Source organism: Larus michahellis, chromosome 4, assembly GCF_964199755.1.
Source record: "Larus michahellis chromosome 4, bLarMic1.1, whole genome shotgun sequence".
NCBI classification, from domain to species: Eukaryota; Metazoa; Chordata; class Aves; order Charadriiformes; family Laridae; genus Larus; species Larus michahellis.
This window is the reverse complement of record NC_133899.1, coordinates 14384364-14448072: the sequence shown is the minus strand read 5'-3', so window position 1 is coordinate 14448072 and position 63709 is coordinate 14384364. Positions and strand designations below refer to the sequence as shown.

At 39.7% G+C, this 63709-nt stretch overlaps 1 protein-coding gene across 1 annotated transcript; it reads left to right on the top strand.

The window, feature by feature from the left end:
* The first annotated feature begins 26441 nt into the window (after window positions 1-26441).
* On the top strand, window positions 26442-45633 carry SHCBP1 (SHC binding and spindle associated 1). The gene is made up of 13 exons (XM_074586869.1): window positions 26442-26573; window positions 28833-29003; window positions 29610-29725; window positions 30676-30884; window positions 31960-32052; window positions 34667-34900; window positions 35002-35170; window positions 36443-36563; window positions 39522-39653; window positions 40589-40707; window positions 41468-41554; window positions 41905-42046; window positions 45019-45633. Exons 1-13 carry the CDS (start codon window positions 26453-26455, stop codon window positions 45336-45338), a joined length of 2034 nt encoding a protein of 677 aa, XP_074442970.1. The 5' UTR covers window positions 26442-26452; the 3' UTR covers window positions 45339-45633.
* Window positions 45634-63709: the final 18076 nt, after the last annotated feature.

The window sequence follows — 63709 nt, the reverse complement described above, 5'->3', positions numbered from 1 at the left end:
CAGGATGATGCAAGATTAAATAATAAATCAATTTCTTCAATTCTGAAACACACATTCATAAGGTAGTAAACTGAGATACTTGGGATGTTAGAGGAAGGGATATTACGAACATTTTGTAAAATTCAAAAGAGAATATCAGAATCAGCCATTCGTGTTGAAAGGCAGTGCGGAGATCAGGACTGAGTCAGACCTTGGCTCAAATGACCGTTCAAAGTTGAAAAGACCAAGTGCTTGAGGAAGATGTTTAAAAGCATGCTAGTCCTATGAGACTTTGACCTCAGACAACAGTCATGCTTATTCAACAGCTCTCTTTTACTCTTTTGTCCCTTTGAAATGTATCTATATCTTAACTTCTGGGGGATCTTTATTTATGTTGCTGTCCTAAGATCTTTACGTAGGTGAAACTTTATTATATCAGAAAGGGTTTTAGGCTGGTGTTTTTTACATTTTACTTCTCTGTGATGTGACAGAGAGAGAACCATTTTGCCATCTCCTTATGCATATGTATTCGAGGATAGAAACTAAAAGACTGAGGAGAAAACTGAACTTGGGTTCCCTACATCACTAAAGAAGTGCTCTACTGACAGCTATTTCAGGAAGAGTGGGGCTAGAGGGGAACGTGCATTGCTACCTGCTTATCTGGATGTGTGCTGTGTTTTTTGAAGTATAACCCCTGCCCATTTTTTTTCCCAGGAGAATGCTATAGTTGTAGAATTCCAGCATATACCTGACTCCATGAAAACAAAGAAGTTGCCATCTAAAATTGAGAAAAGAAGTAATTAAAATAGGTTTCTTTCAGTATCTCCTTTTGGATAGGTTTCGTGGCTTCCCTCTTAGTGTGCTGAATGTTTGTGAATCTTTTCTTAAAATGCCCTAGAATATAAAACCCAAAGTGCCTAACTTAAGTGGTGTGACTATCACACAGTGACCCTAGCATCTAAGAGGCATTACAGTGCATAAGAGGCATTACAACACATAAATGTAGTGGTACAGGTTTCTAGGTATAAGCAAACTCTTCTCAAGGGAATAAATATAATATAATTTTCTGAAGGGGAAAAAATAAACAGAACTGTAGAGGTGATATCTATGAAATTTTAAGTACTTTTGAGAGAGAGTTGATGAAAGGCAGGGTAATTAGCATTAAAGACCTCTTAATGCCAAATGTGAGGATTGACATGTCACTCACAGGAGACTGGCAAACTTCAGGATAATATACCAAAGAAATGCTTGATCATAAGGACACTCTTCCGTTGTCAAAAGAACACGGAGTGTAATTTATCACTCCACAAAGCATTCTCTGAAGCCATGTGCTGGCTGCGTAGGAGATTGTTATTTAAAGAGATAAAGATCATATGAAAGGTTAAAGCTTGAAAAACTCAGTATATAATATGTATAATATATGAAAACTCATCTCACTGTGGCTGTGAACTAGAGGCTAGCATGGGGTGACAATTGAAGAACGAGTTGTCAAATCATGAAGACTTCGTTAACAGAGGGTAACTGACAGCAGAATAATAGGGGACTTTAATGGGTAATAACATTTCTGCTACACACATCTGTAATAATAAAAATGCCCTTTTCTTGACAATACCAAGACCTGCTAATTATTGTTGGGGGGGATTATCTTGTTCTTAGATTTGCACTGAATTTTATAGTCATTGAACCAGTCTTCAGTGCCAATTCAGAAATGGGAATTCCATCCCCTTTTAATCTTCCTTCAGCTATTAATATTAACATTTTGTTTTAGTTATTGATTTGATTTATACTTCCATGTGTCAAGTGACCTCACCCTGTTTATAAAAAAAAATAATTCTTCTTTTTAAAGCCTTTCACAAAACTTTTGACCTTTCAACCAAGAAATTAAAGGATTGACCTTTCAATGTGCATGCATTTATTATGTCTGACTCATAAAAAACAGCTTGACATTGCTTTGCATATTCATAGCCTTCAAATCATCATCACAATATGTGTATACAGCCTGTGAGAGTCAAAATCCAGATTTGGGTGGAATATTTGTCCAGTGATGATTGTTAAATGTTTAAGACATGGTCAGAAGAAGAAAGTGACCTAGGATTTATAGAAATCAATGAGAATTTTCCATTTTATTCACATGGGTTCACATCCCAGTCTAAATTGTAATTGAATTACATATGTTTTTTCATTTGCCACTCTGCAGAGTCATTGCTGTAAATTACCAAATTTTGCTGACTGAGATTACAAATTAGGTGCCTCCCAAGGTTAATCAAGACACCAAAGTTTGGGGTCTGTGCTTCCCAAAGGCCTATACAGTGACCTGGGATTTGCATGTGGGAACTTCAATTAGATGCCTGAAGTTACTGTGAATACTCCCTCATCCATATCTGTCTGATGGGACTATTGAAATGGTGTAGATTCATCAAATTTAATTTTTAAGCTTGCTTGTAAGAAGGATGATGAGAAATCTACAGTACTAAATTTTGGAGCTCAGGTCCCCTAGAACAGGATACAAAATAATCCTTAATAACTCTTAGTGTAAGAAGCAACTCCCTGTCAATGCAGTAAAATCTTTACCTACTAGATTGTAATAGGTTATTAACATAATTACAGTGTAATAAAATGAAACAGAATACTCATGGGAAACAGAGTAAATTATTTGGAATGAACACATATATAATTTACCTGTTCCTATGTTTAGTAAGTTTTTATCTTTTAAAAATAAGATTTTTTTATTTATGTACTACGTGCACTTAAGCAACTCCTGCAGAATGAGGTCTTGAGTATTAATAGCATGAATAGAAATTTAATATATCTCTGTCTCCTTGGAAATGTAGTCCTATATTTCCTGTTTCCTGGACAATTTACATAATTGTACCAACTTAGTGGACATCTGTTTTAATATTCTCAGACAAAATTACATGGTTGAAATAGCACTGCTTCCATTTTGTCTGTTGAGATAAGCTTTTGAAGTTGAAAGGATAACTAAAAGTTAAGCACATGTTCTTGGGAAAAGAAAAGCCATAAAACTAGGACACGAACATATGCTTTGGGTTCTTATCTCCTTAAACTCCATCATATTCACTCTCATCTGAGCCAGAGTTCAAGTGCTGACTTGCTAATTAGGCACAGTGGGGATGCAACATTTCTTCAGGCTGCCCCTCAGTGATGTACAATCCAGGCAACACAAATTACTTGGCAAAGAAAATTCAAAACTGAGAATTTAGCAACCAGAGTTTGAAAGTGTTGCTTCCTCTCCTGCCAGCTTGTGTGTAGCTAAAAGAGCCAATTTCATAGAGTATTATGCATAGTCATGTTTGGGGCATATACATTATGGCTACCTATGAACTCCGGAGGGACTATAACGTGACCTGAGCCTTTTGCAGTACCATGTTTGTAGGCCACCCCCTGGGGCATTGATGGTTCTTGCAAGATACTGGGGAGTGCAGTTAGGCAATGGCACTTAAGAGTGTTCAGGTAATATCCCAGATGGGTCAGGATACAGCATACTAGGGTGGAGAAGAGAAGGAATATAATTTAGAAGTGGATACATCTAGCTGTAGGAGAAAAGTGCTTGGATTTTAAGTTTTCTTCGGTTCTATGTTCAAGTCTTTAGAAAACTTCAGTCTGACATTCAGATGGACCAAGATGCATGATGACTGGAGATTTACACTGTGGCTTTTGTTGCCTATGTTGTGTTGTCTGCTGTAGTTTGTTAAGAACTTTAATTGACTGGCACGTGGCCATGGTGGTAATGAGAAGCTTAACAACCTCCTGTCTTAACACAGGAGAACAAGTTAATCTGTGGTTTGCAGCAGTCATCTCTGAGTTTCATACCTCAGTGCAGTGCAGGTTTGTGGTCTTTAAACTTGATAGGCATCTTCTCAGCTATTTGTAGTGTGAGATATATATTCCTGGGAGATTATATGGCCTTCAATCAAAGCAGGGAAGGCCCTGACTGTTGCCATCACTAGTGCTCTTTACCAGGAAGAGGAGCACTGCTAGTCTCTCTGGTAGCTAGAAGGAACCTGAAGAGCAGAGAAGGTGCAAACACACTAGGCCTAAGTATAACTCAGGGAATGAGGAAATGCATTTCAGGAGACTGAGGAATAATGTTCCATGGATTTCATGCTATTATGTTGGACAGACACTCCCACTGATAGAGCAGGCTCTAAGTAGGAATGGGAACCTGTCTGTCTATACCCAAATGTAGGCTTGAAGTCCTAGTTTGCAAAGGTGGAACAGAGATTTTGATTTGCCCAGGTATATAATCTCAGGGTCCTGGTTGTTGCGAGGCTGGTTTTCTTTTGGCTGTTTTTGTATCCACAGCCATATAAAAGTTGAACCTATATTGACTTTTCTTTTTAAAGTGTGACCTGACTTGATAAGGTTCATGATGACTAGGAACAAGAAGTGCAATAGCCCACTGTCATTACTAGGTGTATTAAATAATGGGAACTCATTCACATCCAGTTTAGTCATTAATCAAATTCCTACACTTTGCTTTCTCTGCTGTGTGTTATAAGGTCTCTTAAGATAACATTCACATTTATTCCAGTAATCAAGCTCATTTTAAGTTAAGGGCAAAATAAATAGAAATCAAGCAGGTAAGGTGTTTTATTGTTCTGTTTACATTTCTGTAGCTATATAAATACTTCTTAAACAAAATAAACCACCAGAAAAATGATGGGAGACTTGAAATGTGGAATTTATAGTAGCAGAGAAATGGAGACATATCTGCCTCATAGTTTTTCCAAATTGCCCTACCACAGTTAAACGATTGTTTAAAATTACATAGAAAACACTTACCAAAATTCTGAACAAATCTTACCAGTTCAGTATGATTAGAAGCTACTGAATTCTTTATTATGAAGAAGGTTAAAATCCGCAATTGTTCACATTAGATGATATGACAAATTCTGGAGCTTGCTGTGACACAGATAATGGGCACTTCCACATAAATGCAATATCTGGTACACAAGCATGAAAGATGAAGTGTTGGCTACGTACAGGGATAGCACAATTGTACACTCTGAAGAAAAGTGCATTTTGCTGATAAAGTTGTGAATGTTGCTCACAAAACTAAGAAAAGCTTAGCAAGCCCTTTTTGCTCTTGCTCTCCATTCTTTTCCCAGTTTCTTCCACCCGCCTCCCCCCCCCATATTGCATATTCAGGATGACCTCTCCCGCACTTCTGTTAAAAAAAATCTGACATTATATACTTTTTATTTTTATTATTTGCAGAGACATTCCTTCAGTAATAGAATGGCATTTTCTAGACTTGCTTCTCTGCAAAATATAGATGATCTCATATTGAAATATTTAGGGTGGAAGCCTATCCGGACTTCATGTAGTCATTCTCAGGTCTCAGTTCAATAAATTGTTTATCCCGTCTTTGACAAAATACTTTAGGTGTATGTTGATTTATATGGAGATAATGGAGTTAAATAACAAACTCAGCCATGCATCTATGCTTTGCTGAATTTATACTTATATACAGTGTAGGTCTGGAGGGATAATTTAACGTTGAATATAACGTGTCTTGATCTCCCTTATTTTCTCTGCTTCTACAATCTTTTTCTTATAGCAATGTAAGAAAACTAGCTTTTATGTTAGATTGAAGAAAGTATTACTGTTCTCCTTTGATGATGATTTCAGCTTTTATTATTTGTACAAAGAATAAAATTGAAATGGAGTGGAAATACATGTGAGGCACTTATAGCCGTGTGATGAACTTGTCATGTCATTGTAGAGATTAATGGGTTTTCTTCCATCAGATATCCCTTCAGAAGCATTTGTGAATAGCAGTAGCCTTATTTATTCCATGGACAGGGTGAACAATTTTTTGGAAAATTTCAAGGTGAAAAGGGTATAACAATTTTCTCTTTACTTAAAATGTTCTCCTTTTCTCTCCCCAGTTGTCTATTAGAATATGCTATTTTTAAGTATTCCACCACCGATTTCCAATTGCCCTTGCCTGCTCCATCTTACTGATGAATTTTTCATCAGTGAGGACCTAACCTGAGAAAAAATACTCAGATCAGATTAAGACCATCCTGGTTTCTTTGAGAGGTGACAGTACGGTAAATGATGAATGATATTGCAATTGTTAATAATAGTCATTATGGGCAAGTTTTCCTATGTTAGATTCTCTTCATCATCTGGGCAGGTTTTCAAGGTCTCCTTACAGTTAGAGCCAAGCTCTGATGCATACATTCAGGCTGTAGACCACCTTTTCCAGTTTAGCCTTATCAGGGATGTTTAAACAGTAAGAGATTATAAGATAAGCAGAATCTACTCCATAAGAAAAAGCTCTCGTAGCCTTCCTATGAAATACATCAACATCTGTGGAAGCTGTCTGTGTGGCTGCTTGACACTTTTTTCCTCCTAGGAGTCTCCTCTTTAGTCATCATGCAAAGGTTGTGTTTGCATGAGAACTTTTCATGGAAACAGAGACGCACAATGGCCAGGATTCTTTGCAATCAGGAGGTCAGTGGTAATAAAACCACCCAGAAGGTGTCATCTTAAAGTATTTTTCTACTTAGTCATCTGTGACATAAAACTAAGAAAAATAAAGGTTGTTTTGTTCCCTGTGGCCATAGGCTTTGCTTTTAATTTGCTCTCATCTTTTGATATGTTGATAGCAGCCTCATTTTCTTATTCAAAATCATGCACAGACTTTGTTCCTAAGCTAGTATCAGGAGAGATTCTCCCTGAACAGGCTGTGGTCTTCTCAGCTGCAGAGGAAGAATAGCACATTGATCACCAAATCCTGAGCAGTCTCCATTCCAGTTCCAGTTTGCTAACAAGACTCCCTAAAAACAAGCAGAGCTGCTGCCTGCTTTAAATGAACCAGCTGCCTTTTCCAGCTGCTCCTTCAGTAGTCTGTGTGTCTCCCATCTGTTTTGATTCCAAGAAAACATTCATGTTTTGAAGGATCTACTTCTATCCCCAGATAAGCCAACGACTGTTGCTTTTGGTGCTGTTTGTTTCTAACCTGCGTGGAACACTGAATAATAAAGGATCTGATCTGAGCGAAAGAAGAAAAGACACACACACAAAAAAGGTGACTGTGTGCATGTTGGTACTGCAAGCACATTAGGTGAGAAGCAGTCTAGGTATGGTGATGGACTTCTTTAGCTATAGAGCTCCATCCTTTCCTTTCTGTGCAGCTTCCAGTAGCCAACTACCAGCCTGCACGTGCTGTATCAGCAATGCAATGTCATGTGCAGCACAGACGCTCTCCATAGCATAGCTGAAGAAGCTGTGTGTGACATGGTGTATGACTTACTAGTGAATTTCTTTCTAGGCTGCTCTTTTTCCCCACATTTGGTGACTTAGAGGACAAAGCCTGTTAGTATTTCTTTATATGTGGCCACAATTTCTTTATTATTTTAAGTACAAATTTGAAAAACTTGTCTAATTTCTCAGCAAATGGCTGTTTCCCACAGAGGTTACCTTTTTCAGGCTGGCTTCTTAATCTGCTTCACTCCTGGAATAGTCATGCTACTGGACACAGTTGGATTCACTGCATGATATATTTTGCACCATTCCCCCAGAGTATCTTGTACAAAGAAAACTGCAGGCCAGAAATACCAGCCCAAAGTTGCATTGCCAAAGTCAGAAAGATTAAGACATCTGCCAGCTAGGTGGTGCCAAGAACTCCAGGGCCAATCAGCTAATACCCAATCATAGTCACTTCTGAAAAAGCTGGACAACAATTAGTGATACAGGTAAAACAAGAAAACATACAGTGTTTAGTCAAAGAACTGAATAGAAGGTGGCCAGGCAAGTTTAGAATGCAGTAAGTGTTAAATGCAGTAAGTGTTAAATGCAGCGTTCAGGCATGCTGCTTTTTGCCCAGGCCACAAGCAAATTAACAGTACCAGCTGGCATTTTACACACACACACGCACACGCACACACACACGCACACGCACACGCACCCCCCCCCCTCAAGAGTATTTGAACATCATGGGCAAGAGGACGTTCAGTTGTCACTGAAGTAAAAGGCAAGGTCTAGCTATTAACTGAAACCTTCTCCTGCTGTGACTGATAATACAAGTAATGAAGTTTGGGATAAAGAACTTAGGTTATATTAGAAGCATAACCTCTTAGTGTTCTTCTGTAGTACACTGCATTCATTGTGTCTTTCATTAACTTCTGTTTCTCAGTGTTCTTGTGATTAATTATGTATCATCACAAATAAGTGCTGAAGAACTTGTGCTATGTTCTAACAGTTGTTGAATTGTTTACTGTGTGATCTGTGGAGCTGTTGGCTACTTTATCTCATTGGATAGAAATTGTGTAAGTTAGGTACTTACGGCAACATGAAGTCAATTTTAGGCAGTAACAACACCTCAGACATGAACTGATGCAGTGCATTTGCACTTGACATTAACTACTAAGTTACTATGTTTTTAAAATGTTATGACACATCACTGCAGATGAAGCTATTGAGTTACCATACTGGGTATGTTAGACTGACTTTAAAAATTTGAATTGTGAGGTACCTGTTGATTATAACTAAATAAGATGACCAAATTATGCAAAGCAATTATTAGGGCATGATTTCCTGTTTCTGAGGAGGTAGGTGTACTTTCAAGTTATCAGTTATATGTAAAGTTCATGGCTCTGAAATAACTAAGTTTGTTGTTATGCTTACAACAAGGAACCATGTTAACTAGTGATTTTGAAGGGAGACTCTTTAAAAAAGAGAAGGTGGCCAGATTGAGCCTTCTTACTTGGTAAGTTATTTGTGGAAAAGTCCAGGGCCTTAGAAAGATTAGATGAATATCATGAGTAGAGCATGAGAAAATAACATGTATCTACAGTATTTAGCCTAACCTGACATCCCCAGAAGCCTCTTCTATTCACAGGTATAATTTTTGCTATACTTTTCTTTCTAGTACCTAAGAAAGAAGTGGGTTTGTATCACTTGCGCTTTTTTGAGTACAGCTACAGTCTGTTCTGCTACTGGTTTCATGTTGGCTTTTCCTAGATTAAGTAAGGTCTCTCCATGCATATTTATGTGCATATATACACACACACACACACATGCACACACACAATATGTTTTCTGTCCTCCCTTAAAACTCACTGCTTGTGCTTGGATTTGTGCTACTGTTTTGGTCTTTCAGCCCCTACTTGTATGCTTTGTCTGTGAGTGGTGTGTCCTGGCTATGCATGTTTCTGCAGGACTTTTTGTTTCCCATGCAGTACAACAGCTCAAAGTAAGTGGCATTGCAGTGTGATTAACATTGAAAATAACCAGATTGAGTCCTGGCCTTTTATTAAGTGCTACTTTTTTTTATCATTCGCAAGTATATATCAATTCTGGCAAGGAGTTGTGACAAGTTGTTTTTACCAGGCTAACTGGCAAGTGATGAGTACAGTACCTTATCTGAATCTTATCAGTGGAATATTTGGGACATTCAATTTTTTTCCTACTATGTATTTTGAAAAGCCTGGCTGTATGTTGGTATTGTGCAGAGAATAATATTTCATAGACTCAAGGATATCACTAAAGATCAGGATGGATGAGGCATAAAGAAAGAAAATGTGTGTAAATACTGGATATTCCATTTTGGACCAGATTTGTTTAATACAGTCAGAGTTCCTGTGCTCAGTAACAGAGCTCTGAACAAAAGCCTTGTCTCTCTTTGCCTCTCTCTCTGCCTTATCTTCTCAGAGATGAAGGATCTGGCAGGGTACCAGTGTTAAGACCTGAACAACACCATCCTTTTATGAAGTCACATATGGGGAATTAGGACTGTGCCATTTCTTGGAAGTCTTTGAGAGGAGTCTGTCTGCAGTCTTGTCAAAAGTGTGATCTCTCACTGAACACGTTTATTAGAAGTATATTGATGATATACCTGCAAAGGCTTTTCAGGTCATCTGCTGTATTTCAGTGCCTGCTAAAAGAGGTTGACTCCTCCAGATTTCAGCAAGAAAACAGGAGATAGTGTGCTATGCAGGGCACCATGGCACTGGTGACTAACATACTGTTGCCACTGACAACATACGAACCTCCGTATTACTTTCAGTGGAGTTAGATAATATGGGAATAAAAACATCAGTGACAAGCACATGCTAGCAGTGAGGTCATGAGTGTTGCAGAATTCTTGATACCAATAGAGGGAAGTTAGTAAAAGATGCTTTTTGTAGACAAGATTGGGAGTACTGGAGTTCTATCTGTCTAGCAGGAAGCTGCATATTTAGTATGTTAAAGATGAGATAGGAGATGGGCTTGCTGTTAGCCAGTCAGCTTTTATTCATCAGCACCATCATGAACACAAAGAAATCTTTCTCATCCACTAAGAATATCATGCTGCCAGCCACTTCCCACCCAGCTGAGCACATCCTCACTTCCTGAGCCACCAGCTCTTTGAACAGGTGCTGAGTACACCAGAGCAATACTGCCTGGTACCTGTGGGAATTAGGCCACCCTCTACTGCATGTGTTTTAATGCAGCTTTAATTGGATTTTTATTGTTTGCTTCCCAAAGCTTTGTTCCAACAACAGATGGGACCAGTGTCCTACCATGTATGGGGCTGAGCTTTTTAACTAAGGAACAATCTTTGCTTTTAAGTTGCCCTTTATTTCAAATAGCGTGACATCTATCCTATTCAAAGAACGCTCATATCAGAGGGGGGGGGGCTGAAAGGAACTAATAAAAGAAAAAGAGCTAAAATATAATAATTAAGATCCTTAGCTATCTAGTAATTATTATTAATATTGTTATTTTCATAGGACTTTAACAATACAAGTAATTTTTTCTTATATTGGTATTAGTTTAAGTGGAGTTGCCCTTGTATCATAAAGAGAAGAATTTTTGTTTAAGGCATATAATGGGATCTAAGAGGTTAAACAGTGTCGGCCTCACTATCTACCCCTGAGGTACGCCACAAGTGACTGCCTCCAGCTGGAGGACTTATGCTGCTGTCAGCAACCCTTTGACCCAGGTAGTTCAATCAGATATTGATCCACAGTCCCCGTATCTAGTTCATACTTGATCAGTTTATCTACAAGGATGTAATAAAAGACAGTGCTTGAAAGCCTTGCTGAAGTCAGGATAAATAACATCCAGTGCTGTCCTCTCATACGCCGAGCTAGTAATTTCATTGTAGTTGTTTCAGGTTGGTCGAGCGTGATTTCCTGTTCCCAATGCTGACTATTCTCAATCACTTTCTTGTCTTTTGTATGTTTGAAAATGGCTTCCAGAATTATTTGCTCTATCACCTTCCCAGGCATCGAGAGAAGCTGACTGGCCTGCAGTTCACTGCATCCTCCTTCTTGCCTTTCTTGAAGGTAGGAGTGACATTTGGTTTCTTCCTTGAAACCTTCCCTGATCACTGTGACCCTTCAGAGATAATCAAGAGTGGTCTCACAGTGGCCAGCTCCCTCAGTACTTCGGGGTACATCACATCAGCTCCCATGGACATGTGTGTGGCCACTGCATTTAAATATTCCCTGATTTGTTCCTCCTCCACTGATGGTATGTCTTTCTTGCTCCATGCTTTCCCACTGGCCTCAGGGGCCTTGGTTTCCTGAAGGTAAAATTGTAGCCTCCCACAATGCTGCTATGCTGTCTTGAAGTAGGTATGCCTGTAAATCACTACAACACCTAGCTGAGCTGCTTATGTTGAGGACTGAGGCTTTTCTTTCCACCTGCTTTAGTTCAGCATTGACAGAGAAACAGGCAGCTCTGTGTGCATAGTAGCAGATGGGAAAAGAGGGGAAAAATTGATCTTTGAAAAGGCATGCTAACATCACAAGCTGGTTGAACAAAAAACAAGCGCAAGCAAATCTGGAATCTCAGATCCCAGACAATACATCAAGCAGGTGTGACCTTTTTTCCCTTTCAGATGCCTGCAGATCACAGCTGAAGAGTACATTCATCTCCTTTTAGACGATGAAAAAATATTAGTATGTTGGAAGTGTCTTTCAAAACTCAGTTTATAAAATAGCACACTGGATCCTGGGAAGTAAGGCTGTGCCTCATCGGCTGTCTGCCCAAAGATGAACTCATTATAACCACTTCATTAGTGACAGATACTTGTCTATTTCTTCTTAAAAACACCTAACACCGGAAACTCCTCACCGCCTCCCAGGCAACTTCCAAAAGGATGTCAGTATCCTTTTTCCTCATGCTTATCAGAAAAAGCTCAGTTCCTTCACGTCTTCACAGTTAGTTTCAACCATTATTTTAGTGCTCTGGATTATAACATGGGGGAAATATTTTAAAAGAAGCAGTCCTGATATGGAAAATGTTGTTTGAGTGTCTCAAAGTACTATGCAAAACAGTGATAGAGTTGCCATTTGCTCTGTGCCACTATTTTGTGTTATTAACTGCTCTTTGCTGCTGACCTGTCTAGATGCTACCAGGTCAAAGATACCTCCAGCTCTGTCCTATCACTTGTTTCCTTTTGGACAAACTTTGCCAAGAACTTAAAGGTCCAATTGTACTGTCAGGCCTCTAACAGGTTAGGGTGGTAGCCAGTAGGGATACTGTCACTCATACTGGTGTTTTACGTTTCTGCTGTACTTCCAGAAGTCATAACTAAAAGGCCACTGCGGTGTCCCAGTCGTCACCCATCTTGTGAAAGTCGTGGTACTGAATGGTGGTATGCAATAGTGATGTGTTCCCTGCACTTTTCCACTGTGTAAGCTGTATAAAGCCTCAGTACTTTTAGCACAGAGATAATAAAGACCATAAAATGTTTGTTTCTTACCTGGAGGGGAGGTCTTATACTGGCCTAGAAGGCTTGGACAGATACAGAGGAGGTCAGCGTGTTTATGTCAGTATTGTCTCAGTAATGCTCTTGGGGATGCTACCCAGCTTGCTCGTGACAAGACAAGGGATGATGCTCCAAGGTTAGAGGGGTGGCTCTCTAATGAAGGCCCTCAACCTGTTGCTCCGAGATGTGCTGGGTATGCTGCAGCACACTCAAAGTCTTATGGGGATGAGCCAGGGGCCCCTGAGGAGATAGGAACCGGCGAGTCACAGATAAAACACCCCAGAGGAAGACCACCTGAAGCGCAACATGAAGGAAAAGCAAACGCTCCAGCCAGTGAGACAGCTTCATTGGGCGCCCAGCTGAAATGCCTTTATGCAAATGCACACAGCATGGGAAATAAGCAAGAAGAGTTGGCGATGTGCGTGTGCCTCCAGGGCTACGATCTTATTGACATCACAGAGACGTGGTGGGATGGCTCTTATGATTGGAGCATTGGAATGGATGGATACCAACTCTTCAGGAAGGACAGGCTGGGAAGACGAGGAGGGAGTGTTGCCCTCTATGTCAATGAACAGCTGGAGTGCATGGAGCTCCACCTGGGCATGGACGAAGACCCAACGGAGACCTTATGGGTCAAAATTAAAGGGAATGCGGGGGCAGGGGACATTACGGTAGGGGTCTGCTGCAGGCCACCTGACTAGGATGACAGAGCAGATGAGGCCCTCCATAGACAGATAGGAGCAGCATCGTGTTCACAGACCCTGGTCTTCATGGGGGACTTCAACCACCCTGATATCTGTTGGAAGGACAACACAGCGGGGCACAAGAAATCCAGGAAGTTCTTGGAATGTGTCGATGACAACTTTCTTCTTCAAATGGTAGAGGAGCCGACAAGGAGAGGAACTATGCTGGACCTTGTCCTTACCAACAAGGAGGGCCTGGTGGCGAGTGTCAAGCTCAAGGGTAGCCTTGGCTGCAGTGATCATGAAATGGTTGAATTCAAGATCCTTCGGGCAGCAAAGAGAGCATGCAGCAAGCTCACTACTCTGGACTTCAAGAGAGCAGACTTCGGCCTCTTGAGGGACCTGTTTGGCAGGGTAACATGGGAAAAAGTACTGGAGGGAAGAGGGGCCCAGGAGAGCTGGTTAGTATTCAAGGATCACCTCCTCCAAGCTCAGGAGCGGTGCATCCCAAGAATGAAGAAGTCAGGCAAAAGTGCCAGGAGTCCTGCGTGGATTAACAAAGAGCTCCTGGACAAGCTCAAGAGCAAAAAGGAGGCCTACAGAGGGTGGAAGCAAGAACAGGTTGACTGGGTGGAATACAGAGAAACTGTCCGAGTGACCAGGAACCAGATTAGGCAAACTAAAGCCCAGATAGAATTAAATCTGGCTAGGGGCATCAAGGACAACAAGAAAAACTTCTGTAAGTATGTCAGGGGTAAAGGCAAGACTAGGGAAGATGTGGGCCCTCTCAGGAAGGAGACAGGAGACCTGGTCACCCAGGATATGGAGAAGGCTGAGGTGCTGAATGACTTTTTTGCCTCGGTATTCACCGTCAAGGGCTCCAACCTCACCACCCTAGTTGCAGGATCCAAAGGCAGGGTCTATGAGAATGAAGAACTGCCCACTGTAGGAGAAGATCAGGTTCGGGACCATCTGGGGAATCTGAAGATGCATAAGTCCATGGGACCAGATGAAATCCATCCACAAGTCCTGAGGGAGCTGGCAGATGAAGTTGCCAAGCCACTTTCCATTATATTTGAAAAGTCATGGCAGTCTGGTGAAGTTCCTGCTGATTGGAAAAGGGGAAACATAACCCCCATTTTCAAAAAGGGAAAAAAGGATGACCCGGGGAACTACAGGCCAGTCAGTCTCACCTCTGTGCCTGGCAAGATCATGGAGCAGATCCTCCTAGAAACTCTGCTCAGGCACATGGAAAATAAGGAGGTGATTGGTGACAGCCAACATGGCTTCACCAAAGGCAAATTGTGCCTGACAAATTTGGTGGCCTTCTGTGATGTTGCCACAGCATTGGTAGATAAGGGGAGAGCAACTGACGTCATCTACCTGGACTTATGCAAAGCATTCAGCACTGTCCTGCATGACATCCTGGTCTCTAAATTGGAAAAGCATGGATTTGATAGATGGACCACTAGGTGCGTAAGGAACTGGCTAGATGGCCACACTCAAAGGGTTGCAGTCAATGGCTCAATGTCCACAGGGAAACTGGTGACAAGTGGTGTTCCTCAGGGGTCAGTACTGGGACCAGTGCTGTTTAACATCTTTGTTGGTGACATGGACAGTGAGATTGAGTGCACCCTCAGCAAGTTTGCCGACGACACCAAGCTGTGTGGCACGGTCGACACGCTGGAGGGAAGGGATGCCATCCAGAGGGACCTTGACAGGCTTGAGAGGTGGGCCCATGCCAACCTCATGAAGCTCAACCAGGCCAAGTCCAAGGTCCTGCACCTGGGTCATGGCAATCCCAGGCACAAATACAGGTTGGGTGGAGAATGGCTTGAGAGCAGCCCTGAGGAGAAGGACTTGGGGGTGCTGGTGGACGAGAAGCTCAACATGAGCAGGCAATGCGCGCTTGCAGCCCAGAGAGCCAACCGCATCCTGGGCTGCATTAAAAGGTGTGGCCAGCAGGTCGAGGGAGGTGATTCTGCCCCTCTACTGTGCTCTGATGAGACCCCACCTGGAGTCCTGCATCCAGCTCTGGAGTCCTCACCACAAGAAGGACATGGACCTGTTAGAGCGGGTCCAGAGGAGGGCCACGAAGGTGCTCAGAGGGCTGGAGCACCTACGCTATGAGGACAGGCTGAGAGAGTTGGGGTTCAGCCTAGAGAACAGAAGGCTCCAAGGAGACCTTATAGCAGACTTCCAGTACCTAAAGGGGGCCTACAGGAAGGATGGGGAGGGACTCTTTATCAGGGAGTGTTATGATAGGACACGGGATAATGGCCTCAAGTTGAGAGAGGGTAGATTTAGATTGGATATCAGGAAAAAATTCTTGACCGTAAGGGTATTGAGGCGCTGGAACAGGTTGCCCAGGGAAGTTGTCAATGCCCCATCCCTGGAAGTGTTCAAGGCCAGGCTGGATGAGGCTTTGAGCAGCCCGGTCCAGTGGGAGGTGTCCCTGCCCACGGCAGGAGGGTTGGAACTAGAAGATCTTTAAGGTCCCTTCTAACCCGAACCATTCTGTGATTCTGTGTGAATGTCAGAAGGGATGCGGTAGCATAAAACAGCTGAATATTGGGTCGCTTATTGAGAGATAAGAATATTGATTTGTTTACAAAAATGGGACCGAATGGGAGAAAAGCCACTCACTCTTGCTTTGCTTTTCTCCTTCTGAAAGAAGACCGTAGAAGGGTCCTTTTGACCCCTCATTTTGCAGGGAAGAACTGCGGAGCTCTCGTGCTCATTCTGCTGCAGGCCCTGTCACTTCACAGAAATATCCAGAATGTGCCTCTTTGAAAGCTCTAAGAATTAGTTAATTAGTGATTCACTGTATTACAGCGTCCAGGCTGCGAGTTCGCACAGACAGAAAGTTGTACAAACAGGTACTCTGAGCTGTACACTTGATAGAAAGCATGTGTCACATTGTCTGAGAGGATGTTGGTTTATGGCATAACAAACACTTGAACCAAATTGACTTTAGTGCTTCCATCAAACCCGCTGTGCTGCCATTATTTATTAATGTTCCTTTTGTACTAATAAGCTGCTGTGACGTGACTCAGGTGCTGCAGCACAGCTGGCACATGCTACCTGGTACACCAAGGACACCGGTCAGCAGCTGGAGAGTTAGATGGGTGTGACCCTGGGAGCCCTCTGTGTCTGTCTTCTCAGTGGAGAAACACCAAATGCAGTATTTTCTGTAGGAATATGCAAAAGCAGCTGAATTTGAAGGCTAGCAATTACTGTTTATGCTAGTGAAAAGAAGTGGGAAAATAAGTTCTTCTTATTGACCAGTCTCTGTTTCTAACTGGAAGTGAAATAATAATAGAAAAAGACATACAAAGCCAAACAATCTGAATTATAGTTTTTCATATTAGAATAGTAATGTGACATTCTGTAGCTCAGGAACTGACTGTAAATTCTTCCATAATGTATTTTTCATCACAGTTATCTGTCTTTTCTCAGAAGAGAGAACGAGCTCCTCACAGAACAATGTGCATTATTATGTGCATGAAAAAGCCATTCTTTTTAACATTAAAAAACAATTTAATGCTTGAATTAACAGACTCAATTTCAGTCTTTTTTGGTACACAGTTTTTCCAGACCTTAATTCACTTCGGTCATACACTGAAAAAATCTCTTGTGTTTCCCCCCTTGCTTTTTTAAAGTTTGGTGAGCAAGCCGCAAATATTTCAGTGTCCTCTCCCTTGTGTATGAAAAAACATTCTAACTTGCCTGTTGTCTTCTGTCCTGTTCCTTGCACACACATTCCCTTTGGTGACATGCTGGTGACATCTTTGAGGCTGGTTGGCTGAGTGACTACATTTAACTCAAAAAGCACTGATGCATCTGAGTGTCTCAGTTTTCTTTCCATCAGCATTACATTGTATTTGTCACCAGGGCATTTAATCTGCCATTTTGGTGTTCATTCTCCTTGGGTATAATCCAAAGTACTCAGTTCACACATCCCCCTGATTTTGAGGAATACAGAAGCTTAGAATCTGTCTGTGTCTTCTTTTGATTTGCAAATAGTCACATAAAGTACACAGAACTCAAAGAGTAAACTTGTAATGCTCTATTTTAAAATATTTGGTTTTCTTGTGATGCTGCTCAGGGGTTACCTGAGCATAGCCCCTGCTAGTTGAGACAGTGGAGCATGAGTGTGTGATGATCTGGGAAATCAGGTCCTCTGTGCAAATAAGATTTTCTAGGCCTCCTGGTAAGGATCGATCCACCATGGTTTTGAGATACTTTCGCATTTCCTATAAGCATTGTTGCATAGTGATAGTGGCTGTACACGGTCGGTAAAGCTGTGAACTGAATTGAGCCAGGGGAGACCGTGCTATCTGTTACAGTGTTACCTACAGAATGTTATATTTGAGGGGAACTTGCAAAATTACTGGCTTTGCACACTTTTGAAATAGTTAAGACTATTTTTCACATTTTTACTTATACATGTCTGCTTGCAATGATGGATATTTTCTATGTGTTTTTCCTGCATTGGAAAGCTAGGAGGAAAGCTAGCAAGGCAGACAGTTCTTTAGCAGTAGTCTTATTTTAAGGACAATCTTTACTTATTTTGTGAAGAAGCCTGACTGTACAGACATAGCAGCGGATTCTCATCAGCACACAGTGTTCTCCTTTGCTACAAACAAAAAAGGTGTATCTAAAAAAGGCATATCTAAAAAAAGAGCATACAAACAACACCAAGAACTTGGATTTTTATTTTTCTTGTAGATGGACAAGATACGTTTTCCATTTCAGTGGAAATCTGTTCTACATTGCAGACATAATTACAGAGTGGTGATGTGGACCAAGGAAAGAAATACAGTGGCTTCAAATATTTTTAGATTCATAATTTTTATTTTTTAAATATATAAGGCCCTGTTTTTGAAGGGTAAGATTTGCAGCTGCTTAACGGGCCACCAGAGTGGAAATTGTTTTGGTTAAAACTAAAGCATTCATTCAAAAGAAAATTAATATTTTATTTTATACTACTTAATCATTATTTCACTTATTAATTTGGGTATAATTTAAAGATAGTATATACAGGCTTAAATGCATCTTTTCATTGACATATTTGAATTAAAACATTTCACTAAGTAACAAAAATATGTTATTTTGGGAAAAAAAAAGCCCCTTTTTTGATACAAGCTGTTCTGTTAATTGAATTTGGTACAATTTATGAATGGTTTTGGTCTCCCAGAAGCTCCATATTATATTTTATTTACCTAAAAAAAAAAAAAAAAAAAAAAAAGACCAAGCAATCCAGCCCCAACAAACTATGGTAACCACGCAAAACAATAACTTTCATCCTGGTCATTTGTTACTAACATTATTGGAAGATCTAGAAATGTGTACACCTCTGAATGCAAACATATGTGCCATTCTACCTATAAAAAGTAAGATTCGTAAACATTTTATCTAGATTAATAGATTGCGGTTGTTTCGGACCACTGGGTCACATATTCTATTGTTTTATAAACCACGGACCTTAGAATGTACTCCAGTACCTGCTGTATTGAGCAGAAAACAGGTATTTTGCCTGAAACATTTTTTCCTGAGTGGCCTTCAACATATTTTTAAAATTACAAAATATTTTAAGAATTCCATTAGAAAGGGAGTTGACTTTATCATTTGAGTATGTAGTTATATGTTGCATCATTATTATATATATGCACTTAGGAGTATGTAGTAAAATTATTGTTGCTAAGCAGATTGCAGACCACAGAAAACCAAGTCAAGAACAGAAAAGCAACTAGAAAAGTCCAGTGTGCCTGTGCATACTTTATTCTGGCTTATACTGCCCAAAATGAACTGGCTGCCTATCACTGTTCTGCCTATCAGTCGAAGTAGCACACTTCAGATAGTTCCAACCTTTCAAACTGCCATCTGTTAAGACATAATCATAAGCCCACTGACAAGTGTTTGTCAGAAATCACTTCATGCTAATTGATCTCTTTTCCAACACACTTTAGTAGCTAATTTTTAAGACCCGAGAGCCATCATTACTACACATTAGTTGTCAAGATAACGACACAGCTGTCCTTTGGAAAAAAGAACCTAAAGAACTATCACAAAATTATAGGAGAATCGCTTTTAAACAGCTATGTTCAAAATTTTAACTGAAACGAAAGGAAGTGTTGATCAAAACAACATATCCCATCACCAACAGCTGCATTCTTTTGCATCATTAGTAAATTTAATTTTGTTTTGTTTACAGTGAATGAAGAGGTGCAATGATCATGCAAAATCACTAGCGCAAGCAATTTTCATTCTTTTCAAGCATGTCTTCTTCCTGACATAATTATGCCTAATGATTTGTTGCGTTCTGCATCTGCAGTAATCACGCTTTCATCCTTATCTTTAATCACCGCATCTTTGCTATTCTTTCAAAGATGTGGTCAGCAGCTCTAGAGGGGCAGAAAGTTAAGGGGCCAGTGATGGCAATGATGCCTATTCTTACTAATGCCAATGAAAATTTTGACAGTAATAGGGCAAAATGCAGCATTCACTCTGTTATACAATGTTAAATGCCTGATAAATAAATCTCACAGTGTTAGTCATAAAGCTGAAGCCTGTTCACAATTTCCATCTTTGCTCAAAGTCTCTATTTATTCCCATCAACGTTCAATTTCAATTTTAACATCTGTTGGAAAATCTGCCTGCCTATTATTTGTCTCTAAAGAAAGAAAATATTTTGTTGTGGGTTGTGTTCCTGTTGTATCTCTGCAGTCACTTGAGGAACACCTTGTGTAAGGCTCAGTCTATTCTGCTGGGGCTCTTGACAAAATTGAAACATCTGAAAAAGGACTGCTTCCTGGCTCTTTTCAGGCCTTCCTCTGGAGAGCTGAGTATCTGGAGAAGCGGCCTACCAATACGAAGGGTGCACTTTTATTGTAGATGAGTCCTAGTCAAGTAATCTGCATGGACTTTAATTTTCCATCTTTATGTAGATGGAAGTCAGTAAGTCTAGATTTTCTAAGTCAATATCTAGGTTGAATACTCCCTGAGAAGAAAGCGTGTCTAAGAAGCGGATATGTCTCAATATATGTAAAATAATGTGAATAAAAAGAAAAAGAAAAACCCACCTAAATTAGATCAGTCCTCAGTTGGACCCAATTCTAATCCTACTGAAACACCTTGCCTGCTCTTTAGTGGAACTTGAAAAGATGTGGAGGAGTGAGTGAAAACAGAGCTGCAGTATCCTCTTTAATGAGCAGAAAGGCTAAAATCTGTTTTCCTAACTCCTTGATAAGAGGAGCAGAGGTTCAGTTTGCAAGGTCAGTCAGCTGAAACTTGCCTTTCTGAAAATTAAGGAGTTAGAAATACCAGGCATGTTTGTGGTTAAGAGAAATTCCACGCTCAGCAGTCAAAGTAGTAAGAATGTTGGAGGCTGTTAAGGTGAATTGCAAGAAAAGAAGGGTCCATCAACAGGAAAATCCAAATAAGCAATGCTATTACTGGAATTTTAAAACATAAGGTGGCTGTTAGACCAATTCTAAGGCCAGCCAGTACATTCCTAAAGAAGCCAATATTGAGAAGATTCTGAAAAGTACTCAATTCACACTAGAGAAAACACTTAAGAAAGCATTCTCTGTTAATAAAGAGAGAAGCAGTGGTGCAAGCAAATGATTTCCAGCTCTAATTTCTCTGCCTTCTGGAAGTCAGATATATTGATCTCAGTGATGTGGCTCCATCTTTGATAAATGTTGACATTTGGGTGAGGAGAGAACTCATATGTGAAGTTCCAAAATAGTTCATAAAAAATAACTGGATTTGACTTTTTGAGGGAATGAAATTATACAGATTTTCAAAAGTTTAATTGCTTTTCTGGTTAGATTACATTTATTTAGGTTTACAGTGGTTTAAGTTTATATAGGTATAAAAGGAAATCTAAAGACTGATGAAATACCTGTCAAAGAGCAACAGCTATAGCTAATAACCCAACTAATTAACAGCAGTCTACACTTATATGACACTATTCATCCCCAGACATAAAAGTGGTTTCCAAATGAATTAATGAAACATATGCAGTAAAAATATTATCTGCATTTTATAGTGGGCAAGTGGAGGCCTAGAGAGACTAAAGTGATTGGCATGGCAACAAAGAAAGTTTGTGTCAAGATGAGGAAAAGTACACGGAATTTTTTTTTTTACTGTCTTATGTAGCAGTTTCTTTTTAGATGTTTTTTTTGTCTTATGCATATTTGTTCTTTCTTTCACATCGCTATCAGATCTCTGCTGGCTTGTCTCGACTGCTTATTCCATATATTTGATAGGCATTTTCTTATATTAACTAACAATTTTTTTCCTTACATGTAATAAAAACTTTGATCCTTTGATTCTATTTTATTTTGAGGTTGCCTTGTAATGAGACATGACAAAGAAGATATTATTTTAAGACACCTTAAAACCTCATCTTAAAGCCTGTGCTCTCAACTGAGATACATGTATGTTCACAAAAGAGAACTAACTAAACATCAATGGTTTTATCTTCCAGCAGTGAATTAGAATTAAGATTTTTTTTTTCTTTGGGTAGGAACACTGGGTAAAACACTCTGCAATTTTTCTTCAGGTTTTTTATTTTGGAATCAAATTTTCAGTTAGCATGAACAGACATTGCTCCAGTGAAAGCAGTGGCACATAATGAAGTTCTGGTCCAGAGTAACCAAGTAAGTTTGTTATCCTGCGTATATTTCTGTAGATGGGTGTTTTTTCTTTATAAGCCCACATATAAAAGGAAGAGAAATCTGACCCTGTGCATTGCATGCTCTTACCTTTAATAACTGTCAGCCATCAGACTTGCACTGTGGAGAGCTGAAACAACAGCTCAGCATAATTTTACACAGCAATAATTTTCCATTGCACATCAGTCCTGCTCCACATGGGGTTGGAGGCTGACTTGTGTATGCCAGCTTCAGCAGCCCTTATGGCTTGCTGCTTCTCTTACTACCAGGCTTTGAGCCAACACAGCCTTATTGCTGCCTAGGTGGTACCTGTGTTGGAGGTACTGTAATTCAGCTGCTTGTGATGAGCGTGTTGTCAGGACACCCAGACTGGCCAAATCCCACAGGTCGGTTCTGTTTTACAATTATGTTCCTTCAGTTAAAACTAGTAAAATACCAAAAGAAAATTATCTTTTAGTACTAAGATGCTGGTTCCTCTCTGCATTTCCTTAGGCTTATGTAGCTGCACTTGCATTAATTTCTGTAAAGCATTTAATGGCCTTCTGTGACTTACAAACTGTATTTGCTGTGTTGTGTTTTTGAGTGAAAGTCTATTTCAGATTTCAAAATTCGTGGTTCTGCATACTAGTGCTCCTCACTGTTTTCATATTTCAAGGGAAAGGCAGCTGAGAAAATATATTTGGGGCTTAAGGTAAGGATAGTGGTTTTAGAAGCATCTATGTGACTGAAGTGCACACATCTCATTGACAGGAGCAACAGCAATGAGCTTTCATTCAAAATTGTGAGAGCTGAGTACAGTGTGAGGGCAACCACTTTCCCTTCCTCCTTTCAAACTCCGGAGCGTTAATATTCCACATAAAGTCTTGCCAGTCCTCTGCACTTCACACAGACCTGGTCACTCTTGCTCAAGAAAAAAATAAGCTTGGAGAAAAGTGCAAACAAGGGCAACTAGTAAGATGGGGGGAATGGAGAGCCTGCTGTGCAAAAGGAGAGAAAGATTGTGACACCAAAAGAGGCTCAGGAAAGTGCTAATCCATGCTCAAGAATAAATTGGGTGGAAAAACATTGTAAAGAGAAAAAGAACTGTTTAAGCTCAAGAAAATAACTGATGGTCTGCATTGTGCATGCACATTCAAGCTGGAAAGTGGAAGGTTTCCAACAATAAGAGGACTGAGTTTCTATTTCCAATATGAGGGGAAAGAAACCAACTGCGGTGAACTTTTTAAACACAATGGAGTGTTCACACGATGGAGGATCAGTCCATGACTTAGTTGCCTGCAGCAGCAATCCCTGCCAGGACTGTGTTTCTTTGACATAAAATAGCTGTTTTGCAAGGATTGAGGATAATTAATTGAACATTGTGGAAGTGTCTTACAGAACACATTCTGCCTCCAGCTATGCTGGGAACTGAACAAATAGGAGTAAATGGATTGTCCTCTTCGCAATGTTGTACCAGTGTTTCACCTAGGTGTGAAAGAACCTTCCCATTGTAAGCCCTGATGATTCCCCGAATTCATTGTTATCTATTTAGAGAAAAAATAATCTAAACATTTAAATAATATGGGAACTTACACACCCATAACTTTACAGTTATACAGTTACTCTGTGCATAAAGGAAGACTCTGGGCCTAAGGTTATATACATAAATATGTAATAGTGGAGATTTAATAGCAGATAGCTAAAATATATAATGGAATGAAGTTTTTTGCTTGTTCTTCACTTGCCACCCTTTTTCTTTCCTTTTGTATACACCTCATGTTTTTTATTGAATCTTTTATTCGGCTCCTGTGTTCAGGGAAAAAGCTTGTTCACGTGCTCCTGTAGTCACGAAAACATTTTCTGAATTTTTGAGACTTACTTTGGCTTCTCATGTATCTTCCAGGCTATTTTTGGCATTCTGCTTTTTCTCCCTTTTATTTGTCCTTTCTCATTTTTTTTTCTCCTGTTGTGTTTGCTATTTCTGTCCTTTCATGCTGATAGTCTCTTTTCATTCTAGGTGTTGAAAAAAGTACAAGGCAAGGAACACCCCACCAGGGTAATTTAGACCTAAGTGCAGAAAGATGACCTTCTTCACCTTGGCGGAATATCCCTTTTCCAGTACTTTCCTTTCCAAATATTCTCTTCCTTCCAGTTCCTATTGTGAAAATTCTTATTGCTATTCCTCCAGTGTCTTTCCTGTTAGACTATTTCTTACTCTTTTTTTTTATCCTCTTGTTGACCATTACTCTACTCCTTCTGACTTAGTGTACAGCCTGAATACAATTTTGCTCGTATGTGTTGCTGAGCTTGGATTCAAAACCCTTATTCATTCAGTGAAGTTTCCTTCATATCAGAGACATTTTTCTGTGTGAATATCACTAATGTGTGTTGCCTGCTGCAGAATCTCAATGCTGTGGCTTTATAGCAAGGAATTTACATGAATAACTGTCACTTTACTCTTTAAATATGGGGGATCCCATTTCAAATACAATACTACGTTCAATGGTATTGCAGGTTTAGTAGGGACAAACTCCCAATTAGTTACTTAAAACTTATCAATTTACAGATACTTCATTTACAAACACACTCTGCTTTGAAGGCTGACCTTACAAAAAAAATAAGCTTTTTGGGGGAGATTTAGGTGTTTTAGTGTAATTTTGTAACTAATTATGATAAATGAAAACTATATGAGTATGGTTAAACGTGCATGCCCAGTATAATGGTTAAATTCTGATAGCGTACTGCAGAAAAGTCTCAGGGACTAAGATACTCTCTTTTCTTCTGGGGTTATGATGGACCTACAGCAACTCAGACTCGTGTAAAGTAGGGATGAATCTTGGTTTACCCTGATTGTGTAAACTGCTGTAGGCATCGTGCTGCTGCAGCAAAAGCCATTCATATTTGGAAAGTAAACATGAAGAAACTCTAAGCTGGCAGCTGTTTAATCATGTCGTTAGGAATCTAAGGCAGCCCCCTCGTGGCCATTTATGTTTTGAAGCAATTGTTTCGAAACCCATTTAAAAATAGCCATTGTTTGGAGGAGAAATGAATGCTTCCTGATTTCACATTTGTACTGTGTACTGTTACACTTGTTGATAACACCAACAGCCTGTGGTGCTAATACAGGTCAAACCCAGGTTTTGTGTTGTGTTGATCTGAAACGATTGAATTGCCAGGAGCACGTCCCACACACTCACCTGCAGCCCCAGCAGAGGTACACAGTCTGTACCACCTCGCATCTGCCTGGTTGTCTTCTGCCACAGGACACTTGTCCTCTGCTGCTTTTGAACTGCAGTGTGCAGAGGGCTGCATATGCTTCCTGCACCATCTTGAGGGTTTTTTTTCTTTCTTTAGTTCCTGCCTGTCCCCAGATCCCGTAATGACCTGCAGTCACCTTGTCTTTGCTAAATATCTGCTCAGTTGAACACTAATATTCCAACCACTTAGCTCAACCGTACTTACATCATTTTGACTTTAATCCTTATTGGCATTTGTGGTAACAGAGCTCAAAACACAAACCTACTGAAAAGGAGAGCTGGGTTGTGAAACAGATTCTGAGGAGATGTCAAGACAGAAATGAGAGATGCTTGTGCTAAGATGGCTGAGACACAAAGTTGAAAGCACTGAGAAATTCAGAAGGAAAAGACTTATCCTTTAAACTGTGATGAGGTGCCTGTTGTGTAGCAACTGATCAGACCTAAAAGCAACACAGGTCTTTCTGCAGTTACGTGAGGAAGTCATTCAGTGAATTATGGTTTGGTGGTGGTTGGTTGTGGGGTTTTTTTGGGGGAAAGCAGGATTGTTTTGGGGTTTTTTACATTTATACGGCCATGAACTGGCCTTGTTGGCCAACTGAACTTGACTGGTCCTTCTCTCAGAGCGCAGCGGAAACCCCGTTCCGTAGGGACAGGAACACCGTTGGGAACACGGCTCTGCTTTGGAGAGGCGCTGCCCGTCCCTGCCGGCGCTTCTGGCTTTTGTCTACTAAGAACAGACCCGATTTATCGGTTGAGCTGTGACCGGCAGGCGGGAGGTTTTACGCATTCTTTTCCGTTTCCGACCGTTCCGGCCGCTACCCCGCTCCAGAGGGAGCCCGGCCAGACTTCTGCAAAACGGCAGCGGACCGGTCACACTTCCCGGGTAACGGGAACGCCCGGCGGGGCAGCGCCACAGCCTCGCTACGAGCCCGACCCGAGCCCGAGCCCGAGCCCGAGCCCGAGCCCGAGCCGCGAGGAGGCGCCGGCGGACACTGCCGCACAACGGCCCCGCCGCCGCCCGCCTCTTGCGGCCGCTCCCGCCCGCGGCCGCCGCTGGCCAATCAGGGCGGGCGGTGCCCGTGCCGGTTAGCTGCCGGGGAAGTTTGAAATTGCAGCGGGCGGAGCCGCGCGGGTAGAATGGCGGAATCGGCGTTACCGGGGCGCGCTGAGGCGGAGGGGCCGCGGGGTGAAGGCCTGGCTCCGCTGCCGGCCGTGGGCAGCGCTGGCTCGCAGGAGCGCGCCGAGGAGGCGAAGCCAGGTAGGGGTTGCCTGTCCCGGGCGGCCGCCCCATGGGGAGGGGTGATGCGGAGCCACCTACGGCCCGGTTCTGCCGCTGCCCGCTTCCCCGCCTGCCCGGCCGGGGAGGCGTTGAGGGGCCAGCGCGGGGCCGTCCCGCCGCGGAAAGTCCGCTGGCACCATCCGCCCTGGTCTAGGGCAGTGCAGGCAGGGACGCGCGGTTTGCCCGGCTGGAGCCCGGCTCCAGCCCCCACGCTGGAGGCTGCGGGGTGAGGGGATGTGAGATCAGACCAGGCTGCTCGGAGCGGCTCCGGCCGGGGCTCGAATACCTCCACGGACAGAGATAGCACGGCCTCTCTGGGCAGCCTGTACTGCTGCTTGGCCGCCCTTACGGGGAAAACGTTTCCTGTACCCACTCCGCCGCCGTGCAGGCGCTGGCGCGGAGGCTGCGGTGCCCGGGGCCGAACCGGTTCGTAAAGCTGCTGGCGCGCGGGGCTGGCACCGGGCTAGAAATCGTGCCCTGCGAGGGGACGTAGGGGTGTCTTTGGAAATAAACACAGTAAAGCAATTTATTTCTTTTCCCCTTTTGATTATGATCTTACCGTGTGTGTCTCGGGCGCATACGGCAGACGTCTAAATCTGCGTTCAGGAACATGTATGTGTTTGCGATACTGACAGAGGAAAAAATGCTTTCCTGGAAGTGACTCCCCTGCCCTCTGCCTTAGTAGCGCAATATTGGTGCTTTTAGTATCTACTGAGTGTCATTGCTCAGTGCCAGGTCACTATTGATATGTGTTTATAGGCTTGCAGTTTATAAACAAAGAGCAAGCTAAATTAAATGGCTTATTCTGGGTGTATGCTGTGCTTTGGAATTCATGGTATGCTTGTAAAGGGTACTGCTGTCATAGTTGCTGGATTTGATTATGGGTGTGTAGGGAAAAAAAATACCTTATTTACAGCATGCATATAACAGAACTATGGTTTTACAGGAATATTTTCAAATATTTCATAAATCATACTTGATGATTAAAATCACCTTTTCATTTTATTTATTTACATGATATTACAGTGGTTCTGCTACAAAGAAAAATTGTGTTGGTTAAGCACTTGTAATTGGCTCATACACTGGTGCTGACTTTAGTTTTGTTGATTGAGTTTGGCCCCAGATGTGTAAGAAAGTTAGCAAAGTTGAGGTCAAAACTGCTAGCTTTCTTGTGTTAGAAATAGAATGTGATTTTATTTTATTTTATTTTATTTTTAGTAAAGGTCAGACTAGAGCCTAATGAAAACGCAGAGGCCTATGGATTATTAAAGAATTAGGTTAGGGACTATGAGGGTGTCTTGAACTGTTACATTAATGAAGAGGGGGTGAGGGAAGACCCAAATCAGCACCCTTGGTTTACTGCAGATGTCTCTAATATTTTCTGAACTTATGGAGGACCAGGCCTGTGAGGCACTCTAAACCCAACAGTGACTGAGTTTGTAGTGAAAACACAAGTGGAGGCACTTTTTTGAAGATTTCTAAAGGGCTGCTATCATTGCATCGAGCCCTTCAAAGTAAAGAATCAGCCAATGCCTATTTAAGTGGGCTAAAAATTACAACGCTGTGTTCCTTCTATGTAAATATGTTGCTTGGAATTTCCATGGAGCCTTCAGGTGTGGAGACTTTGTTATTCGTTAGTTTATTAAAATACAAAAAGAATGTTTGTACCAAAGAACAGGGAAAAGACATAAGAGAAGGAATGGGTAACTGTGAAAATGCATCTTTAGCTGAGACTAGTATCTGCAGTTTTATCATACTTCTTACTTATATTTTGCTCTTTGCTCACAGTAATTCTGTGCATTATTTTGTATCAGTTGTGTGCGAGATCAGCTGATTTTTATACATGTTCAAAAATCATTTGAATTATTGCTTGATATCACGTCTGGGTGCTGCAGGCAGCATACTAACAAGGCATAATATGTATAGGAATGGGTCATATATTACTTAAAGCATTTTAGATCTTGCATATAGAACAAAGTAAATTGGCGTGTAACTGCAGCTAAGAGCAGGTGTCAACAAAGAGGAAGATCCTCTTTTGGCACAGGGTGAATAGTCTGAAGAAGAGAGCAAGCGACCAAGTTAGTCACTTGACCAAGCATAATTTAAGATGTGTTGTAGAAAGCAGGTTCATGATAGATCTTGGTCTGAAGAGGAATTCTTTGGGAATAGAGGAGTGAATGATGATTGAATTGAACTGACAGTTTGTGGGGTTTGCTTTGTTCCTACTCCTCTCCCCAGATCTGCTCCAGGAAGATGATGATTCCTGTAGTGATTATGGCAGTCGTGACAAACCAGGGACTGCTTTAGGAAGGATTGTGCCAGATGGGAATGTCCTTTTTCCAGATATTTTTCACACCGATCACCTTTTGTTTTATGAGCGATTTAAAGCTTACCAGGATTACATTTTGGGTAAGTAATTTCTTAGTAGAAAAGGAACATGTAGTCAGGATTCTTGTAGTGTCTGCTTAAATGATCCAGTTTAAATGGAGTCAATTTCATGTTAAACTGTGAGATGCTCTTAATAATGAGGACTAGAAAAGATGTTGTGTACTGCAATCACTTATGCTGTAACCTCAGCTGCTCTAGCTGGTGGACCAGGAGGAAATGGTTTTAATAAAAGTAAATAGAATCTGAATGATTGAAAGGAAAAGGTGCTAATATCAGATTCTGTGCGTTGTTTTAACTGATATTGCTAGAACTTTTTTGTGTGTAGTAAGACTGTTTAAGATAAGGCACAGATTAGCTGTTTAATCCTGCTGGCACTGAAATCTTCAGTACCTGGAAGGCTGAATACTGGATCTCTTCTTCCAGGGAAGCATAAAACAGATGACACTTCAGCTGTCTAAGTACTGAGAGAGACAGCAAAAATCTGGCAGTTATGAGCAAAAGAGAATTAAATCCAACGTTAGGTGTGGTAGAGGAACATTTCAACTGTGGTGACTTCCATTTTCCAATGATCTGGAGGACTTTTCTTTCTTCTCTTGCATAAATGCACGGTCTTCAATTTCTTTTTAGCTGACTGCAAAGCTTCTGAGGTGAAAGAATTCACAGCTGAGTACCTGGAGAAGGTCCTTGAACCATCTGGATGGCAGGCAGTTTGGCGCACTAATGTGTTTGAGGTCCTTGTTGAGGTAAATGGAATGCAGTTGTTCAGGCATTTGTCTCCAATTTATATTATTTAAATCTGTAACAGGTCATTTACCTATGAAGTTTATGAGCTGGTAGAAGATAGTAAAGTTTTAATTTCTAGTCATCACTGGCAATTAGAGCAATAGGCATTTCTTTCAAAGGAAGTCTTGTTCTGAAACAATGTGTGTCTTGTGCACTGGTGTACTTGCTCCAGAGCTGGCTGTTGTAATACAGTCTTTTCAAATATCAGGCTCTGATCATTTGTCAGTGTTTTTAATCAATAAAAGTCTTCCTTCTAACCCACTTTGCTACTGTGGGTGCTCTTCTGCATTGCATACTCCTGTCACAGACACATTGAGTACTGCTGCTTTGGGATATTCCTCTTCTAGGTCTCACAATGTCCAACTTATACGTCTTTGTGAAAACCTTGGATGTCCACACTTAGAGTTCCACTACATATTTGAAAAGGGCAAAACTTTATACCCTCTCAGCGTTTCCGACCAGTTAGTAACAAAATGGTTTTCAGTGGCCCAGACTGCCTCTTTGGATTGTTTGTGTCTTGTGGGCACTTTGAAAAATGAGCCCCAAAGGAGTCCCTGAGGACTGTAAGGTATTGATTTGTCTGAGTCTGAGGATACTGCTTTTGCCTGTTTCTTAAAAAAACAAAAGACCAGAACAGGGAAGCAACTTACTGGCTGGGGTGTTATGAGGGATTTGAACAAAGTTTTGATGTGGAAAAGGCTCTATATGTGTGGTTCTGAGAAGCTTAATTCTGGGGTTTTTACTTCAGCTGAATGGATTGCCTTCACTGTACTATGCAACGTGCATTGGTTTGTGTGGGTCAACTGGTACTTGCAGTATGGCCTGCTGGTTTACACATTTCATGTTAGCCTTCCTCAGCCATATCTAAGGCTCTGCTTAGAGAAATCGTAAGAACTATTTGTTCCAACAGGTTGTTGATGTGGAGTACTCGGCTCTGAAAGCAGTTGTGCAACTCAGTGAGCCTTTCCTGTGTGAGTCCCAGGTTAGCACCTTTACCTTGGAGTGCATGCAGGAACTCTTGGAGCTGAAGGAGCGTCAGATACCACTGCAGGAGCTGTGGGTTGTGTATGACGAGTCGGGAGAGTTTGATCAAACAGCACTAGCTGTAGAGCATGTCAGGTAAGAAAATGCTCAAGGTTTAATTTTTGTCTTGAACAATTGCACTCTGGTAGCACCCAAAGGGTGGTGCCCCAAGTTCTTGTGGTCATGCTGGCAGCTCCACAAGCCTTTCCAAAGTAAATCTGATTACTGAGGAGACTGGTCACAAAGAAAACCTGTGGTATCCTCTGCAGCTACAAGTAATCACACAATCACAAGGTATGTTTATCTGCAGCTTACTGTCTGCTTTCTGTGCCAAAAGGTGTTTGTGTGGGTCTGTGTTGCTTTCCCTCTCTTCTCCATCCCATGTTTCCTTAGGCTGTATCATTTTCCTGGCTCTAGTGCAGTTTTCCTTTCTTCTCTGTGACATTTTGGTGGAATTTTTCCTTTTTCCCCTCATTCTTCTGTTTTTCTGCATTTTTGCCTTCTCCCCTAAATTTGCTGTTTCTTCTTCAGGTGTCTGTTCACATCTTACTACTACTTTCTTTTTCTTTATCCTCTCTCCATGTCTCTTTTCCATTTCCTTTGCTTTCATGTACTACATGCTGTTTGAAAGCTGTCTACAAATAGGCGGTAGGACTAGATGAAAAGTGAAAATAGGAGGAATGACCTTCCCATCTAGAGAATGGCTGTATTTATGAAGTGGTGGGTGCAGGAGGAAAAGAGGAGGAAACACTCATACTGTTGAGCATTGCTCAGTAGTAGAGATCTAAGCTTGAACGATGGAGGTGACAAATTCGTTATGGAAAAGAAAGCTTAGCTGAAGGATGCCTGACCAAAACCAAACAACTGAAAAGTCTCAGGATCTTGGGTGTAAGTCTTGTTTTCAAATCCAACTATTAGCTGCAGTGGGACTCAGGCTGTTACGAACTTTGAACTTAAAAAAATAAAATTCTTTATGCAGTTGAACAACAGACAAGAAAGATAACTTCTGCGTATACTAAATAGTTTACAAGATAGTAACATGGAATTGGAGAGAGGTGGTGCTTTGAGATGAATTCTCAAATTGATTACATTTGTGTTTCCAGTGCTGTTGTCTCTGCTCAGATAAATGTGGTCTCCTTTGTGTGTTTAAATGCTTGCTTTGCTTCCAAAGGTTCTTCTACCAGTGCATTTGGAGGACCTGGGACGAGGAGGAGGAGGATGATTTTGATTACTTTGTGCGATGTGTTGAGCCTCGACTGAGATTGTAAGTGCAACACCTTTGATATTATCAGGGTGCAGACACAGGAAAGGGTTATGTGAGAATAGTGACAGACAAATAGATTTCAAAGAAAACTGTTCACTAGTAAATCAAAGGAAGTTTGTTCTGGCAGCATTCACTGTCTGATGCTCAAAATTTTGTAAGGACAGACAGGGCAACTGAGGTTGCCACTTGATTTCTGAACCCTCAGTTTTTCCCTCTAATCCTTGACCTTCCATCAGATGGCGCTCCAAATCCAGCTATAGCCTTCTTCAAATAGCAGGTGTAGGAATTGCAATCCTAATTAAAGTTACTATGGGATGCTCTGATACCTCTGGGCATAGAATAAGAATCAGAATGGAACTGAATGTAAACAAAAACTTGTAAATTGGTCATGCTGAAGGAAGAATGTGGGTATTTCTTTCCCTAGTGGGATTAGTTTGCATTAAGTTTTCTGAAGGAAGGTGGATTTAAATGCTGTCCTGCCATATGAAACTGAAGCGTTGCGCAAGGACACAATGTGGTTATATTTTTGAGGATGCTAAACAACCAAAGCACACGATAAAATTTACCTGGAATGAATAATAGGAAAGTGTTTTTTGCTGTAGGTTTTCCTCTGGGAGTTGATGCAGTATCTGTTCGTTATGTCTTTCATGAGAGTTACTTTTCAATTCCTTTTCTTTATTTGCTATAACTTAGCATCATGAGTATCTGGAATTTTCTGTGTCATTCAGATCCAGGTTTGATACTGCTATGATGCTGGGGAACTACATCAGTGAATATTTATAACCTACCCTGTGAAGCTATTTAGAATACAGTATTACATGGGCTAGAATACAGCATATAGCATGTATTTTACAAAGAAAATTAGTATCGCTACCCACACTATAAAGGAGGCTGTGAGCCTCTTGTTCAAATAGGACACAATGTGACATTTGAGGACTCTGATATGCCTGTATTTTCATGCAAATAAGGAGGAAGTGTTATATATGGAAACTGTATGTGTTTCCCAAGTGTATGTACTTGTAGGCTCCGGAAAATGGCTCTTCTGTTGAGTTTTTGGAGCCTTACTGAGATTTTGCATGGAATGAAACCAGAACACAACGATGTGCCATGGGATAATGTTTTTATTATTTTTTTTTAACACTGTGCATGGCCTTACAGCCATTTTAGCAAGAATCCAAAATACTTAAACAATGTCTTCAAGCAGAAAAGTAAATGTTATCCTTTCTTATTCTCCCATACCATGCTTGATACAAAGCCTGTCCTCTAAGCTACACTGATGTAGGCGCTATCCACTGTTGTGATCTAAGCACAGATGTGTCAGCTCAGAAAAAACATTAATCTTCAATGCATGGAAACATATGATGCTTTAAACTTTCCAGGTCTCTTCTGTGCACTGTTTTAATGAGAACAGACAGTATCTTTATAGGTTGCACTAGTCTTCTGAGGCAAATAAAGCTGTATGAACTGTTTAACTAAAGCTTGAAAAAACAAGTTAGGTTTATGCATTTTCATAGTGATCAGCTCTAAAATGTAGAGTATACATTTCGGGGCCAAATTACATCCAACCTTCAGTTTCCTTCAAATATTTTATATTGCTATAAATTCTTCTGCTGTTAATCATGCTGCATTGACTTACTCTGTTGCCTCTGATAACCCCATTGCCAAAATTTTGTGAGGTTTTTAGGGTTTCTGTACACCCTGTTTATCAGAACTGCATAGACAGTGACTGCTCTGACGACAGATATTTTTGCTCTTTGCAGCATGCTTTAAGTGCACCTTTTAAAGAACTTCTGAAAGTTGAGGGAACATCTTTGCCCTTATTTCATGTAGCCTCTTGAATAGAGCTATTTATACTGTGTTCCACTGGTTCCCTACAAAAATGGTGCGAGATAATTAAATCTTGTTTTATTTGTATCATTAATTGCTGTCCAGCTTTTTTGTAGTGACCATGATTGGTCTTACATGATTGGCCCTGGAGTGCTTGGCACCGTCTAGCTGGCAGATGTCCTCATTTTTCTGACTTTGGCAATGCAACTGGCATTTTCTGGCCTGCAATTTAATTTGTAGAGGATACTCTTGGGATGGTGAAAAAGTTACTATGCAATGCTTTCACATCTTCATCTGGTGCTGATAATGATTCTTTCTTATTCATGCTGTGGTTTTGTCCAGGTAGTTTTTCAGATTGTTGTTAATAGACACTTCACATTATAGGATTTTCTTTTCTTTTTCAGACAGAATTTCTCTTCTTTTTCAGACAGGATTTTCTCAGTTTTTCTAATAAATACTTAAAAATAGGCTAATTTTTATATCTAATTACCATCTAAATTCTTACCAATTTTTATAGCTGTGCTTATGCCTTTGTTTTAGAATGAGTTTCTGATAATTGTGTATAACCTTTCAAGGTGGATGGGCAACTATTTAGAAAGTAATATGTTTGTGTCTCTTCAGATTTTTAGTTTTGCTGCTTTCAAAAAAATCGAGCAGTGTTAATATAGACTGCAGAAAATCTTGACTGAAGTACCGATGCAGAACTCCTCAGGTTCTGCTGGGGTTTGTATTTGATATTTCAAAATTGTAAATGGGAAAGACACTGACCTCTTGCTCTGAATTGCAGGCATTATGACATCCTTGAACACCGTGTGCCTTCTGGGCTTGTAGCTGATTACCAGAACTTGTTGTCTCAATGTGAAGAGCTTTACAGGAAGTTTTTGAATGTGAGGAACAGCATACCAAGCAGTGATTCAGACTCAGAAGTAGAAAATGTCTCCATGGTGGAAGGACTGAAATTGTATGAGAAAATAGAACACTTAAAACAAAAACTAAAACTAATTGAGAATCCTCTGCTGAGGTACTTGGTGGGTTTGTGCAAGGAGGAGGGCCATATGTGAAACTACGCATGGACGTTCTTTACTGAAGAAAGAACTGATGACTTTGTTGCCCTTGTTTTAGGTATGTGTTTGGTTACCAAAAATACAGTGGTCTCCAAGCTAAAGGACAGAGACCAAAGGGTACCAAGATCACTCACGTTGTATCCTCAAGCTTGATGGCAAGTCTGCTGCAGTCATTGATAAGGGACAAACTTTGCCCTGAATCTTGTGGTGAAGAGCTAGAAATACAGGTACAGTAACAGGAATTGTCTGTCTACTAATACTTTTTTCTCCTCAAGAAACACCGTGGAAGACCTAAGTTAATTTATCATGTGCAAAATGCTACATTTGCAGAGTGTTATTTTTTGTCAGTCTAAAAAAAGCACTGTAATTTAAACAATAGTAGGTAAGACTGGATGATATAAATAATTTAATTCATTCGTGTCTGCTGAGTAATCCATACAAGCAGTTTCCTTCCTGTGTGTAGGAAATAATGAGATAAACCTTCCGTAACAATTCTATAATGAAACGTGGTAAAGTACTTATATTTAGTTTTGAAGTACCTGTGTCTTTTGATGCTACTGATAATGATCTAGAGTTTGAAGAAGGAAATGTCATTCTGTTGTTTTAGTTCTGTGTAGGAGATATATTTATTTTGGAGCAGTTACGTTTAGTTTTAGTGAATTCAGACAAGGCTTACCACTTCAGCAGTTAAGAACAGTCTGGATTCCTTGAGCTCAAATGAAATTGCTTGCTGTATTCTGATCAAGTTCATGAATTACAGATGGGAAAAATGGAGCCACAGGGGAAGGTCCTGGATTAACTTTTGGGCTATAAATCAGATTTTCTGACTTGGCAATTGAAAAACGCTCTCACTATGCTTACCCTTGAATTTGATGGGAAGCAATAAATGTGCAATTTTTCTCTACTATTTGTTATCCTTCAATACAGAATCCCACAGTAATATTTGTGAAGGATATCAGCCTGCCTTCTTTGGGCAAGTAAAAGGACCATGTGGACCCCACATTTGCCGCTGTAATATCTGAACTCTATCTTGGGGTGACTTGCACCAGGAGCAAAGGGTTATGTCAGTGTTCAGACCAGCTCAAATCTAGTTGCCGAGTTGTTTGTAGTTTTTATTTTCTTTACCTTCTGTCATCTATTTCTTCAGTAAATCATGGCAAGTCACTTCAGGCACAATTCAAATGTTGGCCTGTAACCAAGGCCATATTGAGGTTTGCTTTCTGGTGCATATGCTCTTCAATCTGTCTCTCTGCCCCAGTTTTCTCATGAGGGAATGGACATGACATAAACATCAAAGGAATGTTTTAAGGCTGTTTTTGTCCAGTGTGTGCTACGATTCTTAAATTCAAAGTAGAAATTACGTATTACAAGTGCCATTAAGAAGGGTTTCTTTTAAGCAGAAGCATCACCATTTAATTGAAAAGCAAGCTTTAAGGGCATAAACGCATCCATTTTTATAGCATTCTTCAGGAGCTGATTTTATTGTTTGTCTTTTACAGTTTCATAATGATCCACTGGCAGCTGTAAATGCCTGTTATGAAGGAGACACAGTCATCATCTGTCCTGGTCATTATGTTGTAGATGGCGTGTTCTGCATTGCTGATTCAGTTGAACTAGAAGGTAGAAGGTTTGCTAGCATAAAGGTCCTTAAAACAAAGTAAACTGAGTGTCTTAAACTAGCTCTGCATAAGGATTTACTTCTTGTGGAGTTTGGCAGGAGCATTTGCTTTTTTTCTTCAGTGTTCCTGCTTCTGCAAATAAACTGCAGATTTTACTGATAAATGGTAAATTCATCATTTCTGCTAACTATTTGTCTGGATAAATCCTGGTTATCTATATAACAGAGAGGACTCAACAGAAACATGAGGGACTTGTTAATTTTTTTTTTTTAAATCTAGGAAGCACAAAAGTCATTCTGAGAGGTTTCAGTTTTTAGAACCATTAACTTAAGAGTACTTGAGAGTTGTCCTTATTCTTCTTTACATGTCTTAATCTGTTTCAGAGGTATACTGTGAGAGTCATTGCCAGTACAGCACTGGTGAATACAGATTGAAAGAACCAAGTGCTGTTAGAACTTAGTTTATAGCACTTATTGCATGTCAGTGAAGGGGGGGGGGGGTGCTGCCAACGTGAATCTGCATTATGGGAAGGGCATGGGTAGAGGATGGAGCTGTTGATTTAATATGTGTATTTATTCTGCAGAAACAGTCACAGCATATGTGGATTCCATTTTTCTTGCAAAACGTTTGTTTGAAATTCTTCTGCCTTGTCTAGGATATGTTGCTATCGCTTCCTCCTAATTCTTCATTTCTCAGTGTAATTCCTCTGCTTTAGGCATGCACACTCTGTTGCAATGTAATAGTTTGTACATCACTGGGGCATGTGCAGCTGTTCAGATACTTATTTAGCTGCACTTTTATCTTGTCAAAGCTTCTTAATGGGAAAAAGGCTGGGAGTTTAATTTCCTGCTGTTCTGGACATTATTTTTCTTGTCCTTCTCTAGTGTTACTTTCTCACCTTTCCCTTGTGTATGTTTGATTTATATAGATATACATGCTGATAGACGATGCACCTGCAGGATAAAGGACCTCAATAAAGTGCTTTATTTATCTGCAAAAATAGCATTGTTCTAAAATTCTATAGGGTGGTATTTATGACGATTGCTTTCCTAGCTTTGAGGAAACAGTAATACAAATGGTGAAACAGCACACATATTAAAGAATGAGCTGCTCTATTTTAAGGACCAAGGCATATGAATATCTATCTTTAGTACTAACCACTCTGAATAATAAATACGTGTCAGGGTATTTAATCCTCTTATATGGACTCATATTAGAGAAGTTCTTATAGTAATGGTAACAGCCAAAAACATTTGAAGTAGGAGTATCAAGAAAAATTTTACTGGCACTAATCTGAGCGGATGGACATTTTGGTGTCTTTCTTGGGGTGAAGGGGTGACTCACCAAAGATATAGTGACACTTTGCTTAGTAGAGCTTTTATTTTTTTCTAGCCACTGTGCAAGTCAGTACTATGGTTGAAAGTATGAGGATTAGTAAGTTGGGGATAAATAAAAACTTAAAAGAAATAAATATGGTTAAAGCAGTAGCAGCTGCAGAAAATCGTGGTAAGGATAACTTTAACACTTGACAAAAATGTGTAGTAAAGGCACCTAAGAACTTCCCTTCTGCTTGTACAGCAGTTGTTCAAGCTGGATGGAAACCTGTAGCGTCAGCCCATCTAGTTCCTGTGATCAGTGTTACTGGATGACAGTTGCCTTTAGCTCCTGTGGAGTCACTTAGCTTACAGGCAGAGCTTATAGCATGACCATGTTGTGTATTAAACACCACTTGACAGCAGGTGAATCCTTCCTTCTGTATTACTTGTCTTGTCACCTGATTCCTCCTTATTAGTAGGGCTGCAGCTTCAGAGGTGAGTGTAGATCAAGCTAAAGGCACGGTTAGAAAAATTGCAGGTAGTCTTTAGGACAATTATTCCTAAAATTCTTGCCTTGGATAATAACCTCTTTCTCTAGTGAAGTTAAACTAGATCTGCCATTTGCTGTCTTGTGGTGCTCTCTTTTTACATACTGGAAGTAAACTGCCCCATGCCACCTCCTCCCCAGGGGTAACCATAAATCAGTAGCAGTGGGAAGAGATTTCTAGATAGTATAGTATCAATGGCTTAACTTTGCATTAAATCTGCTGTCTTTAAACTTTCTGGCAACTCTTGTTCAATGTCCTCTTTTTTTTAACCTTTCTACTTTCACATTACAGTATTTATTTATGCACTTGGCTAAAAGCTAGCCTCCTGCTCAGGCACTTCTTATCTGAGTTTGTGTGTGCCTTCAGAAAATGATAGGACTCATGCTGCTTCAATAGACGTTGCATTATTGCTTTCCTTGTCATGATTCTTGTCAGTGACAAGCAATAAAAGCTTTACATGCTCATAAATTTCCCTGTAAGTGGTTGAATGCTGACAGCTGTGGATGGCTTAGTAAATCAATGTTGGCATACGCTTGTGAAAGTTTCTTTTTAATCTGGAAGCTCGTGTAACACAGGAACATTAAATTTTGACCCAAGTTTCATTTAAATTGGGAAGTTGAGTGAAGCTTACCAACAACATCAAGTCCTGTGCACTTGCTTCCTTGTATTGTGGTGGTGACTGCTTTTTCCTCCATGCTCTTTGGAACCTCTGCCTGCTCTAGGGAACTTCTGTACTTTGAAAGCATACTGTAGGTGCCTGTGTGCCCTTGGTTACCACATCTCCCTGCTCTGTTGTAACTTTTGGGTGTGAGAACTTTGGCCTTGGCAAATGTGAGCTCAGTTATCCTTTTGTTCAACTTTTCGTTTTATTGTGTGTCATTCAAGTAACATATCTTTTGAGTTTGGTTTTGAGTGCTAGTACCTTGGTATAGAGGGGATGTAAGGTGTAGCCTGGCAACTTGGTGGAAAATCCTATTCATGATATTAGACCTCAGGTTTTAAACCTCCTTATTTAATTTAAATGTCTGTTATGTGCTGAGCATCTGACTGCGACCAGTTATTCACCAAACTTGCATCTTTCACCTCTGCTTTAAGGCTATGGCCTGCCAGATGATATTGTGATAGAAAAACGAGGGAAAGGAGACAACTTTGTTGACTGTACAGGAGCCAATATAAGGATCTCCAGTTTGAAGTTAGTGCAACACGATGCTGTGGAGGGGATTTTAAGTAAGTATAAAAGCATCTTGACCTTTTTGTTAATCTTTCATAATTTACTATTAGAATTAAACCTGGCACCCAGTGTTAGTTTACTAGTTTTAACAAAATACTGTAAAGAGGAGCCCTGCAGGTATAAATATCAAGGCTTCCCCTTTTTTTTTTTTTTAACTTGCTTATAATGTGGACATCAAAATAACTTCTACTCTTTGTATTTTCAAGCTATCTTGGCTATCGTGTTTTTTTCTTATACTTGGATAAGATCATTTGACTTGATCATTTTTATGATGTTAAGGCAACCTTACTCGAGCATCTGCACAGCCTATGTCAGGCTGCCTGGAAAAGGAAATAATTCCTCTTACCACAAAAGAACCTCCACGGTGATATTCAGCTGCACCTGAACCCAGCCAGCTCTCCATTGAGGAACGGCACGGGCTGTAGAAGTAGGGTAGAACTTTGTTGATAGCACATTCAAACTGAGGCTCAAATAATCCTAAATTGTATCCAATGAGCTTACTGGCCCTGGCTTTCTGTCTTTGCAGAAGGTGCTAATTAATACTTTGCCTCAACAGACATTTGGTTTTAAACATGTAAAAATGTTTATTAATACCTATATACATGTATTTGATATGTTATTAATTCAAAAGTCTCTTAGGAATTTAATGAAAAGAATAGTTGCTGTCACTTTCAAAAAATAAAAAAGCCAAAAAACCTCTAAGACAAATCTTTGAGTAGTGTCCCCTTGCAGCAGTGTTCCTGCTTATACTCGAAAAATAGCATGTGTTTGAACCATGCACAAGCAAAGCAGTAAAATCAACTTGTAGAGGATAAAATTAAAACAGTAATTTTATCACACTGCTAAAATGTTATAAGCCCATCTATCTGTAGGAGAGCTTTGCCTTTGTATAAGTGGTTCATTTAACAATATTTGTTTTCCGTGTATGTAGATGTCCATCATGGGAAAACCACCTTGGAGAATTGTGTGTTACAATGTGAAACTACAGGCATAACAGTACGAACATCAGCTGAGCTAGTAATGAAACACTCAGATCTGTATGGTGCCAAGGTACAAACAAACTCTTAAGTCTGGCTTATTTTGCTAAATTAAAATAAAGGTTTCTGCTTAGAGGTAATAACGGTCACTAAGGGGGTGACTTCTGTTGCTCATGAGAGAACCTTTACAAATTCATTTTGGACAGTTACATGTTACTGAGCTAAAAAGATTTGTCCCAGGGGCTTGTAGCCTCCAATAGTATCTAGTGAAGTGTCTCATGCTGATTTGTGTGCAATGATATGAAAATAATGTAGTAACAGGGGGCATCTGTGGAATAATCATTGCTGTATTGCTGGACTGATTCATGTCCTGCAATACGTTTAAAGTGATTTTGTTTTCTCTGCTCATAAATAATTTTCTCATTAAACCTTGCATTTTTTTCTGCAAATGAAATGCCCTTTTTGAATGCCTTGTCCATTGATTCTTACAGAAGGATGATGAACACAGATTTGAACTCTGATTAGGACATGTCAAAGAATGATGGGGCTTTGAGCGTTGGGGTGGATGACTAAAGAAGAAGAAAGTAATGCAAGGCTTTACAATTACTCTTTACCAGAGCTTTTATGGACTGCTGGCAATAATATTATCCATGGGGCCTCAACCTTGAGTATTGCTGCTTAAGTTGGTTAACAAAGCCATGAAGCTGAAGTGGTACAATAATTTTGTGTTGTGCAAACTGGTAGATGAACACAAAGATCTGCAATGGACTTGTCAAGTTAAATTGGAAATGTGTCCGAACAGTTTGTGAACTGCTATCAATTTTATCTTGTAGGGTGCTGGTGTGGAAATATATCCAGGTAGTACGTGCACCCTGTTAGACAATGGCATACACCACTGCAAAGAGGGAATACTTATAAAGGTCAGTTCAAGGCAGAATGTACTTGTTTTTCAAAAACTTATAGCTGCTGGAATTAATGCAAATAACTTGCGTTTAGATTGGCTTATAACCTTATTGCCTTATGGTAGAACTCTTCTATGTCACATATGATGATGATAATAATGGTACTTGTTTTCCTTGGGTTGGTCCACCAAAGCAGTATATTTGTTTTGTTTCCTATCTGCCAGAAAGAAAATGCCTTTTGCAATGTCACTTGTATAGGCATATAATAAAATTCTAGCCAATGTATAGAACTCATTCTACCTAAAACTGAATATTTTGCATCCCTTTAGCTGGACATAACACGTTGGGCTTCTGTTTCTTTGATCTAGAACTTCTTAGATGAACATTACGACATTCCCAAGATCACCATGGTCAATAATGTGATCCATAATAATGAAGGATATGGTGTGGTTCTGGTTAGACCAACAATGCCCTCTGATGTAAAGGATGCTTCAGCAGACATAACAAAAGGTATTTTTGTCTTCCTAGAAGAAAGTCCTAGAACTCGTACATCTAGTATACCCAGGTTTTTGGATTGCATAACTCATAATCAAGTCTCTTAAATTTTTCTAATAATGCCTAGATTGATTTAGCTGAAATAAATTTTCGTAACTCTCAGAACACTGGAATTTCCTAAAGGATGAACTTGCTGCAGAGAAATACTGTGATTGTCTGTGCTTCATGGTGTGCGTGTGCTTCCATTGTAAAGTCCTTACGTACCTGATCTGTGCTCCCTACTAAGCCTGTATGACTGGCCTCCTTGGGTCATACAGGAAAAAAGAGTGATCAATTCAATTCATAGTGATGTAAGGAGTGGGGTTAGCAAAACCTCCACCTTGGACTTCCGGAGGGCGGACTTTGGCCTGTTCAGAGCACTGGTTGAGAGAGTCCCTTGAGAGATAGTCTTGAAGAGCAAAGGGGAGCAGGAGGGCTTGGATGCTCTTCAAGAGGGAAATCTTAAAGGCCCAGGAGCAGGCTGTCCCCAGGTGTCGCAAGATTAAAGGGCAGGGAAAATGGCCAGCCTGGATGAACAAGGAGCTTTTGATGGGACTTAGGAATAAAAGGAGGGTTTACCACCTTTGGAAGAAGGGACAGGCAACTCAGGAGGAGTACAGAGATCTCATTAGGTTATACAGAGAGAAAATTAGGAAGGCAAAAGCCCAGCTGGAGTTCAACTTGGCCACTAACATAAAGGACAACAAAAAAAGTTTTTATAAATACATCAACAAAAAGAGAGTCAGGGAGAATCTCCATCCCTTACTGGATGCAGGGGGGGAAGTTGCAACCAAGGACAAGGAGAAGGCTGAGATACTTCTTTGCCTCTGTCTTCAATAGTCAGACTAGCTATCCCCAGGGTGTTCAGCCTCCTGAGCTGGAAGATAAGGATGGAGAGCAGAACAACCCACCCATAATCCAGGAGGAAGTAGTTAGTGATCTGCTTCTGCACCTAGACACACATAAGTCTATGGGGCCGGATGGGATTCACCCAAGAGTACTCAGGGAGCTGGCGGGAGAGCTCACTAAGCCTCTCTCCATCATTTGTCAACAATCCTGGTCAACAGGGGAGGTACCAGATGACTGGAGGGTGGCTAATGTGGCGCCCATCTACAAGAAGGGTCGGAAGGAGTTTCCGGGGAACTATAGGCCTATCAGGCTGACCTCGGTACCAGGAAAGATCATGGAGAGGATCATCTTGAGTGAGCTCTCACGGCAAGTGCAGGGCAGCCAAGGGATCACGGCCAGCCAGCATGGGTTTAGGAAAGGGAGGTCCTGCTTAACGAACCTGATCTCTTTCTATGACCATGTGACCCCTGGGGTTCTGGACACGGGGAAGGCTGTGGACATTGTCTATCTGGACTTTGGTAAGGCCTTTGACACCGTCCCCCACAGCATTCTCCTGGAGAAGCTGGCGAATCATGGCATAGACAAATGTACTCTTTGCTGGGTTAAAAACTGGCTGGATGGCCGTGCCCAGGGAGTTGTGATTAATGGGGTGAAACTTTCTTGGCGGCCGGTCACCAGCGGTGTCCCTCAGGGCTCAGTTTTGGGGCCAGTTTTGTTTAATATCTTTATCAATGATCTGGACGAGGGGACTGAGTGCACCCTCAGTAAGTTTGCAGATGACACCGAGCTAGGTGGGAGAGTTGATCTGCTTGAGGGTAGGAAGGCTCTACAGAGGGACCTGGACAGGCTGGATCGATGGGCCAAGGCCAACTGTATGAGGTTTAATAAGGCCAAGTGCCGGGTCCTGCATTTTGGTCACAACAACCCCAAGCAACGCTACAGGCTTGGGGCAGAGTGGCTGGAAAGCTGCCCAGCAGAAAAGGACCTGGGCGTGCTGGTGGACGGCCAGCTTAACATGAGCCAGCAGTGTGCCCAGGTGACCAAGAAGGCCAACAGCATTCTGGCTCGTATCAGGAATAGCGTGGCCAGCAGGAGCAGGGAAGTGATCATGCCTCTGTACTCGGCACTGTTGAGGCCTCCCCTCGAGTACTGTGTTCAGTTCTGGGCCCCTCTGTACAAGAGGGACATTGAAGTGCTGGAGCGTGTCCAGAGGAGAGCTACCAGGCTGGTGAGGGGTCTGGAGACCAAGTCTTATGAGGAGAGGCTGAGGGAGCTGGGCGTGTTTAGTTTGGAGAAGAGGAGGCTGAGGGGAGACCTCATTGCCCTCTACATCTACCTGAAAGGAGGTTGGAGAGAGGTGGGTGTTGGCCTCTTCTCCCAGGTGAATGACAGGACCAGAGGAAATGGTCTGAATTTGCAGCAGGGGAGGTTTAGATTAGAGATAAGGAAGAATTACTTTACTGAAAGAGTGGTCAGGCACTGGAACAGCCTGCCCAGGGAGGTGGTTGAGTCACCATCCCTAGAGGTATTTAAGAAACGTGTAGATTTGGCACTTCAGGGCATGCTCTAGTGGCAGAGATTGTAGGGTTTTTTTTGTGTGTGTATGGTTGGACTCAATGATCTCAAAGGTCCTTTCCAACCATGAAGATTCTATGATCAGCAAGAAAGCGGATATGGCTTCTCGTACAGCTTTTCTGGTTGATGATAATTCTCTGCTCATTTTTTCTTTTGGGCATTAGAGCTGAGACATGCTCCCAGTACAGAATTTTTTTCTCTGCAGTAAATAAAATGTGACAACTGTATTTCTCACATTATGTCTTATTCAAGAAGAACAATTAGGAAGTTCAATGTGTGAACCCACTCTAGTGTTCTCTAATATCATTATCACTTGGCAACTTGAAGTCATCTCAAGAAGAAACCTTTTCCTTAAGCATCTTACAGTGTATTTGGCATACTTGGCTATTACTAAGTAGTTATCCAAAAAGTGAGTGGGATGAGCTGAAAATGTTAAGACTGAAGAAAATTTCATTTCAGGCATTTAAAATTATTTGGCTGCTTTGTGTGATTGTTGATGACATCCTTATTGTTTCCCAACTTAGGGTACATACAGCCTACCCGGGCAGGTGATGGGACAGCCTGTGCAGGGGGCTTCAGGCAAGAAGTACCTGAATGTGTAACTGATGAGTTGGACCTTTATGAGCAAGCTGGGATTTCTGAACAAACTGAAGGCAATTATGAAATTACAAATGAACTCGGAGCTACTTCTGCGAAAAAGAGCCAGATGCACAAGAAAAGACTGAGTGAACTGGGAATCACAGAAGCTGATGACAACTTAATGTCACAGGAAATGTTTGTTTCTATTGTGGGCAATCAGTTCAAATGGAATGGGAAAGGAAGCTTTGGTACCTTCCTTTTCTGACTGTCTTGACTCCTAATGGCATTGCAATAAGGCATTTGCACAAGCTATTATTTTCACTGCTACTTTCACTGTTCCATTAGCCTTCCGTAATCTTACCAAGATGTGACAAATATTTATTAATAGTATATATATATTGCATCTGGAAACTTTGCTTCCTTGCTGCAAGTATGGATAACATGCTGGAAAACAGAACTGTAGCATGGAGACTGTGCATGTATTCTGCTAATCCACATGCTGCTTCTTTGCTAGCTCTCTGATGAATTTTTTAAGTGTATTTATTTAACTTCTCATGGTGTAAAAAAAAAAAAAAAAAAAAAAAAAAAAAAATTTCTTCAAAGAAAGAAAATGGCAGATAGGGCTCTTCATGGAAAAGTGAACAACAAATGTGCAGCAATTAGTGGTATATCTTCCTCCATATTTTTTTAAAGTGTCATTAGTCTGCATCTGACTCCTATAAAAGATTGTCATACTTCTTAATTTTTTACATTGAACAGAAGCTAGTCAAATGCTCTTCCTTAGGAATGTAGTGGTTGGCTGCCATTTTTCCTACTTGAAGCATTTTCTAGAAAACTTAGCATTTGGAAGGGTAGCATCATTCAGCTTTCTTTGTCTTTCTGTGCCCGGCTGTTTACTTCCAACAGCTACCAGTGCACATTTTCCTTAGGGAGGACAGCATCTAACCATGCTCTGTTAATCTGAAGAAAGAGAAATCAAAATAGATGTCTCTCTGCCAATGAGTGGTATTCATACTGTACCTTTCAGTGCATTATTCTAAAATTTTTAAAACTGTATGCCACTTGTAGCAGCTGCTTTGGAAATGAATGGAAAACTTTTAAGAATTACTTTCCACTGCAATCTTATCAGCCCACAGCTGTAGAACATTCATAAAAACAAAGGCACTTCAGTGGCTCACTGTTGCACATAATTAGTTTTTACTTGAGGGGAAAAATTGGAAGGACTGCCTGAATGACAACTCTTCCTACTCAGTGCCTCTCAGATTTTTAATTACAAACCTAGATGCCTTCTTCAAAATTTTGTACTGTCTTCAAGAGTTATAGGTCAGTTTTTGAACTGGTGTGTGAAATGTATGTAGGAAAATACTAACTCCTAAGTGATTCAGGATGTCCTATGAAACATTGACTTATTAAATTGAGATGACAATCAAAATTCACTTCTGTACGTGTTGTGTTTTAGTGTGAGCAGCTGATAGAAAGGAAAAGAGAAAGTTGTGATTTACAAGCATTTTTTTTCCATTATGTGAACCACAGAATTCATTGCAGCTTTCCTAGCCCACTGCTTCTGTTTTTGTTCTGCTCAGGACACTTGACTTCAGGACTAAACCTTGCGTTTTGATGAACAAAAATGCTATTGCAGTATCTCAGCATGCACAAACTCATAAATGCTTGCCACTTAGTGACTTTAAAGAAATACTTCAGTTAAGTGAAAGTGTAATGCTAAAACTGGCAGTAGTTTAGTATCTTAAGCTATTCATCAGGTCATGTGCCATGTCTCATGCTTTCATGTTAGACTTTGTTTCCCGAGTGTAATCCTTATTAAAGGTCTGGGGCTAAAACCTAATTTTGTGGTTTCTTTCCTCTCATCTTTTTCAAAACCGTAGTTCTCCTGAGCAAGTTGCCTTCATGATGTGTAGGTAGCATCTTTCTCTTGCATTTCATTTTAAGCCTGGCTTATCTCTTGACAGCCTCCTATCTCCCTTTTTTAAAAAAAATCAGCTTTACATTTATGAAGATACCAGTAAAAATATAGCTCTGCTTTCAATACCAGCACAGTTTTGCCTGTTCCTGTGCCAGATGCCAACAGTGATTCTATTGTGCAGGTTGTTAGTAGGTCAAGGAGCAAAATGTGAAAAGATGAGGCTGCTAGTACAACTTCCAGCCATTTCCTTTGTGCAGGAATTGTACGATAAAATTGTATTTAAGTTCTTGATGACATTTGAGCCTCAAGGGTCTGAGGTTTGAATGGAGCCTTCTCATTTGAGTTTTGTCCTTCCAATTGCTTATGTCACTGATAAACGTAAGTTTCTTTACTTTGCAGCTGTAATTCCCCTTTGAAGTGGAGAAGGAGAAATGTTTAAATAGAAAGGGAAAGAACTGTTGACTAACACAAGGTTTGTACACTCAACTTAGTGATGTGTTTTGATAGCAGATTATATGTTTGAAATTATAAATTCATTATAATTATACTCTGTAAATATTTTTCTGAAATTTTATTTTTTCTTCTTACACTTTTAAATTTTCTTAAATTTCTTTAGTTTTTCCTAAAGGTATTTGATGTTACAGTGATGACTAATGATCTACTTTCCTCTCTGTGAATGTTCCCTGCCTCCCTGCTTTCTTGTGTAGCTGTCAAAGAAAACCTGGCAACAACACTTAGTTTCAAGAAATGTTTAAGCAGCTGCAAAATAACTTTTTCCCAGCATGGATATCCCCATCCTATTTATCTAGCCTGTTGTTCTTGGACTTAACGGCATTTTACACTTATTAAATGTGCAATTAAGTTTACCTCATGGCTTACCTAGTTGGTTCTGGCCCCATTTTATTATTGCTTGTCTGGCCTTTCCACTATTTATTCCTTTCTCGTGTCTTGGCAGCCTTGAGGTTTGTCTTTAACCTTTTCCTTGTTCCTTCATGTCTTTACTGAGTAGATAATTACTGCCATGCAAATATTTCCAGGAGGAGTAAGCTGCATGCAGCATGTCTTGTCCCAGTTTACCATAGCAGAACCTGGGACAGTAATGTTTGACAAATTGTATTAATCTCACCTTTCTGACACCAAATTGTATCTATATTCCTGTTTTTTGAATCCACTTTTCCCAAAGGATTCCTAGACAACACAGATTCTGGTGTAAGCGTTGATATTTACATGACTTCATCTAGGTTAATAAAAATGATACATTCTAGGCAAAAGAATTTACAAGTGTAGCTGTGAGCCTAGAGTATATGAAACAGCTTTTGAGGCAAATCAGTTGAGTTGGAGCTTCTAGTATAAAACTCAGTAAATTATTAATTGGACAAAGCAAAATTAATAACTGGCTACATATTATCTCAACTTTAAAAAATATTTCAAAAAATTCACTTATTTTTTCCTGAAAAAACACATGGGAAGTAAAGCTAAAGTGCTGCAAGGTTTGTCATAACTTTTAGCTCACTACCTACCTCTTTTTTTTTTTTTTAATAAAACATTTATGAGCTATGTTAAATGGAAGAGCTTACAGTCTAAATTATTTTATATTGGGATTAACTTTATTGGTGTAAGGGAAGATACGCCAGACTGTGAACTCTGAATTTATATCAGTGGAGGAAAAAGACCTAGAATACCTCATAAGCGGTGGAGCAATTGAAAATTTTCTTTGCTATAGTACTAGACTTTCCCATGATTTTTCTTTAGGAGTGGCATACAATGGCTCCATGCCCCACTCCTGCACCTGCCAAATGGGAATGTATTGCTGCAGGACCTGTAGACGTAGGGCTATCACATGTTACCTAAGAAGCCCACAGAGACTGGGGTTTAGCCATGCCTTTTGCCTCCTGCCATAGTGCTGTTGGCACCATGGGGTTGTTCTGTGGATGTGCCCCTACCTGGCACTGTCTCAGAAGGCCCAGAAACCTGCTGGTGGGGCTGGGTGCTTGGCTGGGCTCTTCTGGGCTTTCATGGTGGGCAAGCTTTTGCCTTACTGACTAGATCACATGCTTGCAGTCTGGCAAGAAGATGAAGGCCCAGGTGCCTGGGAGCAGGGAAGCCTGTCTGAAGTACTGTCTTGACAAGCAATGGCTTTGTGTAGCAGCTAGGTTGTTTGCTAAGTCATCCCCTAACAAGGCGGAAAATGACATCACTGTTCTTCAACAGTGTTATTCTTTTCATTTTAAATCTTCCTCCTTTTGTGGGACAAACAACTGCTGATGTAGCAGAGGCAGCCCTCTACTCCCCCAGGTGCAGCAGTGCTGTCCCTGGAGCTTGTGGAGAGTTACAGCAGGAGGAAACCCCTCAGCAAAGCCAAGTCTGAAATAACTACCCTCTTTCCCTGTAATCAATCAGTGTGCCCCTTGCAGCACTTCAGATAAGGAGAGGAACTGCAGAGCTTCAGATAAGCTCTACATTTGCTACAGATAACCATGCTGCCTTACGCCTTACTCTTCAGGCTGGTTTCAAAAGTATCAGGACTTACCCAGCCAGCTGTTGTACAGATCATTCCTGGTCTGGAGAATGCTTGGAGTTTTATACACTTTGGAGTGGTAGAGAGATAAACTTTTTTTTTTTAATGCTAACAATCTTTCCCTATTACCTTCATCTTCATAGGAGGATTATTTTTTTTGGTTTTGTTTTATCTATGCCTCATAGGAGTCACATTTTCCTGTGGGTAATGGGATTAAATCGCAAGCCTGTTTTAGTAAACCAGAAGTATAAAATTAAAAAGAGACTGCTTCCAAAATGGTCCAGACTGGCTATTACATTCGCCTGGAATGTGTGAGAATTACATTCATCTACATACATGGTGTAAGGGAGAACTTTGTAGAGTGGAGTTGATGGTTGGACTCGATCCCAAGGGTCTTTTCCAACCTAAATGATTCTATGATCTCTGTTCCAATAAATATTTGATTTGATTATTCCGATAAAAATTTGATTATTTATACAAAATAGAAAGCTTAAGAGGCTGAAATCTTAACCTTGGAATGAGTAACTAAGGGGTTTGGCAATTGCTGGTCATGGAAGAGGTCTGATTTGAACTGAGCAAGAATCTAAAGGTAAGTAAAATTTGAAAGTAAATCTAATGTAAGTGGTTTGCTCCTAGTGCCGTTGGCTGATGGGGGGTCTGTCTTGCTCTCTGCTTTTGGGTGTCATCTCCTCTGCTCTGGTTCCCTCACTCTTGGGGGGAGGTCTATGCAGGAGCAGAGAATTCCCCCTCCCCCCCCCAAGTTGTTTCTCTGAATGTCACGCTTAAATTGCCATTATTTCACAAATATTCTAGTCAGAAGTGCTTTACCTCAGCACTTAATCTGCAAGTAATCCGGAAATGCTTTTCATAAAAGAAAGTTAGGATCTAATTTTGGAATACATCTGAATTTAAGTTGTTATACTGTTTTCACCAGGGAAGACTAAGAGTAGAGAATGGGCCCAGACCTCATACCTTCTTTCTGGAGGAGGGGGAAAAAAAAAGTGATAAAACTCATCTCAACAAAATTAACTTTTGGAGCAAAGACAACAGTTACTGCATAACTACCACAACTTAATTAGAGGAGCAATCAGTGCTGTAACGTGCCTGTTTCTTATTCTGAAATAAAGGAGGGCTGAAGTAAGTCTGGCCTCTGTCCTTTAATATGTGAGATTAGGTAATATGACGTCTGTATGTTGTCAAAGAGGTAATTCAGTACTACATGGCAGCAGGGTTGCCAGCAGCAGTGTGTTATTGTGTGTCGGAGAAGATATTTTTTCCAGTGCAAAGGAATTTTGCTAGCTGGCTGGAGGGTTTTTTAGAGTAATGTTTTGCCTCGTCTTCTGCTGAAACTACTTAATGTAGCCTTTTGTTTGCAAACATAGATTTTGTGGGTAATATGCAACATGTTGAGGGTTAAAACATAGGAACTGAAATGAAGCTGGCAGGTTTTCATGTTTGGTGGGCGGGATATAGCTTCTGTATAGTGCAATTTGAAGGAACGTTATGCAATTTTTTTGTTTTGCTCTATTTACTAATAAAGCAAATGCACCATTTACAGAATTTCTGAGAATAAAAAATTGTTTAGAGTATTTACTTTGAAACGGTTGTTGGATAAAAAGTGGGGTGTTTTTAAAGTTTTTTAGTAATAATATAAATCATTGTATTCACCATGCTGGTAGCAAGGGGAGTTGAGAGATCAATGTTCTGACAAGTTAAATTTTAAATCAAATGTTTTTCTGGATGACCTAGCTATTTTCTAAGAGGAGAGCTGCCTTGCTTTCGAGGGTGGATTATGGGTTCTTAAAAACTTTTTGGTGTATCTGGAAGTCTACTTTTTAGAGTCATGTTTGAACTAGGCGGGATTAAGTTAAGGCAGGAGAAGGACTAATACAGGCAGAAGAATTTATTAATGCCTACAGGAAGGTAAGGAGGCCAAGAGTTAGCTGAGCTCATTTTTACAGTTGTTAATGGTGGTGTGTATAGTGCATCCCATCCTATCCTCATTTCTGGTTAGGTGTAAGCGTGGTGATGCAGGAAAGAATTTTATAGCCTCCAATTGCTGGTGCAAAGACTGGAAACGTGGGAGCCTGAGCTGAGGAGCTGGCCTAGGAATAGTCTGCATGATTCCCGTGAGCTTGACTCTCCCTGCAAGCAGAAATTGGTAACAGCCTAGATGAAGGAAGGTTCCTTGGTTGATGTCTGTGGGCAGTCAAATGTGCAATTAGAGCAGGGTAGCTGCAGCAGTTTAGCTATTATTAACCATTTCAGTACCCAATGCTCTAGGTTGGTCTTGTTAGGCCACAGAGATCTCTATGCCACATGGCTACATTGCCGTAGATATCTGAGCTAGCAATTCTAAAGCTGCGAATGGGCTCTGTTGGAAGATGCCAAAATGGCACTGACTGTAAAATAGAGGTAATTGTTCCCATTAAATGTGAATGTCATGGACAAAGATGTTAGAGCTGTTTCTAGATACACCTCTGCTTCTGCGAAGGCAGGATCTGCAAAAAATATTTTGCATTTTAGTGCTATGTGGCTACAAATTGTACTTTTAGTAGCATCCCTTTAAGTTCAACCTTGATTTTTATTAAAAAAAACAAACATCACCAGAGAGGATAATTATTCCAAATTGGGATTTTGTAATAAAAGGCCAAAGCTTCCGTCAGAGCTGCGTCTAAAACAATTACAAAATGTGATTGCCCTGGCCAAATTCAAGGGGAAAAAACAAACCAAATCAAATCCCTGTGACTGAGTAGTCTCAGTTTAGATGACACCTGTTGGTTTTCATGTTTTATTTTTTTATTAAAAAGAAAGGGTGGAAAGAAAGGAAGATGGAGAGGGAAAGGGAAGAAATGGAAATTAATGTATGTGTCCAGTAGATGATATTGCAATGCAGCTCCTAACATCGCTGTCCAAATACTTGTAATATTGCAAATGTCTTGGGAGACAAAGCTTGCATCACTGAAATGCAGAACAGGCAAGGTCTTGATAGATATTGAGGCAACTCAACAATGCACTCTTCAATGTCATGTGTGCAGGGTGATAGGCTGGAGGTGCTGGACTTCTCAGTCCTCAGCAGGGAGAGATTAACTTTCTGAAAAACTCGACTCAGAGTTCCTCCTTGTGCCCACAAGCAGATTTCTTATTTTACTTGGTGAATTGATCATCCAACTCTAGCAGGAATAGTTGCCCTTTCCTCCTTTTTACAAATGCTTTCATCCCTGTGGCTCATACAGAAACATCAACAAAGTGTTCAGACTAATTTCAGCTTCTTCATCGTGCTTGTTTCTAGTTGATCTTGTCTGACTCCTGCGGTTGACTACTGCTCTCTGTATGTCTGCTGGCATGTTTCATGGTCTGCAGGTTGAGTTCTCACACTGAATGATGCACCTGTGTAATTTTTGGTGAATGATTGGACGGTCTTAACCCACTCTAGTAAGGCCTTAATCTCTCATCAGAAAATTAAAACTTGAAAGCAGTAGTATAACGGAAGTACCACTTTACTCGAGAGTCCTTAAAGAGTCTTTCAGATCTTTTCTTCAAAAGCTTATTTTAAAACTTGCCCTTTTGTTCAAACACTTTTCTCCAGGTTTGGTGTGCTTGTTTAATAGTGTGAAGCATGTTTGTCACAAGTAGTTCTCACATTAGCGCGTTTTTAGTTCTCACAAAGTCATACTGTACAGCTATTTTTAAAGGAAATGCTATTCACCCATGTGCCTAATGCAGTTTAGGAGAGAAATACTGTGGGTTAAAGTTCATGTTTGGCTGGCAGCGTACCTTTCCTCTGAAATAAAGTGACCTAATGGTCAGTGCTTTTAAGGCTTTCTAACCCTTTTTTTGTTTGTTTGTTTTTGAAATAGAAATGAGATCGTGACTGGTATATTGGTTTCACAATCATATTTAAACTATAAATAGCGTTTCATGACTCTAGGAAGGTATTTCCAATACCTGAGTCTGTTTAACTCCTATGTACATCCCTGCCAATGTATATTTGCGCATAACTGCATGTCAAGCTGTCTTGAAAGACACTCTGCAGCCTGCAAATACTTTCCCTGTTTACTCCATGATGCTACGTTGTACTGGTGTTGCCTTATTCATCTGTTCAAAGACGTCTTTCAGTTTATCTTAGTTTCTACTCTTTATAATAGGAGCAGACAAGAACTCATTGTTGTTAGGGCCTGGGAGCAGATTATATAAATGTAGAAATTAGTATTTGAGTATTTGAAAGCACAATGCACTTAGGTGAAAAGGAAACTTGATACACTTTTTTCTTTTTTTTTTTTTTTTTCCCCCACCCCACCCTCTGTGGGCAGCACTTAGCATCTCCTCTTTTCCTGTAGTTAACATTTCTCCATCTAAAAGCTTCTGGATTTTTGGACTTGGTTATTTTGAGACAAGTCCTTCTAGAAATACTTTCTAAAATGAGATTAGGTTCTGTTTTCTCTTCAGGATGTCTCAAATGCATTCTTTAAGTTTGAGCCCATCTGCAACTAATGTTTGGTACTGTTTGTACCAAGTGAATATTCTATACAGGGGACATAATACATTGTCATGCTTTACTTGAATTCATATATGTTTATAAACAGAGGAAGGTAACATGAAAATGTGGATGATTTACTTAAAAGTGTGATGGTGACATGTGGCTTGCTTCTTTTTTAAGTTCTCTGAGGGCTATACCAGTGGTTGTGTAAGTCTTTTTGATTATGCTTTAATGCTGTTCACAGGTCTTGATGCTTGTTTACAAGCTCATGTTCATGCATTGCTGGGTTTCGTGGCTACCTCACATCTATTGCTTTTGTATTATGTTACTCTTTTTTGAATTCAAAAAGTCTGCCCCATGATCATGGTGATACAAGACAGAAAAAGCAAGCTAGGACATGCAGAAAAAGCATAAGGTGTTGCAAGATTGGATCTTGAGTTACAAAGCAGCCTAGGAGAGTGTGCCGTCATTTCCCTGATTCTGGGTGTTGGTATTTGACTCTGGGGGCAGACAGAACTCCTATTTATTTTTGTCTATTTTTTTTTTTAGCACATAAGAATCTCTTCTTTTTTAGATGTCTTTGAAATATAGGGATAAAAAGCAAGAATCTTTTGGCCTTAAAATGGGATGACAAGAGGTGTGAAAGCATTTGTCTTACTTGCATCTCACCGCTTTTTTGGTCTTTAAAGTCCTTCCTTTGTGCTACTTGATTAAGTGGAAACATACTGTAAAATGCACCACTGCCTCAAGTATATACCATTCAAATATGTCTTTCTTATATTCCGTTGACATTCTTGGGGGATTTCATAGACAATCATGTTCTCTTTTTTGGTATTGTATCCCATAGTAATAGATTGCTTTTCAGTTGTGAAGCTTTGCACTTTCATTTTGATATGAAGAAGCAAGCCTGTAATTGTCTCATGGTGGATAGAGATGCTTGACGATTTTAATTAGAGTAATTAAATTCAGAGAAAGCAGCTGAATTAACCAGATTTAGGTTGTTATTTCAGTGTATTCATTTATGCATGGACATTCCATTAGGATAATTTTTATTCTGTCTCTTTGGCTATGTACACCAGACTTACTTGTGCTGTTTGCTGAATAGTAGTTAAGTGATACGGTAAATTAATCTCTTCAACTTCTTAAATTGCAATTTATTTCAAATCAATAAAGAATTTGCAAAAAAAATCCACACAGATGAACATTGATTTGGGGTGGATTTTTTTTTTCATTAGGTATATGAAGTACTTGTATTTTTACTCCTAATGACAAATCAATTTCAACGTTTTAGTGCGAGGTAACTTTGATCATTCCTAATGTTTGAGGATGTTACTTTTCTCTTTTCCATTTAAACATCATCTGTGTTTATCTTCCTTCACTGAAGAGAGTAATTTGAACAAACCAATAATTATTTTGTTAGTGCTGTATAGGATTTTCTTTGTCTGTATTGCTATATTAGTGGGAAAACATGTCTGAGACTAATGTAATGGGGAAATTATAGTAATGGTGTAGAGGAAATTGTCTTTTACTTTGATAAATATATATTATGGTACATAAAATGCTGTGATAGGAACCTTAATGAGACCAATAATATGTATAAGGGCCCTTTGTTATGGTGAAATTCACCATTTCTCTTCCCAACCTAGTTCTAGAAATAGCTAGCGTGGAATGCATTCTCAGAATCCACCTTGTATTATGTTTCATGTGATGTTTGAATTCTTCTTAGAATATAATTCCATTATAAGTTGGACAGCCAGCTTAATTTAAGCTATATCTTAGAACAAGGAAATGTACTCTCTTGTTTTGCCACTGTAGTATTTCTGTGGTATTTCTACAAAACTTTGTACAAAACGGCTAATTCTGTTTTTCTCTATGCGTTTGCTATTGGTCATTATTAGAAAGAGCAGTCTGGCCTTACTTTATCATGTTGCTTTTTTAAAACATGATTGCACTAGACTTAAGTGCCTGAATTATTTGGGAGCACTGGTTTCAGATAAAGCCAGTAAAGTGTTTGAGAAGGTACATCTGAAGAATAGAATGAATGATTATTTTATTTTTATAGCAATTTAGTTAACGTGGATAAAAGTCATTCAGTGACATAAAGAAAAAGATAAAAACCTCTGATTTTAAATTAGAATTAGTGAAGAGACAGAAAGGAATAAATTTTAAAAACTGAAAAGGAAGGAGACTCTTTAAAGGTTAGAAATAAAGAAAATTGCTTTAAAGGTGGAGTTTAAATTACAAGAAAACCATAGTAAAGATTTGTCAGATTCCTCCATTCAGAACACAATAAGATCAAATCTTGCTTTACATGGAAAATGAGGAACAAAAGGGTGGACAACAGAGTATGTTGAAGGATCTTGCAATAAATATTCAGCAGAAACACTAGAAAGGGGTGACAAGGTATTTTTATCTAGATTACTTGCAAACCATAAAAGGAAAATAATGGAATAGAAGGAAAACATTTTTCTTCTTTGGACAGGAAAAACCAGGATGCAAAAGTCAGAAGTAAAAAATAGAATTTCTTGCATGTGTTAAAATAACGTGATCTGTGATCTTCAATTTTTATAGCCAGTTCTAAGGATGCACCAGTTTACTGTGTAAAGGATGATGCCATGTGACCGGAAACATGACATTGATGGCAACACTTCATGAATAACCATTGACTTGAATTTGAAAACATTGTACCAAGCTGTTTTCCTTAGAAAGCTCTTGCGGAACATAGCTATGAGATTCACTAGTATTTTTCAGTATTTCCTCCCTACCTGTTATGCATTAACAATCCTGCAAATAGGGTAAATGCTGCTGATTCTTTTTTCTTTTTAAATTGTATAGTCTTTGTTTTCACAGCTTCCATTTATTCTTCCACAATTAGATTGGATCTATTTCTAGCTCATCATTTCAAAGTACCATAATAGCAGGGCACTAGAAACAGCCACATACAAGGTAAGGAGGAGGAAGAGAGCCAGGTAGGGAATTGGCAAAAGAATATACACTTGAAAAGCTTTTGTTTTGTTACAGGGGATGAAGATCTAAACAAGAGGAGCTGTTGACTGGTGCACTTTCTAATAAAGGGTGGCTCATACAAATGACCATTCACAACATTACAGCTGCTCGTATTTGCTATGTTCAGGAGCATGCGGTGAAGAGTTCTCAGTCCTGCACTGGCAGAAAAGAGTTTCCTGCAGCAGCCGGTGCGAACGGTGGAGGGGGCACCCAAACCACTGAAGCTGCTTATGGGAAACAGCAATTCAATAATCCCCCAAATGCCACCCAGTCCGGGCCCATCACCGATGTCCTCCGAATGGCAATACCAAACACAAACTACCCCTGCCCTGCAAAAGCAACAAAGTTCTCGCAAAACATTACTCTGTGTTGTGAAAACACCATAATGTTTGTGTGAAGTGTTTCCAGTTAGTATGGTTTTAAGAAATGGAAAAAAAAAAAGTTTAATGACAAACTTCTTGTGATTAATTTTTCGTCCTGCTCCAGGAAAGAAAAATCCACTGGAAACACACTGGATGGATTTTTGTCATTAACACCCATTTCCTTTATTTTTCCTCCATGACATTTGGGTAGTAGTTTACTACCCTGTACTCAGATTATTTCAAATTTTTCCTACAAAAATACTTCATCTTTTTCCCTAAAAAAGGGAAAGCCGTGCAAACTTAAGCTCATATAGCCTGTGGGCTATATTCTGATGATTTTATTTCTGATAAATATATTTACAGTCAGATGAACATATAAATGCTTATTCAGAGTGGAAACTAATCAAACAACTAAGGGAGAAAAAACATCCCCAAGCCTTTTAACACAAGTACAGGCAAAAAGCTGCTAGAAGTATTTTAGGAGGTACAAATGCAATGAGATATAGTAGAAATCATATTGTTTTTCTGGCAACATTCCACCTCTTAGTGACATGGATTAGGGAAAAGATTGGTGCTTTCAAATGGAATAGAAAAAAACAGATTTTAACAGAATTCCCATAGCATCTCACTAGAGACAGACAAGAGAGTCACACCAGAACAACAAACAACTGGGAAAAATTTTAATCAGCTGAAAGCAGACTAATTGGCCTCCTTAAATATGGGCACACTTTATCAATGCATGCTATTATGTTTATCAATGGAAGTTGGGTATGATTTGGTTAATGAAATGGAGAACACGCTTTCAGAGTCAGCTAGTGGATCGTGAAGAGTTCGTGTTCTTGCTAACCAAAGCAGCAAGACAACCTTTTGACCTGTGCAGTAGTCTGATTTCTTTAAAAGAAATACAAGTAATGAAACAATAAATGATGAAATCATTAGCAGTAAGCTTCTAACCTGGGAAGTGTGTCAGTAAGTGGGAAAAGAAAGAATAGTGGAAGAAAAGCCATAGAAACAAAGTCTTGCCACCAACCATGCAGGAAATTAAAATAGGGTGAACTGTCTCAAAAGCAAAGTGAAGAGTGTTTGATCTAAATTTATACTAAATCCATTACTGTAATGCCAAATTATGTCAAGAGTTAAAAATAAAGCTTAGCCTGGTATGAATAATTCTCTGTACTAAATTTTATTCTGAAATGCTTCAACCAAAAGTAGGAAAAAATGAACACACTGCTCTGAATTATCTTACCAAAATGCTATACATGCCTTTTCTTTTTTTGTACTATGCGTGCATTTCTTTTGTGAGACGATATTTTTTAGATGAGTTAGTAAGGTGCTTAGAACTAACATAGACTAAAATCATAACTTCTCTTTCTTAATGTTTACAAATCCATAAGAAAACAGTATTTTGGACTGTATTAATCAGGTCTTGGGTGTAAAGTGGTAAAAAGTTGTGTTTTTCTGTAATTAAGACTCGTTAGATGTTTTATTTTGTAATGCACATTGTTTTAAATCTCCACTTACAATGCTGAAAAGAGGTTAATACTGCATTTCAGGTGTAGGGAAATATCTATAACTCTCCTGTTTTGCATCTTCTTAGATTTAAGCAGGAGATTCGCAGCTTTTAAGTATGTTGCTTTTTACAAGCAATCCAACTTCTTTAAAGGGGAAACAAAATATCCACGGAGGACTTCAGATTTCAAATTCTCTCCACAGACACAACAGTCATATCTAACTGATTATTATCTATTCTAAGGATATTCTTAAGGTTTGACTTGAGATTGAAAATGTCCCTCTAACAGGGCTTTTATTTTCTCTAAACTCTATGGTTATATTAAAATATTTGTAAACTTGGAAAATATTTACTGTATAAGAGAAAAAAAATCTAGATATTTTATGAATGAATTTAATGCTGGCTGATATGCTTGACTGACAGCTCTAAAGACAGAATGCTCTATTTCATGTCCCAGAACAGATACATCACAGAGTAACGATGTGCTGTAACTGTTAAAAATTCATAGTGAAAATTCAGTCTCTTGCTTTATTCATGCTAGACTCATGTATTACATCTGTTCTGCTAATGCAGCCAGTAAAGCACACATCTCTCCTGTGATACAGTAACTTTTTTTTATTAAGGCAGAGATCTGTCTGCATTTAAAATATGATTACATAAACAATTCATGGAGCCTGTGCCTGAAATTTCTGCCAAGCACTTACTGCAGCTGGTTACTATGGCAACAGGCAAAGGAGGCTGGTTTAAATTTGTTAGTTCACTATGGGAGAGGCTTTCTATTTTGTTGCATTTTACTTCAGATGGGAAACATGCTGGTGTAACAACTCCACACAATTTAAACCTTATGTAAACCAGTCCCCTTTTAAGTACAGCGTGTTTCACTTGTATAAATCACTCTTTTGTGTGAGTGCTCCACTGTAATGCTGAGTCCTGTAAGTTACCTCAGTTGTTTTTATAAACCTGTAGAGATAATGTCATAAGCACTAGTATTGCATTTGTGCTCCCTCCCTCTGTAACACATACTTTTTTTTTTTTTTTAAACATACACTGAATTAAGGTGAAAACACCAGGAAAAGTGGGTGGACATAAAAAGTACAGTCACCCGTAAAGCTAGACAGTTTCATATATCAAGACACAATTATGTCTTTCAAATTATGGCACAGAAGAGAAAGTCATACCTGCATGCTGCACAGAGCAAATGTCATTAACTGAAGTAGTACTGTCAGTGAAGAAGATATCTAGTAAAGTGTTGGGCAAGTTCCAAAGGAGGAAATGAATGAAAACAAGTGAAGGATAGCTACACCCATTGCAGGCTTACATTGAGCCTTCTTCCTTGGAAAATATTTAGCTACTGAAAAACCCCGGTTCACAGCAAGTAAAAGAACTTCACAATGAACTTTGCAAAGCTGCTTGGGGCTTCCCACCAAAACAGTGGTAATTTTGGACAGGTCAATGGGACAGTATTTGTAACCTGAACAGTTCCCACAAAATATGGGAGGGCATGATGAATGCAGATGTCTATTTTTGTGTGTAGGTTAGCTTTGCATAAGGACACATCTGAAATGAGCCACATACCTATGGCCCAGTGACCTAAAGTCTCTATTTGGGAAAGGACTTACTAGTAACAGCAGAACTGAACTAGCCGTACCTTCTTTGTTCTCCATGATTCTGCTGTTTGCCCACTAGAAGCGAGCATCTTTGAAAAACCCTGATAGATACTGCCAAAAATGATAACTCATTTAGATGTCTCATCTGCATACAATGCAATGCAAAGTAGTTTACTGTTATGTAATGAAAAGCTACATTTACTGCACATAAAGTCATATCTGGTCTTTCTGATATTCCCAGATTCTGTGGAAAGTTTCAATTTCTTGCCATCTATAATAAGTCCCTCCTTCTGCACCTACAAGAAGGACTGTATGCTGCAGAAGCCTTCAGGTCTGTATGGTCTTAGTTTAATTTTCTCCTTCATTTAATCATAGCATTTAATCATAGCACATTAGATTGATTTAAAATTATTATAGCTATCTGGTTAGAAAAAAATATTTCATAATGGCAATACAGAATGTTAATGCAAAGAAGATTATTGTGCAGTATTTGTGCTCTAGCAGATAATTCTCTTATCTAAGTGCTGCAATTACTACTAAGAATAGGGGGTTGTATGACTTTCATGCTGAAATGTGCATGGAAAGGTTTTTAATTGTATTATTAAAAAAAAAGTGGCCTGTGGGGTTCAAACAAATCCAACTCAACACTGTGATTCAGAAGACTGGCAGGTGAAAGATGCCACCTGGATGACCTTGCTCATTCACAAGAACAACAGGAGTAATTTTCTTCTTCAATAGAAAACCTAATGTTTGCCTAAAATTCATCTTACAATTATGGTAAATGCTTACCTGAATGTTTCCTTTGTTCAGGAGGTAGGGCATATAAATCTATGATGGAGTTGGCACACTTGCAACTTGGAAACAGAATTAGACACCTTAGCCGTGGTAATCAGAGAAAGCTTGTCAGAATCTCTTCAGCAATAGTGGCGTAACTCCCCAGCACAGTTAGTTGTGCTTTTGAGGAACAGGCCCAACAACTTCTTCCTGTGTAGGCCATGGTGAAATCTACCTAATGAAACCACAAACCCATGTCTTTGCATATTGCTTACCAACTCTATTCCAGATGATCCTTTTGGTTTTGGTTTTTTTTGCACAAGCTGGCCAAATATTATTAAATTTTCATGTCTTCTGTCAAATTGCTTTAGAAAACAGTGCTGTACATAATCTTGAGGCATTACTGTTATTCTTTAGCCATACTGACAATAAATCAATTATACCTTCTTTAATTGCTATCCCCTGGACAGTTTCTGGTTTTGAGCAAGTATTTTGCTTTTTATGATGCGGTTATTTGGGTTTTCTAGCAGACTTTTGTTGAAGAACTCCGTCAAAGGCCTTTTGTGAGCCTGACAGCTGGTTTTTGTGTAGTTACTCTGATAAAGTTCATGTGGCTGATGGTGGCCTGTAGGGTGTGTGGTTCATCCCTGCTGTTTGTGTCTGTCAGCAAATAGTCATTATAATTTTGTTTTTAGTTATTAAGCCAACTTATTGGAAGCTAGATAAGAGAGATCTAGGATATTTGTCAAAAGAGTAGAAATAGCACAATCAGTCTTCTTGCCCTCCATGCTAGGAAGTGAGGAACTATTTTTGCCAGCAGCTCAGCCATTTTGTTTCTGATAGGTCTAAGTGCAATACTGTTATTTTGTAGTATCTGCTGGTGTACCATCTTTCTTATTGGAAAAGAGAAAGTTAGGAGTGTCCAGTTTTCTTGTTAAGGAGTGTCCAATTTTCTTGTTCTTTCTCCTTGTAAGCTGATGCAACGTCAGCTTTTCATTGCCTTAATTATTGAACTATTCCATGAGCTCTGGAATAATAAAACTGTCTCAGATTTCATTCACCATGTCACCGTCCCCTATGAAAATATATTTTGGTCTCATGGATGTCCTCCACATTATTTCACAAATGTTAAAGCAAATAACTTATTCAGGCCTTCAGCAACATCAGCCTCATCTATCATTATTAGTGTATTCATTTTCCTTAATGATCCTGTTGACGACTTTTTCTTTTTTTTCTCCCCTGGCTGCTTGCTTCTTTTTAATGTTTATCTTTATTAATTTTGAAAAATATCCTTTTTATTTGCATTTTGAGGAATATCCCTATCATTTCCAAAACAGCCAACTAGCTGTGATCAACATTAGCATTAACTGATCTTATTATTATCTTTTTAATAACTCTTAAACAATCAGGTTTCTGGAATCAAACTATCAACTGTGCTGCTGTAACTAGGAAAAGATTTTCTTTGATTATAAGTATTGGATTTTCTCTTTTTCTGTTGATTTCAGTAATACTTCTGTTATTCTCAGCTATGTGATCTGCATCTCCTAAGGCTTTTGCATCCTTTAAAAGTACTGTTCCTTAAAAGCGTGCATTCAGATAATCCTCATCACATGAAAATTTGTACAGTAGAAGTGGCGTAGGTGTTGGTAAAGGTGAAGAAGCAGTGGGGAACATGGAGGACTGGGGTAAATGTTCCTTTGGATTACCCGCACGTAAGTATAATGCACGTTTCTGTGGAATTACAAGCTGTTAAGTTTTTGTTTCTTTTATAGATTTGATCTCTGGGTGATATACATGCAAAAGATAACTGAATATGAAAAAAACTTATTAGATTTTGTATCAATTTAGAGCTTCAGCTAAGGCTGATGTCCTGCTTTGCTGGATGTTGAAAAGCTAAAACATTGCCCCAGTGCGCATGGGCAGCTGACTTTCTAGGGACTGCATCCGAATGGGTTATAGATCTTAAACATCCTGAGTAACAGGCTTATAACTGCACCATAATATTTGAGGTGGGAATGCCTTTTATGAGACGATTTCGAAAGTGAGGGTGACAAATAAACAAGGAAATTAGTTTTCTTTTTCATCTCTTGAAGTGCAATCTTATCAAAAGCAGATCTGACTTTTGTTTGGTCAAACTGCTAACATTTTACGTTTACGTAAAAGGCTTTTCACTTCAATCTTCTGACCTGATTTAATGTGAAAGTAATAGTGTGTCAGTAAGTTAAGATTATTGTAAAACTCTATCCTGCAGAAGTCCAGACATAGAAGTCTTGTTTCAGTAACATTTGTTTTAATATAATAGCTTACCTTTTTGAGACAGAACATTCGGGCTTGTTGCTGATCATCCTTTTCTAGTAATGATTTATAACAAAGAGCTTAATGGAATTAGGGAGCTGGTAGGACACAACTGACATTTGAAATAAAGTACACTTTAATTTGGAGTAATTTCTGTTTCCCA

Excerpts from the sequence above, each read along its gene's own strand:
- SHCBP1 (XM_074586869.1), top strand. The coding sequence starts at position 26,453 with ATGGCGGAATCGGCGTTACCGGGGCGCGCTGAGGCGGAGGGGCCGCGG. Across the intron at positions 29,726-30,675 it reads TGTTTGAGGTCCTTGTTGAG|GTTGTTGATGTGGAGTACTC; the intron begins GTAAATGGAATG and ends TTGTTCCAACAG. Across the intron at positions 30,885-31,959 it reads CTAGCTGTAGAGCATGTCAG|GTTCTTCTACCAGTGCATTT; the intron begins GTAAGAAAATGC and ends TTGCTTCCAAAG.